The sequence below is a fragment of the Dysidea avara genome, chromosome 4, assembly GCF_963678975.1.
Source record: "Dysidea avara chromosome 4, odDysAvar1.4, whole genome shotgun sequence".
Taxonomy (NCBI): domain Eukaryota; kingdom Metazoa; phylum Porifera; class Demospongiae; order Dictyoceratida; family Dysideidae; genus Dysidea; species Dysidea avara.
In genome coordinates, this window is record NC_089275.1 from 4377154 (window position 1) to 4449242 (window position 72089).

The window sequence follows — 72089 nt, forward strand, 5'->3', positions numbered from 1 at the left end:
CAGCTACAAAGAAACCACCCTGTGGAGAGATCAGCTAGAAGAAGTTACCTTGTAGAGAGTTCAGCTACAAAGAAACCACCATGTAGAGAGTTCAGCTGCAAAGAAATCACCCTGTAGAAAATGCAACCACAAACAAATTTCCCTGTAGAAAGATCAGTTAGAAGAAGTTACTTTGTAGAGAGTTCAGCTACAAAGAAACCATTTTGTAAAGAGCTCAGCTGCAAACAAATCACCTGTACAGAATTCAGCTATGAACAAATCACCCTGTAAAGAGATCAGCTAGAAGAAGTTACCTTGTAGATAGTTCAGCTACAAACAAATCTCCCTGTAGAGAGATCAGCTAGAAGAAATTACCTTGTAGAGAGTTCAGCTGCAAAGAAATCACCACTGCCCAAATTTCAAGGCAATAGCTCTCTCCAATCTGAAGTTATCAATTGTCAAAGTTGGCAAATTGGATGTGTGTGGAAGGCCCCTTTTCGCAAATCCGGTCACATATGTATTATATATATAATTTGTACATTTACTGATAAAATATTTAAAGTACATGTACGTCATCTTTTCTTCTTCCTGTAGTAAAGAAAAAAACATAGGTTAAAAAAGTCTCAAAGCTGGCCATAGGCCGGCTTTGGGGTATACAAATACAAAAAGAAATGAAATCTAATCCAAAACAGCCAAGCTGTAAAAAAAGTGTGCGGCCCTCAGAAAGGCTATGGTGAAAAAAGATGTGAAATCCAAGGTGGCGGCCAAGAAATGGCTGTGATGGTAGGTTAATGGTAAAAATTTTAATAACAACAATTCAGGTGAATTTTTGTGCTGCTTCACAAAATTTACCTGAATTGTCATTATTTAAATTTTTACCATTAACCTACCATCACAGCCATTTCTTGGCCGCCACCTTGGATTTCACATCTTTTTTCACCATAGCCTTTCTGAGGGCCGCACACTTTTTTTACAGCTTGGCTGTTTTGGATTAGATATACATAACAGCACAAAACACAAATAACATTCATACAGATATCTATACACAAGTACTTTGGGGAAAGGGCAACTGAGGAAATTGTTGGAGTAGGGTGTATTAACTTTTGCACAAGCATTGTGGATATGGCATAACTGGATTTACAGTTGACTGCGAAGCAAATATGTCTTCCAATTAGTACAAGATTGCAGCAACGCATCATATATGCATAACAACACAACGTGATAGCAGCAACCAATGAATAATCATATAAGTTAAATTTAGTGTAATTGGTTTGGTTTGGCCATGCACAGATAATTAGCACTTCATACACCCAATTTCTCCCCAAATTTCCTCAGTTCCCTATCACCCTGTTATAGCAACACTGTACCATATATATCCAATGGGAAAATACCTATAAAACATGCATGGTGAAACCACGCACATCAGGAACATGCAACAGTCATAAGTAATGACGCTTGCTGCAGCAGAATGCAATTCATGTGAAATGAAAGTAGCCTCAGCTCAAACACATATCGTGCCATAAAATGCACTGCAAAGGCCACAAACAACAAAAGCAAATCAGCAACACAAAGAGTAGAAATCCAAATCATCCGCCCAGCCCAGAAACACAGCTGCCGACCATGCGCATGCAGCACACAGGCAGCCGGAAACAATATATTTATATGTGGGAACAAACTGCAGTAAATGTATCGCTATTGCAACAGTTGACAAAATACAATGGGATTACGTTGCCTGGTGGGATGTAGCAAAACACAAGTAAACAACCGGAGACCCCCACAAGCAGGACCAAATATTGATGTCCTAATGATGTAATTCGTAGCCTTGTATGTATGGAAGTGAGCGGATCATACTCATACTGCTAAACGCAGAACACCACGCATACCAATGCAAATGCAGCAACATACATGCCAACACAGCACGACAGCCCACACGTAACAACACACATGCAGTGACACACCCGCAGCAACATGCATGCAACAACACACCCGCAATGTCACGCATGCAACGACACGCCTGCAACAACAGTACCGGAAGAAGCCACACACACCATAGCTCACAAAAAAAGAAAATTTTACACATAATTTAATCAGCGAAATCGGCGGGTAGTGACCTGGTGCATCATGCTGATAGACACTTGGAGAAGAGGTACGAGTGAACCACACATACAAAGACAGCGTCAATCAGTTGTGTGTTTAGTGAAAATGAGAAAATTCAACACGGACAATCCAAAGCACCATGTAACTGACCTACGTAACTACACCGTGAAATCCACATAGTGATGCAAGTAAATGTATGTACAATTAACAAATATTTACTGTGAGTATGTGCAATTAATAAATGTTTTCCCAATGCAATAGTACTATACTTCCTAAACACGAATCAAGTAAACCATGCCTCGTGAATGCATGGTTTATCTGCATTAGAAGGAGGATTAACGATGCTCTTGAAAACACCTCTCATGCGTTATTGAGGATAAATGACTGAGAGATATTCATTTGTTTACCCTAATGTAATTCAACTGTTCCATCAATACAAAAGCATCCCGATCTGTTAAGCTTGATAAATATCAGGGAATGAGTGTAGTGAGACACCGATGCTAGCAGGAATGACAGGAAGCCTAAAAGCATATCCTGATGGTCCATGAGTATCCCTTAGGACAGCTGGTGTAGGGTATAATCAGCCTTCATCAGTCACAGGGGCAGACAGGACTAACAACAGGCTGCTGTACCTGTTAGCACTCATGGAAGAGAGACAACAGGTTTTCCGGTTGTAATTGCATATTGAAATATTTAAAAATACCACATGATGTCCTGTGATCATGCAGGCTGTATGCTGAAATGTATGGAGAATGTGTGAAGAACGTGTGCTATGATGTACATAAGTTGGGAACTGAGGGCATTGGATGGCATAGCGGTTACACATAAGGAAGTTGAATGCACAAGCTATCAAGTTTTTGTATCCTGTAAAACACCAAATACTTGCTATCACAGATAAAGCTAAATATGTAATAACAACGGTAATAGCGTATGTATAAGTGAAGAGGCAAGCAGCAGCCATAATATCTTGTGATTATAACATTCCTGCAATATCACGCATGCAATAACATGCATGCAAATAACACTCATGCAAATAACACTCATGCAATAACTCGCACCTTTGATTAAACGACAAGATACTGTGCTACGCAATGCAATTGCTGTACCACACAGAGTGGCAATTACTCTATGATGTTTGGCTACTTGTGGGGAATATAGAACTATAGGCCTCTTATTTGGAGTAGCAAGATATGCTGTGTGTGTGATAGTTTGTGACACTTGTGAGTCAGGATGCTCTTGAAGAAATACATACAGTTTCCTATGGATGAACAACTTGTACATGTGGTAAATGGATTCAGACTGAAATGTGGAATAATTCACTGTGGTAGTGCAATGGATGGATGCCACATTCCTGTTAAACCTCCAGCATTAAACCACACAGATTATTGCAACAGGAAAGGCTGGTACTTAGTGGTTTTATATACTAGTTAAAGCACCACCATTGCTCGTGCAATATGGAAAAATAACACGAGGGCATGGGTGAGAGACTAATACAGCACGAGGCGAAGCTGAGTACTGTATTAGGTTCGATACCATGCCCGAGTGCTATTTTTTCCATATTGCACGAGCAATGGCAGTGCTTTAACTGGTTTATTGTACTAAAGTAGTGGCTGCAAAGAGTGGGGGTGATGCCAAGTAACAGGAGGTAAATGCCTATCTGCAGAAGTTCGAGACTGTGTATTGCAGTGATTAACTATTCGAAGCATTATTCATACTGCACCAGGCTAGCTAGCTAAGTAGCTTTAATTGATTTGAACTGCCAAGAGCGAAAGTAAGTGGCCAACTGCTTCTTTCTCAGTTGAGGCCTGGCTTAATGCCCATGAGTAAGTTTGTGACTTTGTTATAGAGAGGCTTGCTATTGTGTTTAGCGGGTGTAGAAGCCATGGTGTGGCACTGGGAACGATACCGTGAAGGCAACTGGAAGTAGGCATTGCAGCCCAATTTTTAATTTGGGCTTTTTACATGTTCAATAGATAGAGTCTTGATTGCCAATCTCAGAAATATATAGTTTGTTGGGCTGGAATTTGTTACTTTAGCATGCACAGTGTTTAAAAACTGGAAAAAGGTACATTTTGTTCTCCAGGGCTCCCCATACAATTTAAAAGGAAAAATGGCACAACTGAATTAGGAAGCCATCTAGCAATCTGGACTAGCTTGAAACTGCAGTTGCTTCTAGCTGCAAGTTTGTACATGTAATGAGAGTAACTTCAGATCGTATCAAATCTAAGCAATCTTTGTATGCTTTGTGGTGAGCAAACATGTTTCACCTACTGCACACTTCTCAATACAATGGTGTATACCCATAGGCAAGTGGCTATCTCAAGTAAGTACAAACATCAAGTTAAAAACTCATAAAGGTGAACTACTAAAGTGGAGGTGTCACAATGATTCAACAATACCTAAGGTGGAGTTGTGGTTTCAATTACTGCATTGTTATGTCGACTTTGAAGTGGTTTATACTTTTGAGCTGATGACACTAGCCATCAGAAAATTACTCTGGAGCTGAAAATCGCTAACCCGAGTGAAGTAACTACGCACTTTAAAGTAAGCACCAGTGACTACCTTCCATCCAACAGTACGTTTTAAAGTATTCTGCATGCATACATTACATGGCTTGAAAATATTACAAAATAACACAAAACTCACTTATATGTAACACACACAATAAAACTAAGCTTTTCATGATGATAAGCGTGTGGACAAACCCCACAGCAATTTTCATCCTCATTGGAGCTCGGATGACGGAGTAATTCCAACTTAAACATGAGTTGTTATTTTGTGCTAGGGTTCTATTGGGGAATATATGGAGAATTATTTTATTAAAAGATCTCAGATACTGGAATGTCTACTGGAAGCGAATTGACTTATCGTGTTCCACCTGGCTTTACAACGTGGACAGGAGTCATTTTGTAGTGTTGACAGCGCCATGTGCTCTGTCCCTTTGCTAACTGCATTCACTAAGGGTAATTCGCCCACTTGTGTTTAGGTCATGGCATTGTTCTATGTGTTTATGATACATCATAATTGTTGAATGGCTTCATAACATTGCAGTGGTTTGGTGAAAGGAATGCAATAATGTGTCTGGAATTGGTCATGCTTTGGTCAACTTATTTACTGTTTCAACAGTGCTGTATTGGGATCAAAGGGAAAATACAGCACACTTGGACAAATACAGCAGGGTTAAAACAAATACCACACCCTGCCAGCTTTGAAGTGTGTAGTCAAGTGTACAATATGGAAATAAAAGTACACTTTTCATGTTGATCTTTTCACCCAAAGTACAATAAAGGGTGTTGTAGACCATGAATATTTATTTTGTGATTTTTATGTTGGCTGACCTGGTTGCATTCATGATGCACGTGTATTTGCTAACTCAAGATAATTAAATTGGGTAGTGAAAGCACTACTTTGGTAAGGAGATAAGGTGAGGATTGGAGAAGTGGATATACCAATATTTCTAGTTGCTGACTCTGCATATCCTTTAAGAACATGTTTAATGAAACTATTTCCTCATGGTTCAGCCCTAACACAAGGACAGAGGAAACTTTAATTACAACTTGTTTCGTGCAAGAATTGATGAAAATGTGTATGGTATAATGAAAGCTAGGTGGCGAAGGCTTTGTAAAAGTAATGACATGATTGTTGAGCATGTTCCCACTGTTATAACAGCTTGTTGCATTGTTCATAATGTCTGTGAAGTGCCTGGATCAATTTAATGACAGGTGGATAGAAAAACATTGTGATTTATTGGAGCAGCCACCTTCGGCTGGGACAACAGCTGTAACAAGTGATGTTGCATCAACCATACGGAATGGTCTTGTCTAGTACTACTTGTTGCATATGTACATATGTATAAATCATTTGATGATATTATATTGATTGTAATGAAAATTTGTAGAATTTGTGGTCATATCAAGACACACGGTAGTGTGTCGTGCGGCCAAGAAAGCTGGCGACCACACCGTGAGTATATTTACAGGAAGAAAGTAAACAGCTTTTTCACGCATGCATAGCTCCATGGCCCCTTCTCCAAAGCACACTATTTTTGCATTATAGCTGTCCCCCAGGTAGGGTACGCCACACAGCAAATTTGATTAAACTCGCAACAGCCATTTGCGAGATATGGGCATCCAAAATTTCGTTTTAATTTCTTCGTTTTTTCCTTCTTATGCCGTATGGGGGCTTCGATTTATTTTCGCACACTTTGCAAAAATTGCTATAAAATATAAACGTGTAACTCCATTGCCTCAATCTTTGGCACAAATGAAGAACGTGTAATGATGGATTCACGTACCAAGTTTGTTGTAAATGTGAGTAATATTCAAGGAGTTATGGACGTTTATTCACGTAAAAATAGATCAAACTTATGTCAAGGCTACAGGGTAAACCAAGTATAGAAATAACTTGAAAATTGGTGTGTAGATAGGCTGATCGTCGTAGCAGTGCCTTTTGATAGTTTGAATAGCAATAGAGTTACAGCGACAAAGTTATAAAGCTAAGCAAGTGTAAAATCACGGGATCGAGATACTCTAATAGAGCAGTCACCACGGGGTAAAAAAAGTGTGCAAAAAATGTCGGAAAAAAAATGTACCAGAGTTCGAACCAGGGACCTCCATACCTAATACCTGTATCCTTAACCACTGAACCACTGCTACCTTGACTGATCACCTCACTTAATTTCTGCTTTATATAAATGAAATTTCTAGTTGAAATCTGCTTATAATCAAACGTTTGTAATTTCATAGATCTACCAATAGAAGTACTAGATTGTTCTAGAACATTTTGTGTATGTTCTATTAGAAGTCCTCAAAAAAATGTGCACTCTATTAGAGTATTACAATAATATTATCAAATATTGAATTAAATCATGCAATGAAATACATTCATAAGTCTGTCTTCAATAATCATCATTGTATCTTCATAGAAAAGAAGAAATGTGAGTAAAAACAAACCTCAAAGTCAGCCATAGGCTGGTTTTGGGGCCTTATGAAATACAAAAAGGAGTGAAATCCACACAAAAACAGCCAAGCTGTAAAAAATGGTGCAGCCTTAAAAAGCCTGGGTGAAAAAAGTTGTGAAATCAAAGGTGGCGGCCAAGAAATGGCTGCAATGATGTTAATGCTAAAAAAATCTAATAATGGCTATGTGCATTGTTAAAATTTATTAGCATTAACATCATTGCAGCCATTTCTTGGCCGTCACCTTTGATTTCACAACTTTTTTCACCCAGGCTTTTTAAGGCCGCACCATTTTTTCACAGCTTGGCTGTTTTTGTGTGGATAATATTAAACATGGGTAAATCATACAATAACCAAATCATAACATGCTAAACGCAGTCCACTATGCAATGTCTTGTGATGACCCTACATGGCAAAGACTGATACATGGAATATCCTACGCTATTGGTCTACTGCCAGTACTACTGCTACCTGCTGAATAATTTGGTGGAACTGTGCAGCATTGTAAGTGGGCCGGGTCATCCGGATTATTTGGGTCACATTTTGTCCGGGTCAAGTGGGTCTTATCCACTTCACTGAATATCTGGGTCTGACCCGGATGAGCTCACGTGTGACTATAAGTTAACAAGCTCGATTGTATTGCAGTTATAAACACTCAAGAAATTTACGTGGAGCCGCACCCACCATTCAGGAATATATTTTGCTGTCTGTGCGGGTTATGTAGAACCATGCCCACTTATCGGAATTGTACCAGCTGTGCTCTGTGGGCATGCATGCATCACCAGATCCATGTTGCTACTTGAAATTTAAGTATTAAACTAACTTCTGGAAATTCTGTAGCTGCATGTAAACTTACGTGAAACTGCCCCCACGCAATATAACGTACGTGAACCACACCCACTTGATAATACGTAGCTACTCACTTGTTGCAGACAATTTTTAAAAATGTGGGGTTGACTAGTGGAACTTGTGTACTTTTAATCTAGCTCTTGGGCCACGCCTCTATTTTAATTAAATCGGGTCACATGCGGGTCAGATCCGAGTCCCATCCGGATTACTATTCGGGTCAGACGGGTCAACAGTACTGACCAACTTACAACGTTGGAACTGTGTAATATGGATTCGGTAAAAGTACTGGGTGGCCTTGAGCAGAGAGGATTATAACTAGTCTTCGTTGATCTGACATTAGGTCAAAGTTGATCTGACATGATTTGACATTGTATGGCAATACTAGGCACCGGCCGATTATGCCGGCATAATTTAAAGCATAATAGGTGACCAAAAGCATCAAGCATAATGCCAGCATAATAGGGACGATATTTGAAAACTTAATTAAATATGTGCAATACGTGCGCCTGAAAGAAAGTAAATATTCACTGCCAATAGTATTATTAGTGCATTTCATATTTTAAAACACGTAATATAACTTATTTTGTTGGTTATTCACACTTTGCAGAAATAAGATCGAGATACTCTAATAGAGCAGTCACTTACTCTAATACAGCAGTCAGGAAAGGCTGGTATACTCTAATAAAACAGTCAGTTCTAGAGCATAATCTTGATTTTAAAAGCATAATTTTGAGCATAATAGGCTTAATTTTTGAGCAATACTCAAAAGCATAATAGGTAAAATTTTGGGCATAAAAGGCCGGAGCTTAGGCAATACTTAACAGCAAGCGTGAGCATGCCAAGTTGGGGCATACCCCCTGAAAAAATTGGATTTTTAAAGCTTGGATGTGAATATTTTGATACCCAAAACTCCTTCAGCAGCCATGCACTGTATTGTTAAGCCATATACATAATAAATCTGTAGCTAATAATAACATTAACTATGATGATTTGATATGAAATTATCCAATGTGATGTTTTGTGACATGCAGTTATGGTTTTAACTGCAGGACATTTAAAAAGCCACTGAAACAGTGTGTGAGCTTGTGGTAGAATGGCTGAATGGTGCAGGTTGGACTTCATTGTAAGGTGCAGATTTGATTCCCGAGTCAGACAAAAACTTTTTCTCAATTTTTTGAACCTTTTAGGTACACTTTTTAAAAAGCTGTTCGACTGCTCTATTAGAGTCGCTGACTGTTCTATTAGTCTAAGAGTATATCGATCTTTTTATCAGAAATTGGTCGGCCATCCTTGACGGGTTCAGTAGGTAATTGGGCAGTCTTCAAGCTAATTGGTTGGTAAATGTTCGATGGCCGACTGTTATAATCCACTCTGGCCTTGAGACATCATTGATAACATTCAAAATTGAAAATCACAATCTCCTCTTTTTTTTTTGCTCATTCTCCATTCCCATGATTCATTCTTTCTGCGTACTTGTCATCACTTTCTTTCTGTCTTTTCATCACCTTTAGCTATATGTGACCGGATCTGCAAAAATCAGACACAATCACGCATTTTTCAAATTCCTGTTTGTTAAATATTTATAATCTACTTAGCCAAGTGCACCCTCTGGCAAAGTTTCAGCCTCATATGCCAATAACTTTAGGAGTTACAGCCCTACAAAGTAGCAACTTTAGTAAATAAACTAATGTCTATTTGGTTCTACTTGGGTACTTAGAGATAATGAGTTACTCATTAGAATTCCTATGGATATAATTACATGAAAATAACGAGGAAAAAACACCTGACCACCTGGTAGACTCCTGTAAACATTCAAGCGTAAATCAGATGGCTACAGGTTTGAGGCTACCTAGGTCCAGTCATGGATTTTTTCTCCTTTCTCCAACTTTTCAAACACACTTTATGTAGCTAAAGTCTTTGAGCAGGCTGTCGGACCGGGTGTCCTACAGACCTTCAGCACTTGTGCTGTAAAGCATTAATAATAAAAAATTAACATCGATTTGCACCGGCAGCAAGTAGTAGGGAAAATAAATTACAGGTACCTACAAAACTTACCAACGAATCGAGGTACAGAGCTACAATTTTCACCATCGTGTTCGCCATGAACAGGCGAATCATTTACTGGGTAAATTTTTCCTTTACTCATCCTTCTTCACTGCATACAAAGGCAAAATTCGTGAAGAAAAATTGATCGCGTATGATCACTTCAACATGACATAAACAAACGCTCATAACTTCCGTATCCTTGGGTCTACTGCAACAAAACAAAGATTTTCTAACTCCTCTTGAGCAGACAAATAAGATGATATTCAGCGTTTTATTGTTAGTCCCTTCCTTCACTAAGAAAGAAGCACTCAAAAAATTTACGGAATTTTTGATAATACGCAAGTATTTCATCCATTGTATTCAATGCTTTATACTATATAAATTAAATTAGGTTTAACTTCTAGCTAGAGATCGGGGAGGATGGAAGTGCCATTAGGGCCAGAATTTAAAAAAAAAATGTTAAAATGGGAGTGCAGTCTCAGTGTTTGTAAATCACCCACATTTTACGTTGTGTGCCTCCTTCCTCCTTAGGTTGTTTTCCGTCTTTGTTTGACTCTAACCTACGCAATTGCCTTAGTAGGATTATGTGCTGTAGTATTTCTGATAGCGCTTGGTTGCAAGCTACTTTACCTTTTCGTATGGGAGGTTTGGGGTTACGTGACTCACAGCATTCTTCTCACCCTTCTTTTCTGGGTTCATTGAATTCAGCCCGAGTTTTGGTGTCCCACTTAATAGAAACTTTTGATGCTACTTCATCCATTCTGAGAGAAGACAGTGCTCTCTCTTATTCTGATAATTTATCGATTTCTACATCTAGTGTATCCTCCCAATGTGAACTACAGGCTTCTCTTGAAAATCAACTATTTTCACAGATTTTTAATACCTCAAACATTCGTGATCAAGCACACCTACATGCTGTCTTTCATTCTTCTGGAACTAGTAGTGGCTGGCTGAAGGAAATTCCACAGCCTTCTTTGGGGTTGGCTTTGTCTTCACATGATTTTGTTATCGCTCTCTCGCATATGGTTGGGTGTTCCGCTTTTTCCCTTGTCACCGCTTTGTACATGCTTGTCTGTGATTGATCAATTCAGTGACCACCTGCTAGGTTACTCACATGGCCCGTTGCATATCCAACGCCATGATGCTTTGGTTACTGTTGTACATCATTCCCTACTCCAAGACCATCCTGGTGTTCTCCGGCAGCAAGGTATTGCCTCTTCTGACCAGTCTCTTCCTGGGAATATTTATCACCCTGATTTCTCATTGGGTCATCCAGCGTACTTTGACCTCTCTGTCAGGTGCATAACTCAGCCTGCTGTTATATCCTCTGCTGCTTCTCAGGCTGGGGTGGCTGCTGCTGCCATTGAGGAAGCTAAGGACAATTGTTATTTTGTATCTGTTACCAATGATGGAGGTGACTTTATTACACTAGTATGTGAATCATTCTGTGTTTGGTTTCCTTTTGCTTTGTCCACTCTTTTTACAATTGCTGACTGCACTACAGTTTAAAATGGTTTGTCTTGAAAGTTGGCTAGGAGGCAATTGTTGCAAAGGTTATCAGTGACTTTATGGAAATACAATGCCAAAATGGTCCTCAGACACTATGCTGTTTGCTTGGAGGACACTATAGATTTTGTTTAGGTTTTGTATTGTAGTTAAGTAGGTGTAGCTTGTAAGTAGTTTAGTTTATTGTAATTAATGTGGTAGTTGTAATTTGCTAGTCTTTGTATTCTTTTGTGCTAACTGTATAATATTATTAATACATTATTTTAAAAAGAACTTTATAAACGGGTTTAGCAAGTAGGCGTGGCCACCTTACGTAAAGTGAAAAATCATGTGAATAATTTGTCTGACATTTTTGTAGAGCAAAAAACCTTGAAACTTGACATGAGTGAATGAGTGTCCATACTGCCGTCCAGCAGTTGTGTTATTGAATTAAATGCTATGAGGAAGTAAGAAAGTTGGAATTGTTTCCTAGAGAATTTGAGACTCACTACAGACACTTTATAACAACTTGCAATTCAAATCCGTAAAGTGTAGTCCGTAAAGCATAGTCCGTAAAGCGTAATTTATGAAAACCACCTTGCTAGCTGGATTATCCACGGGTTCATTTAATAACACAATGCTACAAATACTTTATATCCTTGCCTCTTGTACTCGGTAATTATGACCCTAGCACTCAGCAGGCTCTAGCTAACAATTATTTAATGGTCACGTGAGCACGGTTTTCACTTTGGAAAATTGCAAGGAGTAGGAAAGTGTCTGTATCCAGCACTGGGAGAGCTAGTTTTTCGTTGGGGTGAGCTATTAAACTGGCTCTGAGTGGAGCCAAATGAACAGTTTTAACAGTCACTAAACTCTGTAATAAATCAGGTCAATGCTAGATATTAGCACGCAGCAGTTAGTGCCAGATATAGAGTCATCTGTGTAGATTTTACTGTGGAAATCTTTAAGTTTAATAAATTACACCACAGGAATCTGGGTGGCCTGCGGATCAAGTCACAGTGAGGTTGGCTTTTTTTCAGTCCTTCTAGGTATTTGTCCCATTTCACTTTAGGATATTTAGCTCAAAGATTTTCGCTTAGGCTCCTAGGCTATGGGTAAACACCTTGAACAGGCTCTGCCTTCTGTGTACACCCTCCAGTGCCTAACTGGTAAAGTAGATAATCACAAAAAGTAACAACTTGATGCCAGTGAAGCGGAATGTGACCAGAACATCCAAGCTCTACATACTGTAGATGAGCTGATTTTAGCACAGATAGTAGTAGCATTCTATGTTGAAATAATGCAGCATCATCATCTGTTTTCATCCTAGGCCAATGGCAGGAATGCATCAGTCCATTTTGTTCTGGCTAAAGATCACATTCTACCGAGAGAGAAAAAAAACCCAGCTACAATGTAACTAATATTTAACACAGCAGCATAAGCATCCATTATCATATAAAGTGCTGAAAGGATCAGCGGTGTTACAGCTAAGCCAGACTACAAGCTTAACTGATCAAGAAGAGGTTATGAATCCTAGACCAGAAGAGCCAAGTTACAAGGAAACTGTCAGAGGGTTACAAGTTGCACTATACACACTACAAACAATTGCAAGAAATATTTATGAAATGTCAGTTTTATGCATTACAGATGTTGCCGAGCATAAATTTACTAACTGAACAGGTATCATGTATAAAACAGTAGCTAACTGCTTTTACAATCAATGCAATGAATGTATATTTCCCAACACAGTGAAAGGTTGAATATGTAATATTTACAAGAGACTCAACTTCTTTTGAATGTTGCATGGTGATTAGTAGGTGCTTCAGTTGCTCAGGTAGCTATAGTTATAAATTCTTGTGAAGATTCAGTAACCCTCTGCTTTGCTATTAGCTACTGAATAAACCAATCTGCCATGATAATCCTACTCCGACAGTATGTATCCAGATTCCAGATACCAAGTTACAACATTGCCTGTCCACAATGCAAGCTCTACATTTGTGTGAAATGTGCATTTGAAGTAATTTTATGCTTCAACTTCTAACATTTGTGTCTCACATCATTAGACTTTGCAGTTTGGCTGACATTTTCTAATAAATTTCCCTGGTACAAATCATGGTTTCCATGCAAACTATTGGGCTAGCACCAAGGTAAAGGTACACAGGATTCGCCATCACCCTTGAATTTAAGGTTAATGAAAACTCCATAGCTATGCATGGTCATGACCAATCTTCCATTGTACTTGACTGATGTCTGTCTTAGAGAGTAGCTGACTTTGCCTGTCCTACCTTTTACAAGAGTCTGATGTATTTAACCTGGCTTTAATTCTCTGCTTTCAGAATTCTTGTGATAGTAGAATAGGTTGTGTAAGGTGACCATGCCTACTTGCTAAACCCGTCTATACTGTAAATTTAAGCTTGCATGATTGTGTCGGGTTTTCACAGATCTGGTCACATATCTCCTCAGGTTTCTCAGGATTTTTCAACTTGTATTCATTGGTTTTCAGGTCATTACTGCTACCTGCAATACAGATTTGTAACTCACCTGAGCCAGGCAGTTCCGCCACCTTGTCCACATCATAATTGGATGAATCAAGAACTATCACAGGATTAGTTGATGGTCTGTTTTCGAGGATACAGTTTATTTGCTTGTAAAACTTGTAAACCTTCCGTTTGTTTCCCATTTCATTTAAATTATCTTTTGTCTTTTTGAAATTTTCTTCAGCTTTTTCACTCATTCTTGGCACTGCATTCCCGTTCTTTTGTAACCACATGAAGTGAGCTCTACTGCAATCTTGTCGTAAATAGCGATGTTTCTGATACAACCTTCCAGTGAGACTTGCACACTCTCTTCCCCCCACAACTCCAACAGTTTGTCGTTTTATTGTCTTGCCATACTGCCATTTCGATATCACTTCAAGCGCCATGTTGTGCATCGCGTGAACCATAGCTGACACAATTTACTGGGGTATGACCCTACATCTTGAAGCGAGTTGAGTCAACAATAGGTAGGTCGGCTTGCCTCTTGTTTGCACTTGTACTTTAAAGTAAACAGTTTCGTGGTAACCCTGCTCAACCCGTGTAGTGATGGCAGCGTAAATGCAGTATTAGTGAGGTAGTCTTATTATAAACCTCATTAATCCAGCCTTAAACAAATTGGCCTTATTATCAAGGTTTTCAACAAATCAACACCTGGCTATAGTAACTGTAACAACTATATATGTATGGGCTTCATCATAATGCACAGATAGGATTATTCATTACTTGAGGGATAATGGCTGCTAAACCATGAAGCACATTGCCAATACTATTGCAGGGGAGGATCTAGGGGGTGGGATTTGGGGGCTGAAGCCCCCTCCTTCACTTTTAGGCTTTACTTGATCAATATGCTGAGGATTGTAATGAAAGTTTGTCTTAGCATAATTGTGACTGGATTTTGGAAAAACGATCCAAATCGCACATTGGAAGTTCCGAGATAAACGGTTTTAAAGAATTGAAGCCAGCATAACTCTCCAAGGATAGCAAGCACGCGTATGAAAGTTACACAAAAGATGCATCAATCTGTTACCTTTCAAGCCACTTCCAGTACTTGTAGCTGCTTGTACAGTTTCCCGCCAAATAAGATAGAAAATCTGAGCAGTTGGACGAGCGAAGTAGTATCACGAGTGCTCACAAAGGGGTGGAGGCTGGGGGGTGGTGGGGAGGGCAAAAGTTAGACCTCAAAATGGAGGCAGACCACGATTGGAGTCCAGACACGAGATTACAGGGCTGTGCTGGCTCCTTAGTGGCTGATATGTAGCAAAATCAACAGAGAACACGTCTGGCCAACATTATAAGGCTGTCCACCAGTAAGCCACTGACTCTTGCCAAGCCAGGTCCTTCACAAGGCCTGAAACCGCCATTTGAGCACTCCACACCACCCAGAAAAGACGTGTGTAAAAACCAGCCTCGTGTAGTTTGAGTAGTGCTGAGGGTCAAAACTTGTAGTACGATGGTGTAGCTATCCACTGGTGGTGTTAGTTTGATTTTGCCTGATGTGCGATTTGGATCGGTTCTGTAAAATCTGGTCACAATTATATGATCACTAATAATACAAATACTCATAAACCCACCTTATAAACATCTTTCCAAGGTATTATTAGTGGATTTATACTAAAGGTTATGCAACAAGGACCCGGATCAGCATTGGAGGTGTACAAGATTGAGATACTCTAATAGAGCAGTCACCTAACTACTCTAATAGAACATACAGTGTAAGTATAATAGTTGGTTCTGTTATGGAATTTTTCCAAATCTGCCTGCGCCTTTATATACAATGAAGTGCATTGGTCTGTTTAAAAGGCTTGTTCATCTACTTGTGTAGTTATTACCAGTACCGGTGTGCTTAATTCAGGTACACAATTTCCATTGAAAATGCTCTCAGATTCAATCTTGTATCATTCAAATTTCAAAATTTTCCAGTTTCAACATTATCATGCATGCAATTGTGGGAGAGTGCATCATGTGCTTGGTTGTCTGAACCTACCCAAACCTTTCCATTAGCAAATGCTGCAGAGAGCCATATATATCTAAAGGCAGTATAATATCTACAGGCAGAAATATGCAATTTGTGTTGAAATGTCTCCAAATTGCAGTATTTTAGCATCTATATTCAAAATTTTCCTGAGGGAGCATGCCCCCAGACCCCCTAGTTCTTGCACACCTCCACCCAAGAGATTAGTACCTTGAGTTAGCCCCCCCTTTATAAATCCTAGATCCGTCCCTGTATTGGCATAGCTTTTGGCAGGTACTGTATAGGCTTGCGCCTATTATGCTGGCATAATTTTGAGAATAGTAAGTCACCAATTTCGTGAGAATAATTCTGGAATAATAGGATGATGGTTAAAGGAATAGTTTTAGAATTATCGGATGCCCATGTGATTAATCTGTGGAATTAAGGGGCGTGTCTATTCTTGATTAGCTAGAAGAAAGAGTTAAGCTACTAAGAGTGATATACAGCTGACATTATAATACGAGTGCTGGCTGAAAAGGAGATGAAAGCCTTTAAAAGATTGATATACTCTAATAGAACATTCAAATACTCTAATAGAACAGTCAGATCGTGACTAGCTACAGAAACTAAATGAGAAAAAGTTTGGAATAATAGGCTAGACACAAGAATAAAGAAAGAATAATAGGTGAAAATCTTGGGAAATTCTGGAAGGAATAATAGGTAAATTTTTGAGCATAATAGGCGCAAGCCTAGTACTGTACTCTAGAGCAGCAACTTTTGCAGTGATACCTTGACTGTCTGCTCAGCTGGTCCCTTTATCGAGGGAATGTTGCATTAGTTTTACCAGTTTGGCCCAGCAGTAAGTGGCCACTGGTCTTATAAATGAGGTGGCCCTATTAACAAAAATTAAATCAATAGAATAGTATGGAAGATATATCTGTACTTTCTGGACCTGGCCACTATAACAAGGTGGCCTTATTAATGAGATGGCCACTAAGTGAGGTTTCACAGGTTTCACTGTACTGTTAATCTTGTCTTGTACAGCTGGCATGGCATTGGTGTTGGGCGTGGCCACCTTAATTGCCTGCTTAATGTTGTTCTTTATGGGGGTGCATCACTGGCAGCTGGCATGGTGACTTGAGACTTAGTGTGCCCGCTAGCAACACTTTCAAAACAAATGAACAGTAGTTCGTTTAAATAGTTATTTGAATCTGCCTATGTTCTTTATGGGTGTCATGTGCTAACTATTTTGATCGGTATTAAATAAAATCGTCATACCGTCTATATCACCTCCACAAAAGCATCCACCCATTATACTATTTCCTCTTCATACAACATGGATTTTATTCCCGATAAATGCAAAGCTGTAGGCGTTTTAGTTTCCTCAAACATTATTTATTCATTTCATTATTTATGATGTAATCTTGACCAACCGTATTTCTTTTGATCTTTAGTACTTGGTTATATCATAGATATACAGACAAGTACCTGGTATTGAAATCATCTCATGTGAGCCCATTAACTTCAATACAAACACGTTCGCCTGATTATTGTTACCCCCTTGGAAAAAGGCAGGATAATGAAATACGCTATTTTCTGTAAAATGTTAATATGTAAGAGTGTTAATTTAGTTGTTGGTAAGCCTTCCTCGCAAAAGGGGGTGGTTAATTAACGGTAGGGCCTGGTTTGTAGGTGTGTCTCTCGATGCGGCTGGCCGATGCATAACCACCGTTATCGAAGGAACCAGACTTATAGTGCATGGCAACTAATTATTAATGCTTTAGGAAGTAATCACAAGAGTAGAACTAGTCTTCTGTGTGATAAATTTGAAGATATTGCTACAATGATCCAGCACAAAATACCGGATGATTCCAATCCCGGGTACTTGTCTGTATATCTATGGTTATATAATTAGTACTTTACAGTGACTAGCACTGAAGGTCTGACAGCAACATGTGCTGCAGCCTTTGAATTACGTAACCAAACAGAAACTGGAGACTTTAAATGTAGGTAGGATCTATAAAATGAAATTTCAATCTTTGAGAATCAACTACCAACCACCTACAAATGCTAGACTAGCTACCAAATATAAAATGCCAGATTGGTTTTTTTCACAAACATATTGTTGTGCAAATAGGCCAAAATCACATGAATTTTTGCTATAATTATCTTGAAGGAAATGTTTTTTCAAACTGTGATACAGTGGAACCTCAGTTATCCAGACCCCACTTATCTGGATTCTCGGTTAACCGAACCACGGAAATGACTGCTCTATTAGAGCAGTGACAGTTCGATTAGAGTAGTTGAAAATACTGATATTTAAAAAAATTTTCTTCATGCTATTTTAAAGTTATTTATACACAGTTTCAGAGATACGGACTTTTCAGACTTATGGACCACCCCTGGTCCAAGGGGTTCGGATAACTGAGGTTCCACTGTACTCACTCTCAACCTTTCTTAATACAGTGGAACCTGTGTTACAGTCACCTGGATTAAGCGGTCACCTCTGCATAACGGCCATGAACAAAAGGTCCCAAATATTTTCCCATACAAATGTATGCATTGTTGTCTGCATTAAGCGGTCACCTGTCTAACGCGTATAACGGCCAACCAAGAATTCGCCTATGAATCACTGTATACATAACTTCTCCTTCATATAGCGGTCGCTACCTTTTATGGTGGCTTGTTAAGCCAACTGTCTGGCACCACGGCACCGTTTTAATTAATGCACAATTATTACGCTTCCTGCCTTTCAATGAATACTATATAATCTATCAGGCTTCATTGCTTAAACGTATTCAATAGCTATAACCAACATTCATAACAAGCTCACCTTGTCCTTTCTGTACTAAAATATTACTGCATTGCGGTTGGCGCGAGCCTCTTAATAATAATCACTCATTTATAACGGCCATAGCCACTAAAATGCTGCTGACCACCTTATACAAGTTTTCTCTATAACAGCTACCTGTATATAAAGGCCAGATATATCTGGTCCCAAGGTGACCATTATAGACAGGTTCCACTGTATCTATACTCTAAGCCTGAATGGTCAACGGCTTCATTGTCAGGAGAGATTTCCAGCTGCAGCATTGTGAAAAGTAATTTTGGACTAGAAAAAGGTTTCGATGCCACTGGAGCATACAATATCAATGACAAAGTATCCCTCCCCGGTCAAAAAGGCCTGGCATAGGTTCAAATACTACCAAACCAAATATCATCGAATTTCAAATTTGTTTGCCATCTGGCTGAACATGACGGCATTCAAAAATTTGTCAAGAATGCCGATCTTATCAACACATAGCAACTTTTGCAAGTCTAATTTGCTCTTTTGCTTCTAAAAAGCCTTGCAAAACCCATTCTTAGTCACCTTCATCCAGAGATCTGGTATGATGGCTCTCCTTGCGAGCTCAAAAACCGCAAAACGTTGATCTCAACCAATTTTCAGCATTTATACAAAACTTTGGACATCAAATGTGATGCATTGCTTCTCTGAACTCTTGCTGTACCCGTGGATAGCTGCATTCATCCAAAGACCGGCTCTGGCAGCTCTGTTAGCAAGGTATAAGTTTATCAAAAATGCTGATCTTGCTAATTTTCTGCACTTATTCAAGTCAAATGTTCTGCTCTGCCTCTCAAAATTCTTTCTAGAGCCTTCGATTGCCTTAGGGCTAGTCTGCATGGCATCGTTTCTTCAGTCTCTTGGAAATGTCAGAACACAGCAACCATGTACAACCAAAATGCCACTAACTGTGCATTTTGTTACATAGACTTGTTAATTCCATAAAAGAATCACAAATAAAGCCTATAGAAATCAATAACAAATAATTTAGAACTTTAACAGAGCTAGCATTGTTCATTGCACTTCACATGAATGGAAATAGTGATTGTGGTTTTGTGGTTTTCAGTAATCATTTGCATTCATGATCCAATTGTGTTGAACCTTTGTAGTAAGACAAACACGTGTGTGATGTTGTAGAAAGGCCTGTGTAAATAATAACATTATCATCATTTTAAACAGTACAGCAAATTGGACCAGTTCATGCTTTTAGTTAGTTATATACCTTATAGCTAGCTTTACTGAATGGCCTAATGTATTTCGTGGACTGGACTCACGGACTGGACTCGCGGACTGGACTCATGCACTGAGCTGGAAACAGCTTTTAAACAATAATCTAGACATTATCCATCTCTTGCAACACTGGAGACACCACTGTCGAGCTACAAATGCTGATACTGCTCTTCCTTACAAGTCAACAAACTAGCGCATGAACTAATTAATTAGAGTACACTTATGATACACAAAATGTGATAGAGGCTATTGTTGTAGCTTAGATGTTTTTCTTTTGTACTTAGCACTAGTGTTAGGGCTGTAGTGATGAGCCAGTTTATTTGCATAGTCTCTGGCATCACCTCGCTGGCTGGGCGATGCCACCTATAGCTACCCTGCTAAGAATTATTACTGACTCATCTCTACAACGCTAGCACTAGTGCCAAAGCAATAAAGGAAAACATCTACACTACAACAATAGCCTTTATCACTGCTACTACTCTTGTATCGTAAGTGTATTCTAATTAATTAATGCATGTGCTAGTTTGTTGACTTGTAAGGAAGAGCAGTATCAGTAGTTGTAGCTCGATAGTGGTGTCTCCAGTGTTGCAAGAGATGAATAATGTCTGGATTATTGTTTAAAAGCTGTTTCCAGCTCAGTGCATGAGTCCAGTCTGTGAGTCCAGTCTGTGAGTCCAGTCCATGAGTCCAGTCCACAAAATACATTAGGCCTTACTGAACTATCAGTGAGGAGCTCAAGTATAGTGTTGCAATAGGAAACATCATGTAAGAAGATCAGAGAACAGCATGGAGTTAAAGTTTTCCTATACTATTACAGGTATTCAAATCATCTTAGTCATGCAAGATTTCAGCGATCTGAAAATCAAGATGTTCTGCTACAACAATGTCATTAAGTAGTTAACTAGCTAAATGATGCAACAAGCAGCTCAACTGTAATTGGGCAAGCAAGTATCTAACCTGACATAGTTAACACCAATTATAGGCATAGCTAGCAGCAGCTTGTTGGCCACCACCTTTGATTCATTAGCAATTCATCAATGTAGCTAAGTCAGCAAATGAGAGCTGAAATAACACAAGAAAACTGTACTACTACACACCTGTCCTGTGCTGTTGTAGACTACCCATGCGGGTCACGTCTCCCCCCCCTCCCCCCAATTGAAGGGACAAAAATGACAATGTCACACCTGGTGTTTCACTCTCTGGTGTATGGTAAGACTCCTAGTGTTGTTGAACCAATGTTGACAAGTTGGACACTGCACTGCACCAGACTGAGGTTCATTGCATTAATGACACTTTAAATCTCCAGATCTCCTGAGCTGTCCTTCTACACACTCCACATACTATTGGCACCAGCAGGTTGACTGCTGGTCCATTTATTGCTGACTCATCCTCCCTACATCTGTGCACTGCCAAACCTCCTCTACTCCTGAACCATCGATCACAGAGTTGACACTGCACAGCACCAGACTGTTCCTGGATCGATATAGACCAGACTGCTCCTGGATCAGTTTAGATCTCTCCACAGTACATTTATGACATGCATTGTCACATTCCCTTCGGAAGCTCCTACTACACACATGGCATACTGCATTCTTTACTGGTTGACTGGGCAGCTCCACATTTTGGCTACAAATAGATCTCCAGTTTTCCCTCTCCTGAGTTTGGCGATACCAATAACCATCACTTATCCCCACATTCTTCAAATCACTTTTTGCAAGATCTTTCCACCGCTTCCTTGGTCCACAAAACAGACGGGAATGAGACAACAAGGCAAAGAGACAAATCTTCAGAAAGTGATAATCTGGCATTCTAGACAAATGCCAAAGCCACTCCAGGTGCTGGTGCTCCAGCTTAGTGTCCATATAGTTTCCACATCACCTCATTTCTCTCTCACCATTGCAAATGTAATGCGTTCCTCCCATTGCTTTGTGTTGGAAATTTTAAAAACAGTTTGAAGACATCTGTTATGGAAACAATTTAACATATTTAGATGTTTCTTAAGTGGTACCCAGGACTCACTACCATAAAGCACAACAGACAATACACAAGCTCCATACACATGTCTCTTTGTCACAGTGGATAGATGGAGTTTAACTAGTTAAACTAGGTTAATGTTGCAGTCAAGCATGCGTGTGTGTATTATGATAGTGACTAACCTGAAGTTCCACCATGACTAGGGGGAAGATTGGGCAGGCACACACATGAGAAGGGTTGGCAATAATTGGAGAATAACATTGCACATGCGTTACAAGAAAAAGGCTCGTGGAGAGGTGTTAGAACACATGGCGCTACATGGCATAGCGAATCTTGCCGTTTCGTTAACATACCGCCAAAAAAGGACACTGCAAGAGGGGCTTTATGGCAGAAAATGAAACAGTCTTGGAACTATACCGGAAGTTCAATGCTGCCAACTCAATGAGACATTCATCATTTCGTTGATGTACTGCCAAAGTGACACACGGGAGGGCGTCACAGAAAAGTCAAGGAACTATACCGGACGTTACCACCAGTACATTCGTCGATATTGCACCTAAAAATGCCCAGAAGAGGTACAGTAAGGCGTTACAGCAGGAGATAACAGAAAAGTCAGGGAACTTAATAGAAGTTACTGCTAACACAGGAACCAATTGAGGCTATTAAACAGCTCCCCTAATGCGGAACAACGTCCCCACAATCATCCAGGAGGTTACAAGATTGCTCCGTTTTTAACAACTAAACCTATGTATCAATGATGCCAAGCAAGTTCTAATAAGCTACAATATATTTGTCTTTGTTGTTAGTAGGCGTCTCCCCTTCCGTAGATGCTGTTGGGACCTTACTATTAGGGACACTCCTTGGTCTCAGGGTCCGCAGTGCCCCGGTGTGGACCACCGGGTGAATGTGTGTGCCTCTGTAGTGCTTAACACATGTCTCCTTAGCATACAAACTGCAATAATTTGGCAAAGGATAATTTGCAACAAGCAATCAATGCTGATCGGTAACAAAGAGCGTTCATCTGGGCAGATTAAGGTACTGCCCCCACACCCACCTCTAAAAGAATAGAACACTGATATATACTAGTATGGGTGTGTGTGTGTGTGTGTGTAATATATAGTGTATGTTAGACGTTAGTATTTTCATTTGTAGTCATTCTGGTACATGCATTACATTTACAACAAAATAAGTGTGTCTGAGGTAATAGTACAGACAATATGCGACCACCTCCACTCCTCCATAGATACCATTTAGGACCTTAATATAATGAATACTCCTTGGTCTCAGGGTCTGCAGTGCCCCAGCGTGGATCGCTGGGTGAATGTGTGCGCCTCCATAGTGCCTCCTCCTTATTAGCATACAAACTGCAATAATTGGCAGATGGTGTAACTTGCAACAGTGACAATTGAGGTTAAGTGGCAATCAGTGTTGACTGGTGACAAGAGTTTTCATCTGTGCGGAAAAGGTATTGCCCCCACACCCCCTCCCCTAAAGAGATAGAACACCTATTTAGATATTTGTGTGTGTATACATATATGTGCATGCATGCATGTGTGTAGATATAATTGCACATGTTGGTAACTTCATATGCAGTGGAGATAGTCATTCTTGTACATCTATATATTCATAATAACTTAAATGTATTTGTGTGTTACTAATTGTTTTGCGATTCGAAATACTTAAGTGAATGAAGGAAATAAATGTTTTATATAGCATGGCACATGTTGCCCATTCACGTAATGATATTTGGTTACGAAAAGCTTATGTGAGATACCTACTTACCAATTTTCTAACCTGTCGGCAATTTCAAGGATCCCGACCCTATAGATATTGTTCATACCAAAGACACAAGAGACAATGGCCAGTGCCAGCTAAACTAATTAAAAGGATATAAGAGGGGGAATTGACAAATACAAAACCGAGCATGTTGCACCTGGGATGAGGCCAGTAAGCTTAGCCATTCCAAACAACACCCAGTGAGTTTGATCACTCAAATGACCCCAGTGTTTTACCATCTATCTTGCAACTTGCAAATAAACTCAACCAAAAAAAATCGTCTTGGAAAAACACTATGTATAAATTGTTCACGACTGTTGCTTCCACTAGATTGCTGCTTCTTGCCCACACACCACCTCGACCCATTAAAGGGATAGTTTAACTTGGCTATGATACTTCACTGGCATAATTGAATTTAAAAGATATGATTTATATTACCACATTTCAAATATTTTTAGGTATATGCTTGTCATGCCCTCAAACTTCAATATTCTATTAAACTTCTTACCTTGGACTGTCTAGAGCAGCTCTAGTGGGCAGCACAACTTGTATACATTTTTTTCTAATCTGAAAATATTAAGGCATTCCGGGGGCATCGAATTGTACTTATATATTCTGGCTAGGATGTAGGACAGATTGTGTGGGAAAAGCAAGCCATGGAGGTTGTTGGTTGTGCCGAATCATTTATGTTCCGCATGTATGCAACAGCAGTCAACATTAAATAGACTTCTGAATGATAAAGTTTGAACTGATCTGTGTTGGTGGCAAACCTTAGCTGATTGGAATAAGTTGAGTCTACTTTTGTTGGAACAATAGTGCCCGGACTCTCAATCATCTGATCCAAACAGAGGTGCCAGATTGTGGTGTGTTTTGGCCAGCAAAACAAAACAAACAAACAAAAAATGGCATCCTCCACTACATGGGGTCAAAATATAACGTCATAGTAATTTAAAAAAGAAAAATCGAACTGTTTGAGCTTTGTGGAAGAAGTCAGGTATGATTTGAGTTTGACCATTCCAGAGTTGTCACTGCTGTGAATAGACACTATAAAGCTGCCACGTACTTGTAATGCAGCCTGTGGTTCTTGTTTTACTAATTTCGAATTGGTGTAGCCTTTAGACACTTAGCAGGTGTACAATAATAGCACAGCTGACCACATCTCCCATGGTGACCTACATTTGTTCTTTTGTTTACGGCCACCAGCCAGCTCCACTGCCTCATCTGTGACTGCAGATTCTGAGGGATAAATCGGACGGACATACACACGCACTCAAGGCAACTGTGCAGTACTCTACATGAATGGTTTAGTGTCTCCTACTCAAGAGACGCTATAATGCTGAGCAGCACCGATGTTTACTATTCCTCACACAGACTATATAACCCAACACCAGTCTTTATTTTTAATCACAATGGCACAACGCTTCAAGTCCACTTATTCTCCAATGGCAACCTATAGCTTCATTCATCCTGCAGTCAGCATAATGCATAGTACAAACCTCCTTACACCACACTTTGAGCAGATTCTTTGAAGCATTTATAGAGCTGGCTAGTACAGACAATGAATCCACCTTCTAATTACTACAGATGTACCTACAGTTGATCCGATATCAGTTACATATTAATTGTGTCCCTGCTGAGGTGTAGCTATAGTGTAGGCAGGTGAGGCAGCCGCCTCACTAGGTATTTGTATCTGAAGTCACTGAACTGGGAGTTACGTTGGACCATTAGATGCATGAAAGCATGTATTAACAGGGTTTGTATGCTGTTTAGTTCAACTTATAGTGTACATAGTAAGAGTTCATCCAGTGCAGCTCCAAGTGGATAGCTACTGAGGTTTACTTTTTAGAAACTGGTCAAGCAAGATTGATATACTCTAGAGGAGCAGTCACCCTAATATAGAACACTCACCCTGATACAACATGCAGTCAAGCAAATTTTTAATACAATGCTTTGATAGAATTTAACAACTTAAATTACTCTCACAGTCAATCTCAGATAGTCTAGCATTACCAGGGGAGCATAACCTGACCCCCTGTTGATCCCCTGTTACCAGTGCTTATAATTATACTACTTGGGTAAAGGAGTGAGCAACATGCACTGGAGAACTCATGCTCGTCTCATTTCATCATTGCAGTCACCATATGCATTTTAGCTGTATTTTTATTTTTTTCACATCTTCTGTTTATTAGAACTAAGCTGAATTGCAAGGTCACAACTGTTTATATTGGGTATGTAGAACTAGATCAAACCATCCCTAGCAGGTCCACTCCAGAGTGGTTCAACATGGTTCCATTTGATAAAAGCAGTTCAACATAATTCAGTGCGATGCGGCAAACATTTACACCAACCTGGAAATCGTTTTGATTTGAGGACATTCTTTGTGGTGGGTGTGCAGGGAATATCCCAGAGGTTTTACGGTTCCTATGGCTTGGAGGGAAAGGCAGTTGCCTTTCTTTGGCATGCGGAAATTCTTGTGGTTTCAGAGAATGTTAGAATCCCCAAGCATTCCTACCTCCAAGCCTTTGTAGTAAAACATGCTGTATACATCATGTAAAATAGTTGAAAAGGGGCCTATTTGAGAATTAATAGGAGAATCCATGGAACCCTGCACACCTACCAAAATAACTACCATCTGTTTACGGTGGCAACCCGCTCACAACAGGATAAAACCTGCTGACTGGGTTAAACTGACAAGCAACATTAAATGGAGTTTAACTAGTTAAACTAGGTTAATGTTGCAATCAAGCATGCGTTTGTGTATTATGATAGTGAATAACCTGAAGTTCCACCATGACTAGGGGAAGATTGGACAGGCACACACATGAGAAAGGTTGGCAATAATTGGAAAATAACATTGCACATGCGTTACAAGAAAAAGGCGCGTGGAGAGGTGTTAGAATACATGGCGCTACATGGCATAGCAAATCTTGTCCCACCCATACCACTCCCCTCTACCAACCATCTCATAATATTTTTAGATGATAATCACAAAGGGATTGTTCGGTGGGGTAATGTATTGCCCAAAAAAAAATAATAACGGGGGTGTGGGGAGGTGAAGCATGCACCACAGACAGTCCCAGCAGGGAGCTTAGTAAATCCCCCATTTTTTCCCATTGTCTTTTCCATCTTGAGGCTAGCTCAGGGTGTGACAGTGCAGGGTTTCTATTAGGAACATTGTGGCATGCGGAAATTCTTGTGGCTTCAGAAAATGTTAGAATCCCCAAGCATTCCTACCTCCAAGCCTTTGTAGTAAAACATGCTGTATACATCATGTAAAATTGTTGAAAAGGGGCCTATAATTTTGAGAATTAATAGGAGAATCCATGGAACCCTGCACACCTACCAAAACAGCCACCATCCGTTGACGGTGGCAACCTGATCACAACAGGGTAAGACCTGCTGACCGGGTTAAACTGACAAGCAACATTAAATGGGAATTATCAACAGCAGCATGTTAAAGTGCTCCAAAAGCCCTTGAAGCACTTGCAATTCTCTAGTCTTCTAGCAAGATATTACGTGCAATCCACCAGTAGTTCCAGAAAAATCCAGATATGCAGAAACACATCGTGAGCTCCATGCTGTCCACCACTTACCACCCCTTTTCCAAGCAGTGATAGCCAAACCTCTGAGCACCAGTGCCACTCCTTCACCTCTCCTAATTATGTCTCCTTCTGCAGGGGCAGGCCTTCCTGCTGTTAACATCGCACTGCCTGCTACTCTATAAACCTCATTTCCAAACAACTTTGTCTCTTGCAGTACCCCTACCAAAACATTATATCTAGCCAGTACATGGACAAATAACTCAATCTTTCAATCGTCTCCTCTCTGGCCACCAGGTATTTGGGCGGCAAACTCAATGGAACCAGTAACATCCACCATTGAACAAACATTCCAGGTACTAGCTGTGAAAACAGCTGTTTTTTGCTCTAAGTGCAGACTTGAGATGGTCCTCCTGAAAAACTTGCAAAACCTTAGCAGGGGCACGAGATTGGTATGAACTAAGTGACATCATCAGATGATGTCCTGAACTCAGTGCACAAAAACCCAAACTCAGTATCAGCTTTAATCAGTACTAATCATAGAAAAGCAAGCACTGCCCAGAGGTCACCACATGGAGGCGCCGATAAGCATAGTCTTGAAAAAGACTGACCCCCACTAACACACACATATTAGAATTTTTGTGTTTTTGCTGTCAAATGCCTAGATGCAGTATGTAATAGTGTAACAGGCTGTGGTGCGTGCTACCAGCTGTGGTGTGTGCTTTGGTGTTTACTACTGGTTGTGGTGTGTGCTATTGGCTGTAGTGTATGTTACAGGCTGTGGTGTATATGTGTTACCTACTATAGTGTGTGCTACTGGTTGTGGTGTGTGCTACTGGCTGTGCTCAATTGCAGCACTTATCTTTCTTACAAAGGCTCAACATAATTGAATCACGGTTGATGAATGCAAATGATCACCAAAAACCACGATTGATATTTCCATTGTGAAGTGCAATGTTTAGAACAATGCTAACTCTGATTTCTCTATAGGTTTATTCGTGATTCTTTAATGGAATTAACAAGCCCATGTAACAAAATACACCGGTATTTTTGTTGTGCATGGTTGCCATGTTCTGAAATTTCCAAGAAACTGAAGAAACAATGCCATGCAGACTAGCCCCTATATGGATGAAGGCAATTGAAGGCTCCAGAAATAATTTTGAGAGGCAGAGCAAAACATTTGACCTGTATAAGTGGCAAAAAATAGGTGAGATCAGTATTTTTAAGGGACTTTGACCTTGCTAACGGAGCCGCCAGAGCCAGTCTGTGGATTAATGTAGCTAGGCAAGAGTTCAGAAAGGTAAAGCATCACACTTGATGTATAAAGTTTCTTAATATGCTGAAAATTGGTCGAGATTGACATTTTTGTGGTTTTTGAGCTCACAGGGAGAGCTACCAGACTAGACCTATGAATGAAGGCTACTAACAATGTTTTTTGCAAGACTTTTTAGAAGCAAGCTAGCACATTAGACTTGCAAAAGTTGTTATGTATTGATAAGATCAACATTTTTGATGAACTTTGATTGCTGTCACGTTCAGTCAGATGGCAAACAATTTTGAAATTTGATAATATTTTGTTTGGTAGTAGTTGAACCTATGCCAGGCCTGTTTGACCTTGGAAAGGATACTTTGGCATCGATACTGTGTGCTTGAGTGGCACTAAAATCTTTTTCGAGTACAAAATTTTGTTTTCACAATGCTGCAGCTGGAAATTGCTATTGATAATGAAGCCGCTGACCATTTGGGTTTAGAGTATAGTTATTAAAAAAGGTTGTGAGTGGGTATTGCAGATTGAAAAGACATTTCCTTCAAGATATAGCAAAAATTTACATGATTTGTAAACATATCAGCCGACTTGCACAAGATGTTTACGAAAAATAGTGTATTTTCTATTTAGTACCTAACCTAGCATTGAAATAGAGTGTATTTCTATTTAGTACCTAACCTAGCATTGAAAAATAGTGTATTTTCTATATATTTAGTACCTATAACCTAGCATTTGTGGGTAGTTTGGTAGTTGTTTCTCAAAGGTCGAAATTTCATATTGCGGACCATAATGTAGGGATTTTCCCACAGAGCTATACTGTAATATCATCATTCATCTCTTGTTTAACTACTTTTTATTGCTTGGATCCCTGCTAACTAACACAAAAAAAATAATTATAAAAATTAAAACAAGATGGGAATACAGGTAGCTGGAAAAGTTTTAATAAAAAAAAAGAAAAAAAAAAGCCAGCATGTCAAACCATGTCAAACACACAGAGATCACTACTTGGACTCAATGGATATAGTAGAAACTAAGGAAAAAACAGTAGTTTATCCATAAATCAGGGACAGATAAGTACTGAGAATGTTTTTGTATGAATGTTTATTTGTGTCCAAATAGAGATCAAAATTAACATGTTTTAACATGCTGTCTTACTTGACTCTTGTTTTTTACTTTTTTTCTGTAATTTATATTCCCATGTTTTAATTTTTAAAGTTATTTTACATTTGTTTATTCACTTTTTATATATCCATTTATGGATGGATAACATGATAATAAGAGGTGCTGGTGGTGCTTGATATTACACAGTACTAAACTTGTATATCAAACCAGTCATCATGTACAGTAGCTGTTAAGTAGTCAGTTAATATTATCAGAGTTAGCAAACACCGGTGTATTGTTTCCTAACTATTGAATGTACTTTGTACTATACAGCTTTGACAAAACTGACTGTATACAGTGGAACCTCTCTATTGTGGACTTTTTGGGACCCAGAATTTTTGGTCACTTTTTGCTGTAATATAGAGGTTTTCCTCTTTCAGAGGCAAAAAATGTATTGATCAGACCTGTTGGGACCAAACTTTTTGTCCTAATTATGGCGATTTTTAAACCAGGTGCATGCACAGCCAGCCAAAGGCCAGCTGTGAGCACACGCCTGGTTTACTGAAATTGTTTTCGTAAAAGTGTGTGCGTGTGTACCTACCTATTTATCTACCTATCTACCTATGTTTGTCCGTATGCAACCACGTGAGCAAAATTGTTAAATGGAAAAGCAGCTTTTACGTAAGAAGTAAAAGTTAAATGAAGTCTGTATTAAACTTCCGCACAGGTAAACTTTACTCTGATGTGGTTTCTTTTCGACGGTCTGAAATACGGGTGTGGCGACCCTCCTCCAACTTTGTGAATTACCTTCCCTTCGGGTTTTACAGGCATTTAACAACTGCAAAACAACTTTGAGGGCCTTGTAGACTACCAGGAATAGCCTATCCCTCCAAGTTGGAAAGGGGCATATCCCCTACATACGTGAATGAAAATGAAGAGCAGCTTTGAGACTTTGTCGAGAGAATTTGTGGAAAAAAACATGATAGTCAAACTATAAAACAGTTTAGAAGATACTTCTGTGCATAATGTGTTGATAAAAGCGGTTTGTTTAACAAGTGCTTCCTTATATTAACAGCGCAAAGCAATGTAATTGAAGAATTACAAAAAAATTCGTGAATTATGAAATACGAGAATTACAATAAATTAAATATGAATTTTATTGCACAACCAAAAACCTATGTAATACATATAGTTGGTTAATAACTTCATTTCAGATGAGTTAGCTAGCTGTATGGCACCTGGTTTTAGAAGTAACACAATATCAACTTGTTTCTATTGTGTCCTTAATTCAGGGAGTTTGTTAAGAGAGGTTCCACTGTAGGTAGTGTACAGCATGCTGTGGTCAGCAATAGTATGGCTTCTGGTTTATCATATACGCATGCACACTTGTGCTGCAATGTGATCGCAGTAAGTCAAGTATACTGAGGTAGGCAACAACATTTTTGCTCTAGTATAAACTTAATATACTGTGGTTAATATAGGTAATGGTATATATAGGGTTTCCAAATGAATGTGCTAACATAAATAGATTGGATATTTATTAACACATAATACATGTTGGTCACCATTGCAGAGACTAAGTCAGAAGATCAATGGTAAAGTATCTACAAGAAGCAAATTTATTTGAGAATGGGAGTTATCATTGTAATATGCATTTAAAATAAGTCATGGACGTGAAGAAAGACATAGGAAGAAAAGTTATATAGTTTTATCCCTGAAAAGTACTACCATTTTGCTCTAGCCCTGTGGAAAAGGTAAAACTCATGGTAGTGAGGTGCATAGCCAAAAAACAACAAAGCTCATGCCTACTTAAAAGACGTGCGGCCACTACTGTGAGTTATTTACATGTAGGCATGGTTTCACAATATTAACCCTGCTTTATGTAACATTTCTTAATGGATTTGTATTGTGTTACACCATTAAAAAAATCTTTAGTCGTCATTGCCCTACAGTACATACATACTGATAGCCACAACATAAGCTCCACCTTAATCAGAGCTTTGTGGAAGTATGAAACTGCTGTGGATGTGTGAAACTGCAATGACAGCTTCTAATTGTGGATAAGATGGCTGCAAAATCCATGAAAATTTCTTGCCTTACAGTAAACATATAACAATGCTTTTACAACACATAAAACAAATTTAATAAACGTACATCACATCAAATAGCTTAAAACCAAAAGTGATGATTTCTTAGATGTCTACATGATGACACAAGACTAAGTAAGCCCTGTAAAAGCACAAGCAAGCACTGAATTAAATATACAAAAATATATATATTCAAGAATAAGTGAATCTGGTGTACCACAGGCATTGTAAATGCTTGGTGCCTAAGTACGTAAACATGAACACGAGGAGACCTGTCAGACAACAAGTGGCCACCAAACAGAATTATGACACAGTTAATATATTTTAGCCATACAACAAGAAAATCAGGATTGGAGTTGTACCAATTTTCATGTTTTAAGCTAAGCCAATACCTGATATGTGACCAGATTTTACGAAAACCGATATAAATTGCACATCAGGCAAAATCAAACTAACACATACAGTGGATAGCCACACTATCGTACTACTAGTTTTGACCTTCAGTACTACTAAAACTACTCGAGGCTGGTTTCAACAGACTTTTTTTTCTGGGTGGTGTGTAGAACTTGAATGGTGGTTTCTGGCCTTGTGAAGGGCCTGGCCAATGTTTTACTGGCACACAGTCTGATAATGTTCACTAGACATTTTTTCTGTTGATTTTGCTGCATATGTATCAGCCACTAAGGAGCCAGCACAGCCCTGTAATCTCATGTCTGGACTCCAATCGTAATCTGCCTCCATTTTGTAGTCTATCCTTTGCCCACTCTGCCACCAACCACCCTCCACCCTTTTGTTAACACTTGTGATACTACTTCACTTGTGATACTACTTCACTTGTGATACTACTTCACTTGTCCAACTGCTCAGATTTTCTATCTTTAATTTTGTAACAATTTATTGGAAGCCTTTTGGATTGTACTGAAGGCACTTTTGGGCTTGTTTATACCTAACCAATGCTGCCAAGGTGCTACGATGGAGTTTTGAAGCTAGTTTTTGGGTGAATTTTTTGGCTAGGAAAATGCAAATCTGCATGATCCCTATTATACAGCACTACCGTGCCGTATGATGGATTCTTATTATGCTTGGACTCTTGATAATAATGACTATATATGTAATAGTTATACCATGGGCAAGAGTGCTTTGCCTGATATATACGCACAAGCCCGAGGGCAAGTGCGTATATATAGGCAAAGCACGAGTGCCCATGGTATAACTAATATGTTCTACTTTAGCATGTAGACTCACCTAATTGGCAAAATCTTTAGTTGCTATACCCTTCTCTTATATAAGGAACCAAGTAAGCTGTGATTGTGGGATTAAATTTTGCCAAACAAACTGTGATTGTGGGGTTTAATTTTAATGCATCAAACAGTAGTTTGATTTTATTATTGCTAATATAGCAATTTTAAGAGACTAGTGTTAATTATGTTACTTTAATTGCTACATTTACAAAAGTAAAAAACAAACTATTGCTAATGTATTAAAATTGAATCCCACAATCACAGATTATTTGGCAGAATTCAATCCCACAATCGCAGCTTGCTTGATTCCCTATATAAGAGAAGAGGATAACAGTAAAACATCAAAGAAATCTGATGATTTCTGGATATAGTGTGCACACCTATTATAGGTATGCAATGTCTCAAGTTAACGAGATATACGCAGTGCGTATATCTCGTTAAGGCAGTGTGTAATGAGATATACCCACTGTCTTAACGAGATATACGCAGTACGTATATCTCATTAACATTTTGAGTCAGTGCAATATGTGACATATATGCATTGGCTTTCCTTTGATCTGAGGTGTGAAAGTGGTACATATATATATATATATATATATTTAGCTATCAGGTTGCATGTATAATGTATTCTTTCAACTGCCAGGGAAATGTATAATGCTCTAACTCTACAAATTATATAATGTTCTGCAGAATGATAAGATATAGCCAGAGCAGAGTTCAGGTTATTGTATCAGTAAAGAGTTTTGAATATTAATTAAATTGTTTTATTTGAAGGCATTTGATTGTTTATTTATTTGATGTCTTGTTGGTTTACCTCCATCCTCCAAGCTGATACCTCTTTTAATTCTGTTGTTGATTCTATGGGCAATAGCCTATCTGTACACCTTGTCAATCCAGTTACAATAATTGGTCTAAATGTAACACAATAAGAACACCTGCATAAGTAAATGATGATGCAGTTATTGAGAAGAGGATGGTGTTTTCCTACAGTGCCACAGCACACAAACACTTGAAGTGTAATCTGAGACTTACGTGTAGTTGCAGTTAACTAAGTAAGATCACTGTAGCTGCATGCTGGTAAGCATTGCATCATACCACCATCCATCAGTCCTTGTGCAATAAATTGTCTGTATTTGTGAATTCAACTACATAAGAACAAAATATGCATAGCTAGCTGTGCACAAAGTGTGAACTATTTATTAGGCACCCAGTTACAGGTTAAGTTTGAGCATAAGATGCCTGAAGTATTTACTGCAGATATATGACGTAAAAGTTTGTAAATAGTATAATTATAAATGTCACAATAAAGATAAATCTACTCTAATAGAACAGTCAAGAGCTAACTGTTTGAACTAATTAGGAAATTGTTAATTATGCGAGCTTAAGTTTGGGCATATAAGGTGTCTAAAGCATTTACCACAGATATGAGATATTGTAAAATAGTAAATGAAAACCACTGTAAAGATAGATCTATACTATAGTCCGTCTATTCAACAGTAAATTCACACTTCTGAATTTACGGTGTAAACAGTCAGTAAGGTGTATGCCTTTTTATACCACTGTCAAACAAGATGACGGGTGCATATTTGACTCTCCAATATAGTATTATGCATTTTAATTTCCAAATACAGTCATCTAAAAATTATCATTTTAACAAATATTTCCCCTTGTGAAACTATCAGTAACAAAAATCCACCCCAAAACACCTTCGCTGTAAAGAAGACATGTCCAAGAAACTACAAATACAATGTAAAACAGCTCAATTGTAGAGATAAGACCTCATTAAAGTAAATATAACTGGTAACTTAAAGAGCTGATGTCTGGAGCGGCCAAGAACCAATATTACAGTCATTACCAATGTTTTAATACCTGTAAGAACACCTTGGCTGTAAAGCAGGTGCACCCATGAAAGTAAAAGTAACTGGCAATTGATACAGCTGATATTTGAAGCAACGAAAAATGTATTAACTCTAATTGGCTGGTAATTTGGCTGCCTTTTTCTGCTATATACACTGAATATTTCAAAAGGTGGCCAAATTACCATTATTAGAGTTAATAGAAATTAATTTATAATGCAGTAAGAGTGAATATTGATCACAGCTGAACGATAATGGTTTGAATGTTAATTTTTTTGTTAATTGCAATTAGTGTTCATTTTTGGCTGCTTTAGATATCAGCTGTTTCAATTGCCAGTTCCATAATGATAGTAAGATTGGTTCTTTTCCGCTCCAATTATCAGCTCTTTAAGTTACCAGTTAAATTTACTTCAATCAGATCTTTCTCTACAACTGAGCTGTTCTCTGGTGAGACCATCACTAACAATAATGAGTGATATCCACCCAAAAACACCTTTGCTGTAAAAAAGACGCATCCAAGAAACTGCAAGTACCTGTAACCCAGTGTAAAAACAGCTCATTTGTGAGAAAAAGACTTCGTGAAAGTAAGAAAAAATCTATTAACTTAAAGAGCTGATATCTGGAGCAGCCAAGAATCAGTCTTAATCCAACTATATAGCCATTTAATTACTAAAGTTTTTAATCCTTGTAAGAACACACCTTGGCTGTAAAACAAGTGTACTTCAATTAGTTGTATGTATATCAACATTCATTATTTGCCACTTCAAATATCAGCTATGTCAATTGCCAGTTACTTTCATTGACGCACTTGTTTTACAGCTAAGGTGTTCTTGCAAGGATTAAAAACTATAGTAATTATATAGTTAGTTGGATTAAGATTGATTCTTGACCGCTCAAGATATCAGCCCTTTAAGTTACCAATTGTTTACTTTCATGAAGTCTTTCTCACAACTGAGCTGATTTTACGTAGGGTTACAGGTATTTGTAGGTTCATGGATACACCTTTTTTACAACGAAGGTGTTTTTGGGTGGATAGTAATAATAAAAAGATGAAAAAAATAGCATATTTCAGTTATTTAACAAAATACTTCCATATTTTCCAATGGACCTGTACTTCTTCCAAGTTAACTTCTAAGGCTTCTTTTGTGGTTGGGGGAGCTTCCTAAGGTAATGTTCAGGTGTGTGTTCTATTAGGATTTTGGCAAAAACATATTATGAACCACTACCGTAATTCATGATAATAATAAGATAAATGGCATACATATTTCAGTTATTTAAAATTATTTTCATTTGTTCATTTTTAACTTCATACTTTTCAGTGGAACTATAAATGTACTTTATCCTAAGGCTTATTTTGTGGTTGGGGAAGCTTCCTAAGGTGGTGTTTAGGTGTGTGTTCTATTAGGATTTTGGCTAACAACATAGGTATGTACCATGGTTCATGATAAATTTTAATATACTAGTATTATACAACTTTTTCACAGAAAATTTTACACTCTAAACTCAGAGCCACCCAGAGAAATTAAGGGGCCCAGGACAAAGAGTTTAAGTGGGGCCCCAGGGGAAAGGAGGATTCCACTCTGAATGCACAACTTCAGCCTAGCTATAAGTCAAATATTAAAAAAAAAATTAAATAAAAAATTTAAAAAGTTGTTACATGCTGACAATGACAATAGCTGCCCTCACCAACTATATATCCTTATTTATAAGCTTGTTACACTGCTCCTCTGATGAATACTGTGATTGCTCTATTAGAGTATCAAGATCTGACCGCTCTATTAGAGTATATCAATCTTTTAAACAGGTATTCAAGGGGCCCTTGATGGGGTAAAATGCCCCAGTTGCCCCCCCCCCCCCCCTGTGGGCGGCCCTATCTAAACTTAATTGCAGGTTTTACAGTCATTATATGTTGTATTGTTAAACATGTATTCTTCTATGAGACATTTCTCCCAAAGTAATAAAAGCAATCACCCATGTTGCATGCCAGTAGAAGCAGAACAGACTATTATAAATCTCACTGAAGCAATAAACATATCTTCTACACAGGTGTAGTAGTGTCCTTCAAACTTTCACTTTCTTTCCTGTGACAAACACTTGTGACGTTCATTTCTTAAACAGAAACACATTGTACATCAATGCGCCATCTTGCTTGATTCAAATCACATGGTCTTGTATATCAGCCAATTCGTGATGGTGTAATGATTCTTTTAATTTTGTTTCAGCCTTGAGCGACAAACAAGCAAAGGGTTGCAGCAAGGAATATTCAGAATGCAATATAACTGTTTATATTGATCCTTGTTTATATTGAAAACCTTTCATGCAGCCCAGTTAGTACTAAAAGGTATCAGTATCGGAATTGGTAATTCTGCAACCAATATATTGGTTATTGGAATATTGGCTAATTTCTGCATCCGTGCACATCTAACCAATACAAGTATGATACCACTAAATTATCTAACTATATGTTCTTAATTAGCCATGCAACTTTATTTTATACTGTGCTTTATGTTTTTTCCTGCAGTGCAAGAACATACGGCTTCACACTCATCTCACCAGTTAGCATTACATGATGATGCTAAGATGAATCTTAAGTCAAAAAGTCTGCTACCACCATTACCACCCATCAAAGCTTCCATAAGAACCAACACTTCCCATATGCATACAGACCGCCCAGAAGAATGGTCTGTAAAGGAACAAGCTGCGGAATTGAAAATGCAGCATCATTTTGCTAAGTGCCAGCCAATTAAAATTCAAGAAGATGATCATGAAATTCAGTCTACTGTGGCATCCCAGCAAATTGTTCATTCTCCTTATCAGTCCTTGGATTTTCAGCCACTTCAATATCAACTACCGAAGTTGCAGGAAGACAGTCACCAACCTCGTCACCAACCTCGTCATCAACATCAAAATTATGAGTTTTCAAAAGCTTCCATTGCATTACAACACGGAATATTCCTGAGAAATCGTATGAACTAAAATGCACAATACAGTGTGTGTGTGTGTGTGTGTGTGTGTGTGTATGTGTGCATGTGTTCCTGGTGGAAAAGGTTGTGAGATTAAAGGTGGAAACTAAGAAATGGCTGCAAAGCTATTAATGCACAACCATTATAAAAAAACTAGCATTAGTATCATGGCAGCCATTTCTTGGTCACCACCTTTGATCTCGCAACATTTTTCATCCACTCAGGCATTAAAGGCTGCATCCTTTTTCGCAGCTTGTTTTCACCCACATTTCTTATCTATGTACAGATACAATGATGATTATTGAAGACATGCAGAAGTTATAATTGTTCGTATTGAATGTTTTATTCAACTGTTTACTCTGCAGCACACTTTTTGTGGATTTCTAAATAGAATGTTCTAGAGTACTCTGAAACTTCACAACTTCTTTTGCATTCCCAGTCTTTTGAAATTCGCACTCTTTTTTACAGCTTAGCTGTTTTGCATGAATGATTTTTACTATCATGTAGATTTAAGCTAGAATTATCATTAAATTTTATGCAAAGAAGAAATTAAGTTAGTTGAACAGCTGTGATAGCAGTGACTCATAGGTTAAGGATCTTGTGTTCAGCTCATTATGTTAGGTTTTATGTTGAAATACACTAAGTCGGGATTTTGCAGATCTGGTCATCTGATCACATATCCTGGAGTGAATTCAGTCATATTTTCCTTGTTGCCTACTCTTCCTGGCAGGCAGCTATATAGTCTTGCATGGCCAGACCGCTTTTTCTCGTTATAGTATTTATCAATTAGAAATTATAAGTGCTTACTCCAAAAAAGGGTCTGGGCCAAGTCTTAAACCGTACTCGTTTTGTCATGTATGAAGTGTCAATTTTGAAATCAATTTATAGCGGTTTGTATGGTTTAGAGGTTCTATCTAAAGGCGCACTATACTTTTTGTGTCAAAAGAGTGGCCTCTAGAATGGCACATTCAGTTGATTCAATGCTGCTGTCACTGAGGTTTGTTGGCATATGGAATTGAAACCGTTAAAACCTAAATTGTTGGAGGCCTTGTGCACGTTTGTCTCAGGAAAGGACACCTTTGTGGCATCACCTACAAGATATGGAAAATCCATTATTTTTACTGTGTTGCCACTGCTGTTTGACATATTGTTTGGTAAGGCATATTTGCCTGCTTAGCTAAACAGCACTGTATAATTTGTATGCATTCAGGTTTCTTAGTTAATTTATGCAAACTATTTTGCTAATATTTCTAGGCATAACTGGAAGTATTGTTATTGCACTTGCCCCCCTGATATCACTGATGATAGACCAGAGATATAAGTTTATTAAGAAGGGGATCATAGTGGAGTTTGTTGGCCAAGCACAAGAGGATACAGCGGCAATGTCTGCTGTTGTGAATGGGGACATTCAACTAGTGTATATAAGCTCTGAGAATCTGCTGTGCTATTCCAAGGGTGCTACTGTCAGACAAGTACAAGAAGAATCTACATGCCCTGGTGGTTGATGAAGTTCACTGTATTAATTAAGTTGTGGTATGTATGCAATATGACTTAATGTATTTTTACATTCATCATGTAGGGGAAAGGATTTTCGCAGAAGATTACAGAGATAGGTAGCATCCACATTCTGATCCCTAACTTTACCCTTCACTGCTACAGCTACAAGGGATACTTTGGACTGTGTGCTACATAGTCTTTCTTTAGAGGATCCTGCTATGATAATTGGATTGCCATCAAATTGATAAAACATTAAGTATGTAGTACAATACCACACTGGAATAGTGGAATTTTCTAATAACATCACTGATGAATTATTGTCCAAGTGAGTAAACATGCCCAAAACAGTAATGTTTTGCCAGACTTTGCAGAACTGTGCTACCTTTTTAAGATTATCGAGAAAAGAATGGGCAAGAATATTACTTACCAACCTGGTGCTCTATATGACAGCATTGTACACTTTCGCTTGGGTGGTGTGTTTACTGCAGTGTCATTACCAGATTTGAGAGAAGGTGTGCTAAAAAGAATTCTGCAGGAGTGGAAGAGGAGTCCGATTGTTAATTGCAACTGCAGCATTTGGCATGGGCGTTGATTACCCAGACATTGATAGAATAATCAACTGGAGGTGCCCAAATTCCCTAGAGGAATTCGTCCAAGAAATTGGAAGAGATGGGTGTCCAGTGAAGGCAATTTTATATCCTACAATGATGGGAAGAAGGTAACCTAAGAAATGAAAAATCATACAGGAAACATGCGAATGTGCAGAAGAAGGATGCTCTTTGAAACTTTTTTTTGTTTAGTAATGAAAAGGAAATGTAATAAAAGCTTTCCAGTGTTGCGATTTATGTGAATGGTTATGTTGTACTGATTGTAAAAATTCTTGTGATTTACGTTAAATAGTAATTATCTTGTCTTTACACCATTTACAAATATTGTTCCAATTAATTGAGTGTAGTAATGGTTTGTAATCTGGATATGCTTTGTGTCTTCTTTCATTTTTAACCTCAGGGACTTTCTTCTCAGTAAGCTGTCATTGAATCATGTCCAGCTCTTTCTTGATTGATGAAACTGTGTGGAAGTCTTTGTTTTCAAATGTGTAGTGCACTGTCATTCTGGTCATCTTTAAAAAATTTGGCCTCACAGTGTCTACAACAGCCAAAGCCTTGAGTGCATGAAGCAGTGTTGCTGGTGACACATTCGAACCTAATTTTCGAACCATAATTTTGATCTTCTATTGTAGGTGCTCCATGTGTAAATCAACAGGGCTCAACCCAGCCACTTGTACTGACAGTCCTATTCCATTTAAGGTCACATGCCTCTCTTGATGACAGAAGTAATGTGTGTGCAGTGAATAAGAAACTTTCATTGTAATGCTTCTCTTGTCTAAATACTGGCATTAAAAACTTCCAATATATCACAATTGTATTGGCACCTCCTTCTGGTATGACATTCAAAATCCATACCATAACATCCCCAAAGTTAGAATCTCCACAGCATACAAGTAGACAGAATCATTCACTTCTGGAGAATTCAATCCGTCTGCTTCTTCAGCTGTCTTCTGAGTTTTGCTGTGAAAGAATTTTCTATATCAGGAAACGAGATCAGTATAAACCTGTAGGTGTTTTTGCTAAATTACTACATCCCTGTACATCAGGCAGCATTTCTTGTAAAAGCTTAGTAGCTGTGATGACACCGGTTGCTATGACTAGCTCCTAACGAATCTTCTGTTGCTTTCATATTTTTCTTTGGCTCCTTTCCAAATGAGGTGTGGTGAACTAACTGCTTCAATTGAAATAAAGTCCCTTAGTCTGCACTTGCATTTGATGAATAAAAGCAGTCAACAATGGTCTGCAACACAACTTGCCAATAACAAAGAAGTCACATACCATAAGTAAACAGAGCCATGTATGCCAGTCAGATATGACTTCTGTAAAACCATTCAGCTGCTTCTCTTCAACAACACCTGAGGACCGTAGTATAATAGCACTGTGGATACGGGCAACTGTCAATTGATCCCCAGATCACAACAGCTTCATTAATTTTCTGATTTAGTTACAAGCCTCTGCATGTAGTAGATATGTTGGCATTCATGCATATAAGGCAAGTAAATGTTGACAATGCTGCTTTGTAATTTCATCTTGACAAAGAACATATAATTGGCTGTCTTTTTGGTGTGATAATAAGATAAACTGGCTTACAACAATCACATCAGCATCTGGAGGTAAATTTTGCATTTCATGGTTTTGCAATGATACTGCTGCTTGGGCTCTTCGGCATTCTGGAATAAGATCCATTGATAGTAACCTACTTTCAGTTGTTGTAGTAGAAGCCTTGAAAAGGTCATCCTCTAGTTTCTTTTTGTTCTTGAGAAGATTCTGATACCGATGACACAAATAAACTTTGGGTTTTCCAATTGTTTTATTTTTGATATGTGAACTCTTCTAAATCCTTGTTATTCAATTTTGAGGATGGCCAGTTCAGGCGCACAAGGCTTGTTATAAAGTAGCTTTTGGTGTTTTGGCTACAAATGATTTAGTGTTAATTAATAACCAAATAGTATTGTGCTATGTAACCATCGATAATGTGCACTTATATTATCTATGATGTAGCCTACCTGAATCCTAACTCAGAAGCATCAGTGGGCAATGAACGTAACCCACACAGCATCACTCGAGTTTGCCCTATACAAGTATGAGGCACCTATGATTATGAGAAGCGATCAACACCCACAAGACTTCGGTGGTCCCGGCATGAGTGGGGTTTATGACTTGGTTCATACGTTTTTTCAGAGTAGGCGCTTATAATCACTAATTGATAAGCACCGTAACGGAGAATAAACGGTCTGGCCATGCAAGACTAGCAGCTATAATGCACAAGTTGTGTGCTTTGGATAAGAAGCCACAGAGCTATGCACATCCATGTCTCCTTTCTTCCTGTACATCAAGCAGCAGTATTTGACATTTTATGAATTGGATGATCGAGAGTAAAATTCTGATGAAATGTTTCAATTGTATAAGATAATATATTTAATTCAACAGTAAAAATTTTGACAAATTGCATTGCAAATTGTCAAATTTAAAAAAAATTTTTTCCATTAGGCTTTTGCACTATATGGTATATGTAGTGTGACACACCCGCTTTCTTGGCCATACAATGCCACCGGACATAAATTACCATTTTTAAGTGGAAGTGTACTAACATAACTAAACAATAGATTACCTAACAATAATAGAATAAAATATTTATCACATACAGTATGTCTGAAACTTTTTGGCTCCATTGGATGCAAATTAATATGGTTGCTATGTTTTAGCCAGTCAGAGCGCAGTATTTTTCTTGAATTTATATTGATAATTATATCAAAATCTATATTATGTGTATGTTTAAAATGCTGCCTTAGTGTTTATGTCATTTAAATGCATACATTCCTGTATATTCTTTGATAATCATCAATACAATTATGCTGACACAGTTCTAGAGCCTTACAGAAATCAATGTCTGTTGTCCTAAATAATACTGTAAAAGTTCAAACTTCAAGTTTTCTGAGTAAGGCAAGGAGCATACTGTTCTGTGAGCATGATGGTATTACGTTGAAAGGATAATTAGGCACCATGAACCCATTTACCAAGTTTGTAGAAATATAGAAAAACCTTAGTAGAATTTTTGGATAATATCTCTATAGCTTATTGTACTACTCTTTGACATTCTTCATGTGTATTTGTAAAGACACATACATATGTGGGTATGAAGGAGTAGCATTTGTAATAATGGCCTAATCTTTGGAATTTCCCTTGTATCAATTAAACAATGGATCATGAATCAAATATCTTTCTATATAAATATTCTATGTGGTCAAAGGAAGCAATATAATGTAGCAATTACAGTCACGATGTACCGTGTGGGAGAATAAACAAAAGTTAAAATTTACCACAGGTTTTCAGTACATGTGGTTGCTAGGCATCAGCTACATAACTTAATTAACTCAACTATTCCAAAACATAGATAAGACCACAAAGTGCCAGCATGTGTAGTTTCAAAGCAATAGCATTTTCCACTGAGGAATGAAGTCATTTATTATGAAATATGCAATATGGAAATCCATGGGTTGTGGCACTGTACTACTGTACTGTTAGTTTTGATATGAAGGCAAAGTCTTTGATAGCTTTCACGTGCTGCGGTATACAAAAGTTGGCATTTAGGATTCCTAGTAAACATGGGAAGTGGCGTATCTAGAAGTGGGCCTGTGCCCTACCAAAGAATTTTGGTATGCAAGGTCAAAATATATAAATAGAGCAATCAATCACTCTACTAAAGCAGTCACTCTGTTCAGAGAAGCACTGTAGCAAACTATTAAGAATTTTAATATAGTCTGCCATTGTGAACAGGCTGTAACTTTTTTCCCTTTTTTTTGCTTTTGTGCCTTACTAACTCAGAGATTCTAGATACATCGCTGAAGAACAGTGTGGTTGTTTTACAAAGCCAAAGTTTATGTTGATGTATTGTAGTTATTAATAAGTTAATCCTTAAAGTTTTGGTGCTCTCTTTTTTATAATTATCTGCAATAGCGTTAATATTGACAGAGGTGTTTACAGTGTATTGTATATTATGTAAATTGTTTATATGCAGTTCTTATTCCATTGTAGTAGAGATCATATGTAAGGGACTCTGTATCAACAGTAAGAAGCAAAAAACCAGTGTTGCTGAATCATTATGTAAGCATCTGGAATTATTGAAAAAAATAGATGTCAGTGGTTGTAAAATTACTGACAAGGGAGCTAAACTATTTGCAGAAATTCTTTCAAAGACTTCTTCTATAGAAGAAATTGATATTTCAAATGCAAATTTGACTGTTGCCAGAGCAAGAAACATTACAAAAGCCATAGAAAACCTTAATAATTTAAAACAGCTTAATATGCATACTAATAACTTGGATAAATGCATAACTGACAGCACTGTAGCTATCATTAATAACAATAGCTCTCTAAAGAAGTTGGACATTTCTTGTAACAAGTTTGGAACAACTGCTGTTGTTTACATTGTCAACACTTTATCAAAAGCTAATTGCATACAATCATTGGATATTAGCAGTACTAATATTTCAGTTGAAGCCATTGGAGAATTATGTGCTGCCCTGGCTGATTGTCTCACATTGCAAGAATTGAATATATCTCACAATTTATTAGAAATTGATAGTGTGATGAAAATTGCTCGAGTTTTATGTGGTCATCCTAATCTTCAAATTTTGAATATGAACCACAGATTTCATTTTTCTTCAGAAGGTGAATTTATGATAGATGTCATATTATCGAACAATTTGTCTTTGACGTTTCTGGATGTATGTGGCAGAAATATTAGACCACGATTTATTGCCGATTATATGTTTCCCCCACCACATAGTAATAATGAATACAGATTATCTGGCAGATTTGTGTTACAAAACCTTTATATGTCACAATATCTTTTAATAACTTCTATACCTTTTAAACAAAATCTAATTCCTACTCCAGTCACTTTTATTAAAGTTACTGAAGACTGCCCCCTGCTTAGTGAAAATGTTGTATCGTACTATGTCGATCATAAGGGAGGCACATTTTACAATCAAGATCATGACTTTGTTATTGTTGTTCCACCTACTGCTGTGTCACTAGGAGACTGTATAGAGATACAAGCATCAGGAAGCCGATTTGGTCCTTATGAGTTACCTAACGATTTTGATTCTATTAGTAGTTTCATTTGGGTTAGTGCTTCTTACAATTTTAAAATTCCAGTGTATTTGATCATGAGTCACTATGCCAGCATCAAATCTTCAAAAGATATAGATAATTTGTTTGTAATGCAAGCATGTGTTCGTGATCTTAGTATTACTAGTGATGGGAAACAAGTGATGAAAGAAGCACCAAGAGAGTCATATTATTTTGACCAAGAAATTGGATATTGTATTTTTGCTACTGATCATTTTTGTTCATTTTGCATGAAGAAAAAAAGTGAACAGAACATTTCAAATAAATTTAGAGCACTGTTTTACACTTACACAACTGGGAAAATGCATTTTGGAGAAGTATGCTTTTGTCCTGTCAACTCTGATTGCATTAAGGTACAGTATTTTAATCTAATGCTGGAATATAATACAGTAAGTGTATTTTCACTTTCAGAAAGGTGTAGGACAATCTGTTTCTCTGTCAGTGACTATTTCATTAATCTACAGCATAGTTACGTGTCGTATAATGATCATCAAAAATTCAATTATTTGTCTATTCTAAACTTTTTGTATTTTTGTATGCATGGTATTAATTATTATGTATGTGTATATTTACATGAATGCAGGTGATTGAGGAACAGTACGCAGATAAAAATGCATATCGTGAAGATCCCTTTACATTCGATTTTGTTGAAGGAACATCATTGGTTATTAATGCAGATTTTGCAAACAACAAAGGGTGGTACCGGTATGGAAAACGCCAGGTATAATGTTTTGGTATGCATATTCAATGATAATTACAGTGCCCTTATGTACAAATTTAGATTTCTTATGATGATTTTAAATATTGGCAACTCTATTCTATTGAAAAGTTAGAAGAACTTGAAAAAACATGTGAATATCCACCTCGATTTCAAATTCGATGTGTCAGAAATGATGCAATGGTGGCTACAAATTTTAGTTTCTCATTGCATGCAGCATACGGGAAAGATGAAGAATACAAAATTGCTGACTTTTTATTTAGTATAGAAGTCATAGGTATGTATGCACAGTATGTATAGCACATACATGTGCTGTATATTATGTTCCTATGTGTACACAATATTTATGCAAATAATGGCAAAACTTACCAGCTTTACCAGTATGGTATACGTATCTTCCTAGCAGTGATGTAGCTATAATAGTACAGTATATATAACAACCGATTTAATGGAGCAGTCACCCTAATACAGCAGTTAATCAGTTCGATAGCTGAAGTATTTATAGGGGATTCTGTCTCCTACACTAAAATTCAATGAATGCATGTACATCTATATATGCATATGCATGCCTTATATGTATGTACCTCCTTTTTCATACACAGAAACTCCTCCGGAAACCAAAGCTTTAAATGTTATTGATCAATGTATTACTACGCATATAGGTATGTAAGTTGCTTTGTGGTACATACTTCATTATTATAAGTAATGTGTATGAAACTTGTACTCGTGTAATAAATAGTTGTAAACTTAATATGTTTTGAGAGGGAATAGAGTAATTTTCTGTTTATAATAGTGATTTTATATGTCATGAAACCAGCAAATAGACGAAAGGCGTACCATAGAGTCTGGTTGTTTGGCTCATAATATGACTAATAAAACTTCACGAAAACTATTGTAATTTTAGTATATTTGTTAAGTGCATGCATGTGCCAATTCAATAAGTGATTATTACAATTCATGACCTCTCTTGGGTGCGGTCATGATTTGTAGTCACCATGTGTACCAATATTTTGAGTCCAGTTTCAATGCAAATCCTTTGTGTACGCTACAGAGCACCATTTTGCCTGGTGAGCATATCAAATGGTACAGTAATACCGTTTAAGTAGGGATCGCAGTGAAAACTTTACATGCCGCCCAAATTTCCACCTTCAAAAATCGTCCTAGAGACATTTTACGTGATGAAAATCACCTTTAAAGAATAGTAATAGTCCGCATAATACGTAAGACAGCATTAAATAATTATAACAAAATGCCTACAGGTGGCCGGATATAGAATTTTTAAAAATCGCCAAAACCAAATTTTAGTCTTACTGACTGCTTCACTGACCACAGTCGCAAGGCTAGAGGCCAAAATAATGAAGCAGCTCACAGTCACCATTTTATGCCACAATAACAAACTCACCAGTGGGATGTACATTTTGGGGTTCCGACGAATGTAGGCCCTCTGCACCTTGTCTTTTCTTTTATCTTCAATCGGGCTGCTTGTCTTCATCCATAAATCCATATCAAGGTGTTAATTTTCTGTATCAACACTTTCTTCAGCGGCATGTTTAGACACCACAGAATTATAAATTATATCAGAGCTGGATTTCAGAAGTGCTTTAGTCCCAGCGCTACTATAAGAGGTACACTTGCTGGATATCTGCTACTTCACGATTGGGATCCCATTCACGATTGGTTTGCGACCACGCCCATCAAATAAAGACCTAGATGGACCAATAGCGATAGAGTATGGAGACCCCACTTCTTAACAATCTATTTATTCTATTGGGCAGAAAGCATGCCAATGTACTCAGGGAGCGAATAATTACACACATACACATGATTACAGTACAGCTATACTAGTTATATGTCTAGTAATCGGTTAATAAACATGTTAATTATTTCCAACTCAATCACTGAGGTTGGCAAGTTATTCCAGTTGACAATATTGTTCTTGAATCTAGCTCAGTATTTACTTAACAGTAAACAAGATCCGCACCAAAACAGCCAAGCTGTGAAAAATAGTGCGGCCTTAAAATGCCTGGGCTAAAAAGGTTGTGAAATCAAAAGTGACGGCCAAGAAATGGCTGCAATGCTGTAAATGCTCATAAATTTTAACAATGCACATGGCCATTATTAAAATTTATTAGCATTTACATCATTGCAGCCGCCACTTTTGATTTCACAACTTTTTAACCCAGGCATTTTAAAGCCACACTATTTTTCAAAGCTTGGCTTGTTTTTGTGCAGGTATCACTTCTTTTTGTAATTGCAAGTTCCAAAGCCGCCTATGGTTGGCCTTGACACTTCCTTTTAACTCACCTTGAACTTTTTCTCCTCCAGGAATCGTCAAAGACCGTGTGGTGGCTACGAAGAACTGAATTTGAAGGCGTGAAGATAGCTGGGCAGATTGGACACATGGGAGATTCCCTACATACCCTGAGGAAGTTTCCACAGTATAAATGGTTAAATTACTGTTCAAGCACTATCGATCTAGCTACGAATACATGAAAACAGCATTTTCTTAGTTCCGTAAAACTAGTATGTCGCCCGCCCTCATTTGCTGTATTCGGCCGCATGACACACTATTTTCATAATTTTGGTAGTAGCTACTCTAACAGAGCACACATTTTTCTGAGCACTTCAATACAATGCATATAAAATGTTCTAGAATTTCACTGATAGATCTACGAGTTATCATTCTAGTGTACTAAACTGAAATTTTCATTTATAAGGTAGAAATTAAGTGAGGTGAGCAACTGACAGCAGTGGCAGAGTGGTAAGGGCTAGGTTGTATAGGTGTGGAGGTCCCTGGTTTGAAACCTAGAGAAATTTTTTCCTACGTTTTTTTGTAGTTCTTTTAAAAAAACAACTTTTCAGTGACTGCATGTTTTATTGAGTATCTCAATCGCGCTTTTTTCACATGTTTGATTTTGCTTTATATCTCCTAAGCTACTACTCTAATACTTTCGAACCACAAAAGGTTTGCACTACAATAGTAACTTCATGTGCAGACCGATTTTCAAGTTATTCCGTCAAGCGGATTGCCCTGTAGGCGTCACAACAAATCGCTTTTGAAATTTCAAAATCGTGCATAATTCCGTTGTTCTTGGTGCGATCTCTACAAAAATTAGCCTGTAATTGTTCTGCATGATGTACTTACTGCCCTCCACATTTGAAGTCAATCGACTAAAGCATGCGCGAGTTATAGCGAGTGGTGCGAAAAGAAGAAAAAGAAGATATGAAGAAAATAAGACAAACTTTGAAGGCGCATATATCAGTAATAGCTGGGCAGATTCAACTCAAATTTGGAACAGGAGGTGCCCTATCCCGAGGGAGTTTCCACAGCAAGATTAGTTAATTGTCTTTCAGGCACTATAGAGCTATGAATGCGGGAAAACAGCATTTTTTTGGTTCCTGTAAAATGCACACTTGTCTGTCGTACGTCCACACTAGCTGTACTTGGCCGCACGACACACTATTGTGTGTCCTGATCACTTTATTCCTTATTGGTCTAGCTAAACACCCCTTGGCTGACTCAGGATATACTCTAATACAACAGTCATGTGTGATAGAACAGTTACAAGTTACATTGTTCTGGTAGACATAGCTATTTTTATAAGAAAAAGAAGCAAGCACAATATAAAATCAGCATAGCTATTACAATATTTTTTTAAAGGAGACAGGTGACCCTTAGCAACAGCAAGCTTGACGGCTGGAGACACACAGGGACACTTGGATCTAGAACATGATACCCTGATACACAATATTGAAGTGTGCAGCAAGGAGAACCCCAAACTCCAGCGAAGCCTGCCCATAACCACAGAATATGGGGAACTCCACTTCTCACTGAGCAAATGCGCAATATGTTTATAAGTGATGATATCTGCCTTCCACATACCTACTGATGTGGAAAATACGAAATGGACTAGCTAATACAAGTTACATTGTAGCTAGCTGTGCCACAACAAAAAACTAGTATTTTAAAAATTGTTAATTAGTGAAGTAGGGATCTATGCAATAAAAAGTAGTGAAGCAAGAGATGAATGATGGTGTTACAGCATAGCTCAGTGGAAAAGTCCCTACTTTGGCACATTAGCTATTATTATTTTGTTCAATGCTAAAGTAGGGACTTCCCACTGAGCTATGCTGTAACACCATCATTCATCTCTTGTTTCACTACGTTTTGTTACATAGATCCATACTTCATTTTTAAATTAACAATTTTTAAATATACTAGTATAGTAAAGGCACATTATTTTGGCCTTGTACCAAATGAAATTTTGTGCCTTGAATCATGATTACGTATGAGAAACAGGTACGTACTTAACAAGCACTATTTGCGTACACTTATCAATCACACTCTATGGTATTTTAATTTACCAAGCTAAAACTAAGCAATATCTAATAAGAAAGGCCATGCAAGATCTGCAGAGAGGAAGATGAGGTTGCATTTTCACCAAAACTAAAAGCGTATAAAGAACTCATGTATTTCTTTGTTTGCTTCATGTATGACCATGCTCTAAGTCATCAACACAACATTGTGTGTTGTAATACCCTATTTGAGATGTGCAATTATGCCATGATGGAATCGGTAAGAGTACATATGTGTGGGAGTTGGGCTGGTATATTACAACGCAGCATTGTAGTATGGTGTGTGGGCAGATCAAAGGCAGCCGCCAGTGTTACAAATCAGTTGTAAACCTGTTTACAACTAATTGTAACATGGCTAAGTACCTTCTTTTGGCCACACAATCTTGGCACTAATTAGTTGAAAGACTTCAAACAAAACCAAACACCAAACCAACACAGGAAGTCACAATACAAGGCTAATACATCAAGGACTTACAAGGAGGTAAATCACTCTGGAACGAATGAACACACAACACTGCACTTTATAGTAACATATCAGTTATATTTATTGATTTATTTCCTAGTGTTAAATGCAAAAGTTTTAACAATATTAATTCAACCATCAATTCTGTTCTGAAGCAACAAGTTGTTAAGGCATGCACTCGCAGATTACTTAATTAACACTTTGTAGACTAGAGAAGGATCGATCTCTCTGTTGTTGTAACTGTAACAGCCACACTCTCGTTTGTCAATATAGTAAGCTAACTGAGGCTAGTAAAGCACTGCACCACTCAACAATGAATATCAGACACCTCAGTTACACCCGTCTAAATGATGAGGAAGCAGACAATGGCTGGAGTGATTGGCATCAGCAATGGCACTTTGGGCTCATGCATAACAAACATGCTACCATTGAATAAACAATGAATTAACTAACCATCAAGACAGTAATTAGTGAGTAAATTGTTCCTTGTATACAGCGCTCAGCGGTAGCCATTATTAGCCTTGCGTTCTTGTTCCTTCCGTGTTACAAATGGGTGCCTTTTATCTGCGCACACCCCATACCACGAATCAGTTAGAACACACCCATTCAGTTCGTATCTGATTTGTAAACAACTCAACCCTTGGGCCTGTGGCCAAACCTCATGATTGTGTCACAACTATTACCTAGAACAGTCACACAATTATAATACTGCAAACACATATTGAAGTACTCTAACATAGCAACAACCTAAAACTATGATAAACTAAAACATCGTCTAGTAAACCATATATGTACCTGACATTGTACCAAAGATTGTGGCATGATATTGAGAATGCTTTCTTAAAAGTAGAATAAATATAATTATTGTTTTAGGTGGTTTTCTGAGCACTATACTCAATATTAAGTCATTCATTAGGTAATAATAATAAGTTTTGTTAATAAATTAATGTTGCTCTTGGGCTGGCTAGGATTGTACTGTACCTACCAAATTTATACTGTGATTTTCTTGCTGGTACATTTAAGCATGTAACACTTTTACACCTTTAGTAGAACGGCTTAGCCGAAATATTGTGCACTTTGTGCAGAAAGTATGAAACTTTGCACATAGTATCTACCCATCATGAAGTGTATTTTGAGATATGGAGCCATCGCAGATTTGACCTTTGGTGTCCTCTACAGTTTATTTTATGCTCAAAAATAGTGACCTTTGTCTATATATCACCCATACAACACTCAATTTATTCAAACTAGGTGCCAAATTGAAGATCTTTATCCCAGAAACAAGTTGATACTTGTTGTAAGTTCATAGCATATTCCATTTCAAAGTTATGGTAATTTTTACCAGCAGCAAATTCATATAAAGTCAACCTCCCACGCAGTTACATCCTTAATCTACATTCTTTGCTTGCCATTCAACTTTAAAAAAATATTTAACCATGAGTAGGGATGCGGCGATTATGCCGGCATAATTTCGGGCATAATAGGTATGTGTGAGAATCAAGAATTATGCTAACATTTTGAGGTGATTATAAAGCTTTAACAGTAGGAATATCTGCAGATTGCACAATTCTGTTAAAAAAGATCAAGATACTCTAATAGAGCAGTCAGAAACTCTAATAGAACAGTCAATGAAGATTATTTACTCTAATAAAGCAGTCACATTGAAATGAAATACTCCAATACAGCAACCAACTAAAGAATTAAAGACTATTTGAAGCTTAAACATCAATGAAAATGGCCTGATACAGCAATGAACTGGCATTATTAGCCAATTATGGTGGCATAATTTTGGGAAAATGGGTAATTCTCAAAAGCATAATAGGTGATTTTTTGAGCACTGCTCAAAAGCATAATGCTCAATTTTTGGAGCATAATAGCCTCATGCCTAACCATGAGCACTGCAGCTACATATACAACCAAAACATGGAGAGATATCCAGGAGTGAGGCATAGGGGTTATGTACAATACTCCTGTGAGATAAATCAATAAACGTCGTAATTTATGTAGTTTTGTCATCAGATTTTGTTTATGGCTATAATTTGCTTCTGTATACATGACAATAATATTTTAATGCATAAGATGCTAAGGTTATACATGCTACTATTAGTCATGTTTGCTGAAAAGCCTTAAGTACATATCTAACATATCGTATTGATAGCTGATTTTGTGAACTGGCTAAGGGAGATTATGATCCTGGACTATACCTACATCTTGTATCCCCTTAAATATATATTTGCCTTTAGAGAGACACACACCCAAGATGTGGTGGAATCTGAGGGAATAACCAACTAGACAATTTGTGTTTCAAAATTTGGTTCTATATAGTAAAATGTGTTCCATGTTTGTAAATGTAGCTAAAAAGCTAACGACTTCAAAAAAAGTATTTTCCAAAGCTTCACAGCAATAAAAATTTTGCATACAGGTTTTAGAAACAGTGCTATCAGTCAGACCTTCATCTAAGAAATGGCTAAAGGGAAGTCACAGTGATAGTAAGAGGGGACAATGGTATAAAGATCTGTGTGTTCATAGCTAGTTTACACATATGGCATCTAAAGGGGCATACCATGCACCCAGGATATTTTAGAGACTCCCTCAGGTGCGTTCTCAGCTAACCTCTAAAGTACCTGAGAATGACCTACAGTACCTGAGAATGACGAGAAGTAATCTCATGTTTGTATTCTCAGGTACAGTTCTGGGCTATTTTTCCAGGCAAAATACATGTATTTCATTCAATATTACAGTTGTTGTTGACATATTCACTGAGATTTTGATTTATAATTTAAGGAGTTCATTTGTCAAAGGGGGGTAAAAAAGCACCCCCTCCCACCACCCCCCAAATGAACTATTACAGAACCCCCATTGTAGTTAAAACTGTTGATAGAGCAACAGGCTGCAGCACATGTTGCTGTAAGACTTTCAGTGCTGGCCACTGTAAAGTGCTAATAACAATAACAATACGTATAATTATGAACTTTTATTTAACTACCACTAGAGAGTAGGGTACATGCCCCACCCCTAGATATCTCTACTTTTTGGTTGTATATGCAACCTGCAGTGCCCATGATTAGCTTAAAAAATATGCAAAAATTGAGTGGCAAACAAGAATGTAGATGAACAGTTATAATTATGTGGGCGGTTGGATTTATATGAATTTGCTGCTGGTAAAATTTACCATAACTTTGAAATGGAATATGCTATGAGCTTGCAACAAGTATTGTTTCTTGGATAAAAATCTTCAATTTGGCACCTAGTTTGAAAGCATTTAGTATTGTATGGATGATATAATTATAGACAATGGTCACAATTTTTGAGCATAAAATGAACTATAGAGGATACCAAAGGTCAAATCTGCATTGGTTCCACATCTCAAAATACACTTCATTGTAGGTAGGTACTATGTGCAAAGTTTCATACTTTCTGCACAAAGTGCACAATTTGCTCATTTTTGCTAGCTAAGCTGCTCTACTACTCAGTTCAAAGGAATTCCAGAGGATACATTTGCCACATATACCTCTTTACAGGGATACAACTAAATGTATACCTTGAGATGTATTCCCGGAAAGTGGTTCCATATAAAAAAGCAAGCCACTTTCAGCAAAGCAAGCTTAGCCTTAGCTTGATGTGGATGAGGTATACTGGTGCCACCCTGTTTGTCTTATAAAGGCTCAGACTGAAATTGATTATGGGAATAAATTAATGCTCATGTGACTATTATCACGAGTTGGAGTCTTGCCACAGGAGGCACTCAGATGAATGTGTTTTAGTATTGTTACCATTCTGCGAGTTGGGAAACTTTAGTGAAAGGTAAGAACTAGTCTTATAGTGCATTCACAAGCATTTAGGCACGTTTTCAAATACCCACATTACAAAAAACACTAGTTAACCATTCTATATCAAAGCTTACCCCTTTAGGCCTTTAGCATATGTTGTAATTAGTCTTTAAATGATGCAATAACATCAAAACACTTACAAATTCCCCGAGATTCACCAACTTGACTTTTTACGTGATATCGTAAGGACTCATGTGTTCATTATAACAAACATAGCTACAACGTTACATGCGGGTGTACCGCCTCTTTGATAATGGTTCATTTTCTTGATCTGAAACACATTTTCTTTTTGTTAGTTTTGACTCATGGCTACTTCCTCGCCAATTGTGTTTTATGGTCCCACAGATTACCATTGATGACATGAATTACTTGTGTGTTCTTCACAAACTTTTGGCCATTAGGGTTGTCATTGGCACCACCCCTTTGCCATTGTTGGCTAAAAAACTTTTCCACTGCATCCTGGCACAGGCGTTTATGCAAAAAAAAGACATGGTAATTTTAAGATGTACTCGAGTATCTCTACAAAAGGTGACACTGCAAAGATGATGGTATAAATTTTATGTAGCTAACTATTATTACACAACCTGTGATTCTGATGCCACATCTGGTCACTGAACTCAGCATCTCTTTCTCACTCTTGGAAAATCCAACTCTGTCAGCTATACTTCTCTCCCACTTGTTCAACCATGTTATGAACTCCTCTAATTACCACAATAAGGACGAAAATACAGGTGTTACACAGAAGAATATTGTATGCCTACAAAACCATGTTGAATTTCAGGAAATACAGTAGTTGAATAATGCTGCCACTAAATAGTTATGTGATGCAATATTTAGATGGCATGTGACATACATCAAAGATGCTTATGATCTGTGTGCAGATGCATGTGTTCACTCTAATATCATCAGCCTTCTTAAATGGCTTTTTGAAGTCATCATTTTTGCACCTTCCAGTAGATGTGTTGGAAACATTTAAACAATCAAGAAGATACAAACACTGCTGTCTCTTGCTTTTCCCCCTCCTAGCATTCTTAGGACCTTAGCAATATGATTGCTGAGAACCTTTATGATAATGAGAAACAGGTTACAATAAATAATCAGCTAATCTGGGCTGCCAAATCAACCCACCTTATATGTTCAAACTTGAGGTTCTCTAGTAGAGCTATCTTGTGACTGGTTCTTCCAGTATAAGTCAACCAAGTGAGACCACAGAATCTCCTTTCCATCAAACTACATATGCAGGCAAGGTGCATGTTACAAACACAATAATGTATATAAGCATTTACTTATCCAAAATCTTTTTTTAGTTAGACCAACAATTTCTAACTGTCTTAATCAGGTGAGGTAGATCAGATATAAAATACAAGAAACGTCCATAGGTTGCATATGGGTTTACTGTTTTATAGATGTATGTCTTGCAGGTAGGTCATATAAGCGAAACAATCAACACAGCACCTTTAAGCCACACAGCTCCAGATGACTGATTGCCTCTCATAGTGGCTCGTACATCTGGTCTCCTGTTAATGCTGTGCATGGGGGAAATTTAACTTGGTGAACAAGCCCTTAACAAGCAACACAAACAATGAGTTGGCTAAAGGAAGAAGATGACTATCATCTGTTTTGCTGGCATTCTCAAAAGCACTCAAGTAGGAATTCACCTCTCCCAGGTTAGTAAAACCAATGATGGCCCCTAAAAATGTAGCTACAAATCAAGTATTCAGTAATCAAAATTTGTCACCAGCGTGCTTGCCATACACCAAATCTTCTTTATGTGCATGTCATCCATGAGAATAGTAACATCTTTCTCCCACTCTATACACGTTGTTGGATTGGCAGGTCACATCAATTGTGCATCCACTTCTGTTGAGAATCCAGTCATCGGTTTTGTGTAACATGTATAATCCCTGAGGGTTCTCTAGGATATATCACAGCAAAAATAGTGTTCCAATACTACCTATTCTAACCCTGTCTTTATTCAGTATTGGAACAACTATTTAAAAAAACTCCCTATAATGAGACAAAACAACCTATGACTCTAATGTTATTCACTATTGGGGGATGTGGTCTGTTTTTGTTTGAGCCAAGGTAAAATTTTTGGACTATTAGTTCCAACACCAAACCATAGATGGAATAAATACAGTCAGTATTTATGTAAGAATTAATGTATACAATGGTAAAGTAATTACACCTGATTCTCTCAACATCTCATATGCAGAACTAGATACTGTAGATGATGAAGGTACAAGCACCACCGGATTATCAGAGGATCCCACTTCATGTTCTTGGAGTTCTTCAAATTAGCTGCCCTCAGCTATGCATCCCAAAACATTCTCTGAAAGCTGTCATGGGGACAAGTCTGGCTAATATATGATGACTTCTCTTTCATGATGGTTAAACTATCTTCATGTAATTGATCATCGACCACACTAACTCTATCCTTTATTGCTTTTTCCAATCTCAGCTTTAGTTATTCCATTTGTTGTATATACAGTCTGTTTTTGTGGTGTAGCTATTGCATCCTTTCATTTTTTTTTTCTGATGATGTCAATTTGCGAAAGTTAGTGTGGCTCTCAGGATGGCACTTATCGTCTTTCCTTCTTGGACTACACAGAGTGCCATACAATTCAAAGTTTGTCTGTACCAGTTACATTAAGAACAGTTTACTCCAACACCTGGAGGTATCAGCATCCCACATGCAGTTTGTACAGCATATAGTATTGTGTGTCTTGTCATGGTATGCTACACCTCCTTCCTCATTCATTGTCCCCTTACCCTCCACCCACTCCCAACAGTCTTATTGGTCTGTATAGGTAAGTTTTCCTCATCAATGTGTACAGGCGAGGAAAGTCTTGCTGCACCACCAGACTCCTGGATATTATTTATTTTATTAATGCTATCCCACTAGGGACCTGTGAGTATTGTGGGATGCTCTGCATCATCGCCAACAACTATCATTGATATCAGTAGTGGCCTGTTGTTTATATCAGTTGTCATATCAAACTATTGCACACTCCTGGGTAAGCTAACAATGTAGACTTGGTTACTAAGTAATCATACCTTGTGACAATATTGAATCCACTCCCAAGTGATGCTGCATTGTAGCAAGGTTTTCTGCTGGTGCTCCATATATACTTCTTTTGCTTTTAGCACAGAAACAGTTTCCAGTGCAATACTTACAGGAAACAACTGTGAGATACGTAGTAACAGTGTAGCTAGATCTCTGAGCCCTTAGTTTTTGAAATAAATTCTTAGGCTGGATAGAGAGTGAAACCTACAAGGCATCCTGCAACACAAGCACCATGCACACAGTAGCTGGCACCATATATGCTGCCACCATGCATGCATAGCTCGGCATTATAGTAAATTAAAGCTCAGTCTTGAAATTAATACAGTAGTACCACTGTTCATATTCTATGGGCCATATACTCAGCTTCTACTCATGATAGCATTCCATAAATGTGGTTTATAAAAGTTTAATGGTTGAAGTTTTATTATGTCAAGGGTCATGCAAGCAGAAGCTGACATTTGAGTGTCCGAGGGAAACAAGGTGTAGCATTACTTAAAGCTTCACAGAATGTGCAAAACCTACAATGTGTCTAAAATGGAAATAGTTATGACAGTGAAAAGTGAATATTAGAAAACTGCACACTTTAAGTAACACCTGTTCACCTATCGAATATTGGAAATTTGCTTCATGTCTCAGTTATAGGGAGACAAAAATAATGACTACACTTCACTGTATGGACAGGTTTCAAAACAGCGGTTTTAAAAAGTAATTTGAATGCTAGTACATGGACGGAACTAATGCAAAACCAAAGACAACATTCGACATACCTCACTTCCACTAGTGTCCACAAGCTATAGTACTATTTAGTACCTTGCATTGGTGAAAAGAACAGCAACAACACTCGACAAATTATGTGGTTTGAATAAAATCACCAACGAAACCAAGAAACTGCAACAGACACAGAGTGTTTCAATAGGAATCACAGTCCATTTCCTATCCCGGTACACTCTATTATCTATGGTTAGATTAATATTATTGGTATGGGTGATTATACTCATGTTGCACAGGCTATTAGTCTGAAATGGAAGTGTTACATATTAGCTCTAACATGGGTACTTGGGAATTTCCTGATGTGTATGTCTGCAGCCCTTGGGCTTTGGGCATACATATCAGGAAAATCCCTCCTGCCCATGTTTCAACTATTACATATACTATTATTAATACGTATGTACATGCAAATTAAATTTGCTTGTACTTTCAGTGGATCAAGAGTTATGTGCTAGGCCAGAATATTCAGTATTAGGATGTATCAGAAAACATTTGACTACTAAATGGAAATTTGTTGGATACTCTCTAAAACTAAAACATCATGTTCTTGAGAAAATTGAGCAGATACAAACAAAAATAGAAGATCAAGCATTTGCAATGCTTGTTGAATGGATGCAGACAGATGTTGAACCTTGTTACTGCAAAGTGATTTCTGCCTTGGATGAACAAGGACTTTCTAATGTTGCAAATGATTTAAAAGTCATTGTTAAATCAGGTAATCCAGGATTGCATTAATGATTTACTGAGATGTATGTTTACCTGCTTTCATACTGCAAGGTCCATGAGACATGTTGCAGTGTACACACACAGATTGTGCATGCTATAGCTCTGTACATCTATTGCACTATTTATGTACAGTTCCTAAGAAAAGTGTACACCATTCTGTAAAATACACACACTTACAAGGAAAATGAGTATTACAATGAAGGAAAGGTACTATCAAGGTGAAAACCAGTAAAGTAAACTGGAGATTGAAGTAGGCTTTGCCCCATAGAGCTCGTCAGGCACTATTAGAGAATTACATTTGCCCCCAAGCTCCATTTTTGTCATTAATATACACCACTTCTATAAATAAGATCTTTAATAGTATTATAGCAGTGTAAAACAAGACATGCATCTTTAAAAAAATATTCCTGCACTGTAGAAGTAAAGTACTTTATATTAAAAACCACCAAGCAGAAATGCAATGATGTCCACAATTTTCCTATCTACCACCACAGCATTCATTGTAATGCATAAATGATCTATGTTTTAACTGTACTATAGCAGGCAATGTGCGGTATCTACTATACATAGGTGATACTACCACAGTGACGCTACCAACCACATCCTCAACACATCTTACCAGCATATTTGCTGAAAGTGAGATTTGAACTTTTGATAAAACTATAGTTATACTGTATGCATTTGTAATAATATTATGTAGGCAAGCCAGAGATGTGGGACTTGATTAAAATTGTCATACCTAACATTAAATCTGAATGGCAAAGTGTGGCTTACTCCATGCGTTATGAACCCCAGGAAGTTGAGGCCATAGAAGAAGCATCGCATAACGTAGAAAAACGTTGCATAAAGCTTTTTGAGGACTGGCTTAAAACAGGTCATGGTCCTATGCCAAAAACATGGGAAACATTGCTAGAGAAAATTAGAGATGTTGAAAATCTTACATCAGCAACAGAAAAGATTGAGAAGATGTTAAGGAAAAGGTTTACCAAATAGAGACTTATAAGTTCATAGCAGTAACGTACATATACATACACTTTTTTACAATATGCATCTACTTAAGTTTTTATAGGTAATCCCACTGAGTAGTACACTCTATCTTTAATATGCATTTGGAACTAAATATTATTGTACATAAGATGAGTACCATGTAAGCACTATGCAAATACATATTATACGTATGTAATATACATGAAGTTATAATGTAAAGGCACAAAATTTTGGACATGATGATTACATTTTAATTTACAGACATCTTGTTTGTAGAAATCTTGAGTGCCATCTTAAATACACAGCATAGTAAACTACCATTTTTGATATAATAGACATGTGATTGTATTTAGATACTCTATACATTAAATTGAGAGGATTTACAGTATTCTATACTAGGCTTGAGCCAATTATACTGTACTTTGAAATTAGTTTATTATTATTTTTGAGCAGTGCTCAAGAATTCAGCCTATTATGCTCAAAATTATGCTTTCAAAATCAAAATTATACTGTAGGGTTGGCTGTTTTATTTGAGTATATCAGTCTTTCCTGATTGTCGTATTGCTCTATTAGAGTATCTTGATCTTTTTTCTGCAAAGTGTAAATAATCAGCCAAAAAACAATAAAAATAATAACATTGCACATTTTCTTGTTATGAAATGTGCTATTAAGGCATACTGTGTTCATGTTTTGCTGTATTTGTAGCATGTGCATTGCACATTTAATTGAAATCTAGAAAATCTTCCTATTATGCTGACATAATTAATGCTTGATGCTTTTGATAGCCTATTATGCCAAAATTATGCCGGCATATTTGGTGCAATCCTCACACTTCAGCCATCCGACAATCTATATTCCAGTTTATAGAGTTCACAGAACTAGCTCCTGTAAATCTGTATATTAGCTACAATAAGCAGACTTCACATAATAACAGTGCGAGACAATATGAAATTAGTCCAACAACAGGGAATGAAAAATCTGAATGAAATGAAAAATCCGGTTCTAAAATGTCTTCTATTTTTTCTGTATTCAACGTTGTTTTTAGTATAATGTTTCTGACTCCCTATTTCACAGACTTTAGCCTTCTTACAGATCCCTAGTGGAATGCCCTTAATAAAATGCATGAGAAGTTATAAGCATAAGTAGTGATTCACTGTCTGGTCTGGAATTTTATTCAATAGAGTTGTCAGTGTTACGTTTCTGACTGCTTGCTACACAGGCTTTAGGGTTCTTGCAGGTCTCTAGTGTGATAGTGAAAAGATACTGTATATACGTTAATTCTACCGTATGAATTTGTAAAAGAGAATAGTAATAATAATGTAACATTATGAAGGGAAAATTTTGACAAATTGAAATGCAAGTATGACATAAATATGTTGATGAGCAGTTTTTATGTGCTTTGTTTCTGTGATAATGCCAAAACAGCGCTAGCCTCCCTGCAATTTACCTTGTAGACATGACAAATGATTGGCCTTAACTATGTAATGATTGTGGATTGTACATTTTGTAACCACGTGAGTGTTCTAGATTTGCAGTCATTCAGCCTTTGCATACATGATAGTCACTATGGATTGTGTTTGTATTATACTACAATGTGCACCATATGTCTGGTGACAATGATTTCGGTTAAATGAAGTTTAATAATTTAAACTGAATTAATTGGCAAACGGCTTACCTGGTAGTTGTGCCGGGTATTCAGAGCAGTGGTATGTTACTTGCAACCACAAATAGCGTGTAGCTGGATAATCCAGTCTAGTTGTGAGCATTGCTTGGTCACTACATTTGACTTGCTGAGCCTTGCCCTCCCAACCCACCAATGATATTTTAATTTTCTTTTTTTGGGGCCCAGAAATGATTGCACCTATAGTTAGGACTCCTAACTTCACTCCCAGACAGGGGATTGTGATAGTACAGGATTCCATTTTTTTTAGGTTTTTGTAGTGAAAAACTTTTTACTTTGGCATGTTTTGCTGTATGTTTCCCAAAGCCTTTAGCATAATAATAAAGAATGATGCAATCAAGTTGAAAGTTGAGGGTTAACACTAAAACTCTGGGACCCTGTACTCCTACCAAAACAACCACCATCAGTTGACAAAGTCTGATTACTTCATATTATAGTTGTGGTAAAGTGAGTCACATTAAACATGTGTTTGTACTGACTATACTTACATGGAGTGAACAGTCCAAATTTTAGAACTATTGCAGGCCATCTACGCAGTCTTACATATTTACTAGCACATGCATTCAACGGGTTTGAGTCTGACAAAAATTTTCAATTGTATATGCAGATACCTAAAAGTCTTTACATACTGCAGATTTAGGCAGAGTGACTTTTGCACAAGCTTATACCACTTTTACTTATTCTCTGCTATAAATAACTATTGTACATGTGTAGGCTGTTGCTATATTGATTTCTTCTGATATACCACACAGCTGAACCTGCAGATAAAAACTGCACTGACAATTTACCAACTGAATTAAGTACAATAGCTTGAGGCATTCATGCTTAAAATTATTAAAATAACTTATTATAGTGCTGAACAATCAAGATTATTATAATTATTCACAATAATAATATATAACGTATGTTTACAAATCAAGATTACGTTTGAGAGTTGATTGCTTTATTAGAGTATATCAGTATTTTCTTACAGCTATATTAGAGTAAGTAATTTTTCTGTTAGAGTATCTTCATCTTATTTACTTATTTTTATGCAGTGTAAACTTTTCAGCCAAGAAACAGTGACAATACAAGGGCAAATCTAGAATTACTCAAAGAGGTGCTAAGCTAGGAGGCATCTATAGTGGGCTAAGTGGGGCTAAAACAATGTGGCAGCTAGTTAATACAACTAGTAGTGCTGTCAGTATGAGAAGCACACTGGAGCATGACTCAGCAATCAGTAGGAGGATTATGATTTATCTATGGGCATCACTGCTTGAAGTATCTTAGTTTACTACAGTGGTATATCCCCAGTACATGGAACAGTTAATTGTTTGTTATTTTAGTAGTTTTTCAGTAAACCCGCATTCACTGATGTTTTACTGAGAGTTTAAAACTTAGTAAAATAATTATGTTCCATATACTTAAGTTTACTGACACTTTACTATGAGTATAACTACAGTAAGGCATCATAACAAATTAGTAAACTAAGAACCTTCAAGCAGTGCATGCCCTCACAGGAAACTTTTTTGCAAATAATCAATAGCATAGTGAGCCACTTTAACTAATTGAAGTCATTATTTTCTAACAGTGATAACTAGCTTTCGTAATAAAGGGCACAACATGATGTTGCATTATTATGGTTTGAGTTCAAAGTTGAATTAAGTTCAAGGAATCTAGTATTTTGTCTTCTGCTTTAGTGTTTAAGAGATTAGCTGTTCTTTACTTACTCTCATGCACCCGTACTGTAGCTTCCACGTACTGTCTTTCTAGCTAGAATATAGTAAAATTTGGTGGTGCTTCAGTCCATGCATCCCCCCTTCAAATCCGTGTTTTTGATATGAATGTACACTGTAGTAATAAAGTTCATTTTGCAACTGTATGTTTATGTTTTGCTACTTTAAATTGCTTTCTTTTCCACCTACTATTAATTTTTTCTTTCTTCAAATTCTTTCCATTTTTCACCTATTATACTCCATATTATGCTCAAAAATTATTTATTTTGCTCAGCATTAAATTTTGTTAATTAACCATTTCTAAGTGCAATGCTTCAATTTCACCTGTTATTTTGTTAGGGTATCTCAATATTTTGTGCAATTTTTTTATGTCTACTTCACAAAAATTGCACCTATTATGCAGCATTTTGCTGATTGCTTTTACCCATTCGTTATGCCACAAATTTTGAAAGTGAAATCAACATGTCATTAGCTGTTTTTGGTGTGCACATTGCATATCTGAAGTAAAAATTTTGAAAATCATCTTACTATAATGGACTGGTATATTTTTACTAGCCTATGTATCATGCTTGAAATTAAAGTGGCTCAAGCCCACACCAAAATTGAGACAGCATTGCACTCTACTTATACAGCAGAAGTCAATGCAAGGTTGGATTTATTGTTAGACTGGCCCTGGCTAACTGGACTGTCCAGGGGCATATTTATGGAAATTTCCTGGGGTTCCAGAACCCCCACCGAAATTTTAACCTGTGGGTTAAGAGCACCTCAATTTGGCATCACAAATATGCAGAATAATCGGGACCAGGACAAAGAATAGTAAAGTTACAGTATAATAGAAAACTTACATTAATTCCTCAAAAATAGTTTAAGGAAGTACCTACAAGGGTATGCCAGATCGATCAAGATATTGTACATCAGGTGTACTAGTAGAGTATACATAGTCAAACTACTCTAATAGAACATTTATAATGGAAAACAATACTGAGTTTTTGTTTCAATTGGAGAATTTACACTATGGGTCATCAACAATACCCAATCATCCATCGACATTCATGCAGTGGTTATTGAAAATAGTTTTTCATATCCATAAAAAAACGAATCTAGAAAATGTTGAAGAAGGTATAATGTTAAAAACCTGCAGCTGTCTGCGGCTGGTGGCTATATATGCCCCCAGACTCTTGCATCTATACCTCAGTATCACATCTAGAAACTACTTTGGAAATCCCGGGTACTACCTATATCCTGAGATTATAATAGAGGTTACAAAATATTCTACCTGTGGTTGGTGTTCATTACACCAGGTCATGCCATGCTATGAGTATCCACAAAGAGAAAACTCTTCTAATGAGTGACGACCAGTGTAAATTACACAGAATAGACAGAGCTCTCTCTGCTTCGAATGTACCCTAAGGATAGTGAATATTGTTTCGCTATAGTAAATCTTCTTAAAACAAACAGAAAGATAACACTGAAATTAAAAACAAATCTGCAGTATGTACTGATTATACTGATCAAGCTGATGAGGTGGTGGAGTTGATGATACATAGTATTCTCATCATCACTGTTAACAACAGCAGAGATTGGCATTCCTCCTCAAATTATTAACATCGCTGTATCCATGTGGCGTAATATGTTTTGCGAACTGGACTCACAGACTGAGCTGGAAACAGCTTTTCAACAATAATCCAGGAATTATCCATCTTTTTCAGCACTGAAGACACCATTATCAAGCTACATTGAATAGCTATAATTATATATATACATTTTTTTGAGTGCAAATTCTTCAAGCTGCAATTTAGTGCACTTCAAATTTCAGTCAATGTAAACAGTAATGCATGCAGAAACACTGTAGTAACTCACTGAGGTCAATTTTTGTCTAGGGTTTATCACCTATTAGTGTTATTCTCTCCTTTAGTGGCTAAAACCAATAGGTGTTAGTCTTTGTGTCACCAATGAGCACTTTCTGACAGTGTACATGTGTTATTATTGTCTATTGCAGTGGGACACTATAGGCCAGGTAAACCTGATTACCTGTTTCTCATCTACAAAAATCCAGATTACCATGCAGGCGGGAGGTCATTTTTCATTATTCATTATTACAAAAAATACTTCAAACCAACTCTTGAGCGGTCTGTTAACTACTATAAAAGTTTAAGGTTAGCTACATATAAAGCCTTTTAGAAACTAGTACTTATGTTTTGCCACTGTTTCTGAGGTGCAAGTGACATTTGCTGTGCTTGAAATGATATAGCCAGCCTTCTTAGCATTACAATAATGTATGTGCACGTGATTGATAACAGCAATAATGAAATTAGAGGTGGTAGGGTAAAAAGGGATCCAGACGGGGATGAGAAACAATTAATCAAGTTTGCCTGGCCTAATAGGTGAACACAGAAAGCACAGCCAGTATGAGGTGTTTATCACTAACCAAAGAACCTAAGCAAAAATCTTTAACATAATTATATATATAATTATCTTAAGGTAAAACATTACATGCCTAGAGTACATAGCTGAAAAAAGCCAACCCATTCACTTATCATAACTTGATCCGCAGGCCACCCAGATTGTAGCCAAGCACCACACTTGGTTCCAACCAGGGAAATTTCCTAAATGACATTACTAGTTGGGCACTGGACAGTGAAAACAAAAGACAGAACCTGAATTTTAGAACATAGAAAATCACATCAGTATGCATATGTATGGTGTATTTACTCAGCTTCATAGTGTTGTTGCTGAAGTCATGCATGCAAGCATAGCAGTCATTTGCATACATGGTCCAGACCACATTCACAGCTTAGCTGTTTTTGTGTGGATCAAGACACACGGTAGTGTGTCGTGCGGCCCAAGAAGCCGGCGCGCCACACCGTGAGTATATTGACAGGAAGAAAGAAAACGTCATTTTCACACCTTTGTATCTCAGTGATCACTTATCCGATTAGAACCAAATTTGTTACACAGTTGTCCGCCAGCCAGGGGAGGCAACATTCCAAATTTGAAGGAAATCGCTCCAGCCATTTCCGAGATACGAACTGCCAAAGTTTCGTTTTTTTTTCTTCGTTTTTTTTTCTTCTTCGTCTTTTCGCACACTTGCAAAAATTGCTATAACAAGCAAACGCGTGCTCCGATCGCCTTGACATTTGGCACACAGAAAGGGAGTCCAAAGGCGAATCCTAGCATCAAATTTGGTACAAATCCGATGAATGGTTCAGGAGTTATGACCGATTATTCGCGTAAAACAAGATCGATTTGTTGTCACGCCTACAGGGTAAACCGCTTCATGGAATGAGTTGAAAATTGCTATGTAGATGGAGTAACCATCGTAGGAGTGCCTTTTGGTGGTTTGAAAGGAATCGAGATAAAGACCACGGAGATATGACACAAAACCCAACCTGTGTCACAATTACGCGATCGATTTTTATGAATAAAAAAGTATTAGTTTTCACGCCTACTAGGCAAACCGCTTAGAGCAATGAGCTGAAAATCGGTGTATAGCTGGAATAATCTTCATAGAAAGTCCTTGCAGTAGTACAGAAGAATCGGATTACAAACCACTGAGTTATGATTCTAAAGCCAACTCCGTGTAGCAAATGCGAGATCGAGATACTCTAATAGAACAGTCACCCTAATAGAGCATTCAGCTAATTTATTTACTCCATTATAGAATTTTATTGCATCACAAGTTATTTTGTAGGGAGTTCAGCTGCAAACAGTTAATCTTATAGACAGTTCAGCAAGAAGCAAGTCACCATCTGAAGAGTTAAGCAAATATATCACTATAGAGATTCAGAACATTACAAGTCACACTGAAGAAAGTTCAGCTATAAACAAGTCATGCACCCTGTAGAGAATTCAGCTACAATTAAGTCACTCTCTAAAGAATTCAGCTACACAGAATTCAGCTACACACAAGTCACTGTGGAGAGAGTTCAGCTACAAACAAATTACCCTGTAGAGAGATCAGCTACAAATAAAACACTTTGCAGAGTGTTCAGCTACAACAAATCAACCTTTAGAGTGATCAGCAATGAACAAATCAACACAAATCTACCTGTAGAGAGATAAGCTAGAAACAAATCACCCTGTAGAGAGATCAGCTAGAAACTACACACAATGTAAGGAGTTCAGCTACAAGCAAATCACCCTTTAGTGAGTTCAGCTACAAATAAATCAACCTGCAGTGAGATCACCTACAAAAAAGCACCTTGTACAGAGTTCAGCTACAAACAAATTACCCTGTAGAGAGATCGGCTACAAACAAATCAACCTGTAGAAAGATCAGCTACACACAAATCACCCTGTAGAGAGATCAGCTAGAAACTACACACAATGTAAGGAGTTCAGCTACAAACAAATCACCCTGTAGAGAGTTCAGCTAGAAACTACACACAATGTAAGGAGTTCAGCTACAAACAAATCACCCTGTAGAGAGTTCAGCTAAAACAAATCAACCTGCAGAGAGATCAGCTACAAATAAATCACTTTATAGACAGTTCAGCTACTGTACAAACAAATTACCTTGTAGAGAGATCGGCTGCAAATTAATCAACCTGCAGAGAGATCAGCTACACACAAATCAACTTGTAGAGAGATCAGCTACAAACAAATCACCCTGTAGAGAGATCAGCTAGAAACTAGACACAATGCAAGGAGTTCAGCTACAAGCAAAATCACCCTTTAGTGAGTTCAGCTACAAACAAATCAACCTGCAGTGAGATCACCCACAAAAACGCACTTGTACAGAGTTCAGTTACAAACAAATTACCCTGTAGAGAGATCAGGTATAAGAATTCACCTTGTAGAGAGTTCAGCAACAAAGAAACCACCATGTAGAGAGTTCAGCTGCAAACAAATCACCCAGTAGAAAGATCAGCTAGAAGAAGTTACCTTGTAGAGAGTTCAGTTACAAAGAAACCATCATATAGAGAGTTCAGCTACAAAGAAATTACCCCGTAGAGAGTTCAGCTAGAAGAAGTCACCTTGTAAAGAGTTCAGCTACAAAGAAACCATCATGTACAGAGTTCAGCTACAAAGAAACCACCTGTACAGAATTCAACTACAAACAAATCACCCTGTATAGAGATCAGCTAGAAGAAGTTACCTTGTAGATAGTTCAGCTACAACAATTCACCCTGTAGAAAGATCAGCTAGAAGAAGTCACCTTGTAGAGTGTTCAGTTACAAAGAAACCATCATGTAGAGAGTTCAGCTGCAAACAAATCACTCTGTAGAGAGTTCAGCTACAAAGAAACCGCCATGTAGAGAGTTCAGCCTCATACAAACCACCTTGTAGAGAATTCAACTACAACAAATCACCCTATAGAGAAGAAGTTACCTTGTAGAGAGTTCAGCTACAAAGAAATCATCATGTAGGGAGTTCAGCTACAAAGAAACCAACATGTAGAGAGTTTAGCTGCAAACAAATCACCTGTAGAGAGTTCAGCTAGAAACAAATCACCCCGTAGAGAGATCAGCTGGACGAAGTCACCTTGTAGAGAGTTCAGCTACAAAGAAACCATCATGTAGACAGTTCAGCTGCAAACAAATCACCCTGCAGAGAGTTCAGCTACAAAAAAATCACCTTGTAGAGAGTTCAGCTAGACGAAGTCACCTTATAGAGAGTTCAGCTACAAAGAAACCATCATGTAGAGAGTTTGGCTACAAAGACACCACCATGTAGAGAGTTTAGCTGCAAACAAATCACCTGTAGAGAGTTCAGCTAGAAACAAAATACCCTGTAGAGAGACCAGCTAGAAGAGGTTACCTTGTAGAGAGTTCAGCTACAAAGAAACCATCCTGTATTTAGTTCAGCTACATTTCAAGTCACCCAGTAGAGAGATCAGCTGCAAAAAAATATCCTGTGGGGCATAATGGGCCTGTAATAAACATATGTATATAATTTGTATAATTACTAATAAAATCAAAAATAATTGAAGTACTAAAATTCTTCTTTAAGTTATTTTCTTCTTCCTGTAGTAAAGAAAAAACACATGGGTTAAAAAAGCCCCAAAACCAGCTATAGGCCGGCTTTGCAGTATACAAATACAAAAAGAAGTAATATCTAATCAAAAACAGCCAAGCTGTAAAAAAAGGTGCAGCCCCCAAAAAGGCCATGGTGAAAAAAGATGTGAAATCCAAGGTGGCGGCCAAGAAATGGCTGTGATGGTAGGTTAATGGTTACATTTTAATAATGACAATTCAGGTGAATTTTGTGCCGCTTGGTCTTGGCACCAAATTCACCTGAATTGTTGTTATTAAAATGTAACCATTAACCTACCATCACAGCCATTTCTTGGCCGCCACCTTGGATTTCACATCTTTTTTCACCATGGCCTTTTTAGGGGCCGCACCTTTTTTTACAGCTTGGCTGTTTTTGATTAGATATTTACAGGAAGAAAGAAAACGTCATTTTACACTTTTGTATCTCGGTGATAACTTATCCGATTGAAACCACATTTGCTGCAGAGTTGCCCGCCAGCTAGGGGAGTCTACATTCCATATTTGAAGGAAATCACTCAAGCCATTTCCGAGATATGAGCGACCAAAGTTTCGTTTTTTTTCTTCGTTTTTTTTTCTTCTTATTCTTCTTCTTCGTCTTTTCGCACACTTGCAAAAATTGATATAAAACACAAACGCTTGCTCCGATCGCCTTGAAATTTGGCACACAGAAAGGGAGTCCAAAGGCGAATCCTAGCATCAAATTTGGTGCAATCCGATGAATGGTTCAGGAGTTATGACCGATTATTCGCGTAAAACAAGATCGATTTGTTGTCACGCCTACAGGGTAAACCGCTTCATGGAATGAGTTGAAAACTGCTATGCAGATGGAGTAACCATCGTAGGAGTGCCTTTTGGTGGTTTGAAAGGAATCAAGATTAAGACCACGGAGATATGACACAAAACCCAACCTATGTCACAATTACGCGATCGATTTTCAGTAATAAAAAAGTATTAGTTTTTACGCCTACTAGGCAAACCGCTAAGAGCAATGAGCTGAAAATCGGTGTATAGCTGGAATAATCTTCATAGAAAGTCCTTGCAGTAGTATAGAAGAATTGGATTACAAACCACTGAGTTATGATTCGAAAGCCAACTCCGTGTAGCAATGCGAGATCGAGATACTCTAATAGAACAGTCACCCTAATAGAGCATTCAGCTAATATATTTACTCCATTATAGAATTCTATTACATTACATATTATTCTGTAGGGACTTCAGCTGCAAACAGTTAATCTTATAGATAGTTCAGCAAGAAGCAAGTCACCCTGTGGAGAGTTAAGCTACAATTATATCACTGTAGAGATTCAGAACATTACAAGTCACACTGAAGAGAGTTTATTAATTTTATTTATTAAAGCTTTACAGCACAAGTGCTGAAGGTCTGTAGGACACCTGGCCCTACAGCCTGCTCAAAGACATTAGACACTAAGACATTAGCTACTTAAGGTGTGTTTGAACATTAGCTACTTAAGGTGCGTTTGAAAAGTTGCAGAAAGGAGAAAAAATCCATGAATGGACCTAGGTAGCCTCGAACCTGCAGCACTTTGATTTACCCTCGAACGCTTACAGGAGTCTACCAGGTGGTCAGGATGTTTTCTCCTTGTTATTTTCATGTCTATAGGAATTCTAGAGAGTGACTCATTATCTCTAAGTACCCCAAGTAGAACCAAATGGACTCTAGTTAATTTATTAAAGCTTTACAGCACAGAGTTCAGCTATAAACAAGTCATGCACCCTGTAGAGAGTTCACCTACAATTAAATCACTCTCTAGAGAATTCAGCTATACACAAGTCACTGTGCAGAGAGTTCAGCTACAAACAAATTACCCTGTAGAGAGATCAGCTACAAACAAAACACTTTGCAGAGAGTTCAGCTACAAACAAATCAATCTTTAGAGTGATCAGCAACAAACAAATCAACTTGTAGAGAGATCAGCTAGAAACAAATCAACCTGCAGCGAGATCAGCTAGAAACAAATCACCCTGAAGAGAGGTCAGCTACAAAAAATCACCCTGTAGAGAGATCAGCTAGAAACAAATCACCCTGTAGAGACTTCAGCTAGAAACAAATCAACCTGCAGAGAGATTAGCTACAAACAAATCACCCTGTAGAGAGTTCAGCTAAAACAAATCAACCAGCAGAGAGATCGACTACAAACAAATCAACTTGCAGAGAGATCAGCTACAAAAAATCACCCTGTAGAGAGATCAGCTAGAAACAAATCACCCTGTAGAGACTTCAGCTAGAAACAAATCACCCTGTAGAGAGATCAGCTAGAAACAAATCACTCTTTTGAGACTTCAGATAGAAACAAATCAATCTGCAGAGAGATTAGCTACAAACAAATCACCCTGTAGAGAGTTCAGCTAAAACAAATCAACCAGCAGAGAGATCGACTACAAACAAATCAACTTGCAGAGAGATCAGCTACAAAAAATCACCCTGTAGAGAGATCAGCTAGAAACAAATCACCCTGTAGAGATTTAAGCTGCAAACAAATCACCCTGTAGAGAGGTCAGCTAGAAACTAGACACAATGTAAAGAGTTCAGCTAGAAGAGGTCACCTTATAGAGAGTTTAGCTACAAAGAAACCATCATGTAGAGAATTCAGCTGCAAACAAATCACTCTGTATAGAGTTCAGCTAGAAAAAGTTACCTTGTAGAGAGTTCAGCTACAAAGAAACCGCCATGTAGAGAGTTCAGCCTCAAACAAATTACCTTGTAGAGAATTCAACAACAAACAAATCGCCCTTTAGAGGGATCGG

At 37.7% G+C, this 72089-nt stretch overlaps 1 protein-coding gene across 1 annotated transcript; it reads left to right on the forward strand.

Moving 5' to 3' along the window:
* The first annotated feature begins 37813 nt into the window (after positions 1-37813).
* Positions 37814-60208, forward strand: LOC136252320 (uncharacterized). Its single transcript, XM_066044733.1, has 9 exons — positions 37814-39311; positions 39358-39600; positions 39638-45369; positions 45600-45737; positions 45798-46011; positions 46337-46396; positions 58652-58933; positions 59515-59580; positions 59645-60208. Exons 3-9 carry the CDS (start codon positions 44188-44190, stop codon positions 59935-59937), a joined length of 2235 nt encoding a protein of 744 aa, XP_065900805.1. The 5' UTR covers positions 37814-39311; positions 39358-39600; positions 39638-44187; the 3' UTR covers positions 59938-60208.
* Positions 60209-72089: the final 11881 nt, after the last annotated feature.

What these genes read in the sequence shown, in the direction of transcription:
- LOC136252320 (XM_066044733.1), top strand. Translation starts at nt 44,188, where the DNA reads ATGCATACTAATAACTTGGATAAATGCATAACTGACAGCACTGTAGCT. An exon ending in ATTTAGTATAGAAGTCATAG is followed by an intron (nt 46,012 to 46,336) that starts GTATGTATGCAC and finishes TTTCATACACAG; the next exon opens with AAACTCCTCCGGAAACCAAA. An exon ending in ATGTATTACTACGCATATAG is followed by an intron (nt 46,397 to 58,651) that starts GTATGTAAGTTG and finishes TTGTACTTTCAG; the next exon opens with TGGATCAAGAGTTATGTGCT.